At 29.1% G+C, this 72089-nt stretch overlaps 1 protein-coding gene and 2 non-coding genes across 4 annotated transcripts; all 3 read left to right on the top strand.

The window, feature by feature from the left end:
- The first annotated feature begins 18462 nt into the window (after positions 1–18462).
- On the top strand, positions 18463–58078 carry LOC107261969 (fatty acid amide hydrolase-like). 2 transcript variants are annotated; one of them, XM_048377269.1, is made up of 21 exons: positions 18466–18745; positions 18853–18953; positions 19037–19146; positions 21724–21784; positions 25063–25238; positions 27243–27372; positions 28751–28828; positions 30583–30730; positions 33168–33280; positions 33372–33447; positions 33547–33618; positions 34139–34193; positions 45274–45345; positions 45929–46009; positions 47442–47545; positions 47650–47742; positions 56442–56510; positions 56669–56733; positions 56916–56977; positions 57079–57174; positions 57859–58078. In XM_048377269.1, exons 2-21 carry the CDS (start codon positions 18854–18856, stop codon positions 57919–57921), a joined length of 1824 nt encoding a protein of 607 aa, XP_048233226.1. In that variant the 5' UTR covers positions 18466–18745; position 18853; the 3' UTR covers positions 57922–58078. The 2 variants fall into 2 exon arrangements, with proteins under 2 accessions (XP_048233227.1, XP_048233226.1); XM_048377270.1 differs by lacking the exon at positions 45929–46009 and having other exon boundaries at positions 18463–18745.
- Positions 52527–52634, top strand: LOC112537687. Its single transcript, XR_003081340.1, has one exon. It is a non-coding gene; the product is annotated as a small nucleolar RNA R71 (small nucleolar RNA).
- A 12937-nt stretch (positions 58079–71015) lies between the features above and the next one.
- On the top strand, positions 71016–71094 carry TRNAR-ACG. The gene has a single exon. It is a non-coding gene; the product is annotated as a tRNA-Arg (tRNA).
- The last annotated feature ends 995 nt before the right edge of the window (positions 71095–72089 follow it).

Consider the following 72089-nt stretch of genomic DNA (forward strand, 5'->3'; position numbering starts at 1 on the left):
AAGCCTTTCGTTTATTGATCCCTACCCTATTTTTGGAATTTTTACAATGTGTTCATTGAGTTGTTGGATAAAATACCAGTTTTATTTGTACCTTGAATTCACTAAGTCCTTTAAAAATTTGGTTTAGATGCTCCCTTCAATCCAAAGTAATTCTATTCTATTGTTTTTTCTTTAAATAAAAAAATCTATTGAGTATTCATTCATTTTTCACTCTTTGAGCATCTTGTTTTAGAGACTTGGGAACTATAGTGAATTTAATTATCTTTGTTTTGCATTTAGTCCTTTTTGAGCTGAAATTGTAGGTAAGGCATTGCAAAAGTCTATAAATTATTTACACCTCACTTCCAAATTTCCATACCTAAATCTAAGCCCCATTATAACCCTTGTGAAGACCCTTTGATTGTGATATTTGATTGTTTGCAGTAGCGGAAATGGGATTTATGAGCAAGCCTATGGTAAGTAAATTGAAAATAATTTCTTTGAGGGATTGATGATTACCTTTTAAATACCAAATGCATAGAGTGATCCCTTGTGAGGCATATGGTTTTTTGAATATTTGATGTTGAATATATTATTTAATTTCTTCATACACTAACACGATAATTACTCTTGTTTAGATTGCTAGTTTAGTTTTTGGTTGAGATTCAATTTGGGATAGATTGAATGTTGCTTAGTTGTAATCCAATGCATGAATTTTAAGGAGAGTTGATTGCATGTTTATGATCTAAACTATTGATTGCTTAAGGATAAGCAAAAGCTTAAGTGTGGGGTGATTTGATATCCTTGATATTACACATGTTTGCATGCTTTATTTTGAGTTATTTTTAGGGCAAATTATGTGTTTTTGTATTATAATCACCCTGTTTTAGTTTCCTTTGTGTCTCAGTTGTTTTTCTAGGTATATCATCAAAGTTAGAGAGAAATTGGACCAAAATCGGGAAGAAACGGACGAATCGAGCGCATTAGACTATTCAACACGCCCGTGCTGAGAAGCATGGTTAGGGTTAGAGGGCGTGCTGGAATTCCTTAACAATGGCGAGAAGAAATGATTTGCAACATAGTTTCTGAGAGTGACATGGCCTAGGAGCATGCCTGTGCTGAGGAGCACGGCCCAAATCCAAGTCATGCTGAAGAAGGCCAGATGTACAATTTTAGCTCAACACAGCATGGATCCGAGACATGCTAGTCAATATGGCCCAAATCCAAGCCATGTTGGATCCCGAAATCTGATTTAAAAGAAAAGAAAAAGAAAGAGAAAGAAGAGGCTAGGGATTTTGGAGAGACGATCTTGGGGTATTCAAGACAGACTTTGAGAGCAACCTTCGAGACGATCAAGAAGAGGAAAACGGAGACGAATTCCACTTCAACATTATCCAGATAGCTGTTCTTGAGGATTAGTTTGAAGATTCAAAGGAAAGAAGAAGAAGATCTTGAGCTGCAGAGATTCTATTCTTGTTTACTTTCTATTTAATTCTTATATTAGTTTAATCATGAACATGTGTAACTAATCTTATTAAACCCCTTTGGAGGTGATCTTTAGCTATGCTAGGCTTGTTTTGTGCTTAACTGATTGGATTGTTGATTTAAGATTGTAGTTTTCATTCAAGTATAATAAAATCTATTGTTTCTTATTCATTGTTGAATCAATTTGAGCTCTCCTTTGTAATTGAGAAATTCAATAAAGTTTGAAAAACTGCTTGTGTGATTAAGTGATTTGCATCTTAGAGATAAGTGTAATAACTTACTGGAATAAGAACTAGACATTCTTATTTGCGGTAATTTAGAGATTAATACTATTCTAAAATTAATTGTTAGGAAGAGATTCTAACTTTAGATTTTTAGGATTATGAATTGGTTAACTCGAGCGAGATGCTAATTCATTTAAGAAATTATCCACATATCGCAATTCTTAATCAATCAATTCAAAATTTATTATTTTTAAGCTGGCTAGCTAAAAGGATCCCCAACTGGGTTAAGCCATCTCATTGTCTTTTCCAAACTTTCATTCTCTTTGTTAAAATTTAGTTTTCATTTACATTCTCAAACATTTTTTAGTTAATGATCTTCACCACCTTTTGATCTGTTAGATAATATGAATAACATAGTAGCAGTAGCTTCTCAATTCCTATGGGATACGACATTGATACTTTCCCTAGCTAGATTACATTTAGATTGCTAGTCGTGTTTAGCCAACATCAGAGAGCTAAATGTATTTGGTGTAATAAGACTTATTAATGTAAAAGTGATCAAGGCATTTCAGGGTTATTGAAACATTTAAGGAAAACTTATAAAAAGTTTCCATTTAAGGACTTAGTTTATGCACATAACAGTAAAGATAAAAACATAAAAGATTTTGAATTTTCAAAGTGCAAATGAATATGAAAATTCTAAGTTAAGTTATTGGGTTTTTGATCAATAGGCTACTAGAGAAGCTTTGGTTAGAATGATTATAAAAGATGAACTTCCTTTTAGGTTTGTTTAGGGGGAAGGATTTAGGGAATTTATTCAAGTTGGAATTTCGCAGTTCTAGATTTAGTATTGTTAGAGATTGCTTTTCTTTGTTTGTCCAAAAAAAGGAAAAATTGCATGCTTTACTTTAATCTTAATGTTAAAGGGTTTCTTTTGTTAATGAAAAGCATCACATTCATTTTGTTAATAGCACCCTAATACCTGTCAAATTTTGCTATCATTAATTTCCCCATTTCAACCAAACAAGGATCATTGCTACAAAAGTTTGCAAGTCCTTTAAAATTCATACTATCTTGAAAAGTTACATATTTTAAGTAGAATACAAATAATCAGACAACTTATAAGTGACGTCATAAAACCGTTTAAGAAATTTAGTAAAGTGGCAGCATATGTCCAATCATTCTCACTAGGCAGATCATTACCAAACTTGCCTAAAAGTTCATCATCCACATCTTCTAACTTATCTAAAGCTTTTTGAAAATCCAAAGTCATTTCTAACATCAAATATGTTGAATTCCACCTAGTTGACTTTTCATCTTCATGTTTTCATGTTGAAGCTGTTCAATTTTTTTTTCTTAGCTAGCTTTTAAATTCCTCAGCTCAGTCCACATCTTTTCTATTTCAGTTTGCAAATCAAGTCTGCAAATCTCTTTCATTTCTTGCCTTTCATCTTTTTCTCTATCTTCATACTTCAACCATCTTTTTCTCTATCGATCTTTTTCTCTCAGTTCATTAATCACTTCCGAATCCTCTCACAATTGATGGCTCATCATGCCATTCGAAGTACCCACATCCCCCCACCTAGAAATCATATATAGCTTACATTATAAACAGAACTTTGGGATTTTACAGCACTTTTGAAACTTTCGACATTCACAGAACCTTCGACGTCCAGAACTTTCAACTTTCACAGAACCTTCAACATTCATAGAACCTTCGATGTCCAGAACTTTCAACATTCGCAGAACCTTTGACATTTATAGAACCTTAGTGTTATTGCTTCATGTGGTTGTTGATGATGGCAATGTTACCGTTAATTGGAATCATCAACGTTAATTGGAATCAATTGGTTAATTTAGGATTCCTTAATTTGTATGAAAAGAAAAGTGATGAAAGAAAAGGGGAAATGGTGCTGGAGAGTAGTTATTCTTTAATTACCATTGGATTGTAAGTCCTACTTCATTTGCCACCTCAGTTGCATTTAACGAAAGTTTCTTTTGTTCTTCAGCTCCGTAATCAACAGGTCTAAAGAGGGGCTTAAGAATTCCGTTTGGCGAGATATTGTGTGCAATGGCTAAAAAATATAGAGAGCCAATCTGTACCTGAGGTTATACATTAGGGGCAAATTTGAGCCTTTTCCCTAAATATAATTAGATTATATTTCCATTCTTTCATTAATTTTACATATTTCTAACTAAATTTTTACCCTCTGTGCATGTGAAAATTGATTCTGGGCATGAAAAATCAAGGAAACTGCAAGAAAGCTATATGAAATTCCTAGAGCCGATCAGCTCAATACAGAGCTTATTCAACTTTGCATTGAGCATATCAGCTCTATACCATGAGTTGATCAGTTGTGCATAACTTTTAGGTTGATTCCCGAGTTTCTGATGTATTTTTGGGAATTCTATATACTGTAACTTAGTTTTAGGATTTTTCTTTCCAATTTTTAGTTGTAGGCAGGTCGTAATAGCTAGATTTATTGTTTGATCTTTGTTTTTGCTTTATCTATGATGGATGCTAAATATCTGTTGTGTAATTGTCTAATTAAAACTGACATATAGACTTAGGCTTTAAAATTGAACTTGGCATGAAAACTATAGTCCATCAGGTTAACTAAATGGTAAGTGAGCTTTAAAATCAACATAGACTTAATGGGCTTTGTCATGCTTTAGTTAGGTTAAATTGGGCCATATTAAATTTAAGATTACGAAATTGGGCTTTTTCATAGAAAGTAGTCTATTAGGCTTAAATATTGGAAATCAAAGCATAATTTGTAATCAGGCTAGATTAGGTGGGCCTTGTATATAATTAACTAGTAAGTTAGGTTAATAACTTTGAGTATGGGTTGGATTTTAATAAAATAGGCCAGATTCACGTGGACTTCACATGCTGTAATGTTTGATGTGTAATATATATATATATATATATATATACACACAATTATTGCATTTATAGGGAATAACCTGTTAATAATAAAATTAAAGACAAATTATATACAAATAAGGAAGTTGGCTTCCGGATCTATCTCTAGATTTGTGACATAAGCTTCCTTATAGAATGGAGAAATGTCACTCATTTAGTAAAAGTATCCCGGTTACTCAGCTGGTGACTCTTATCTTCGCGCTAGTCTTTCTGACTAGTTAGCGTGTCCTTAATTATGTTGAAAAGTCTTGTCGTGCCGTAGTCGCTAAAGACACTTGGGTTTATATACCCGAAACTGTCTAGTGCCTAAGGCAAACATTGCTACCAATGTTTAGGGATTTTTCCAAAGGCAGGTACTCAATAGCAGACTCACCAGTCATTAAAAACAAGATGAATATATAGATCAGCACCCACAAAAACTCTACATGCTCAGTTGTGGTAGGTAGATAAGTCCCTCTGTCTTTCTCTATGATTCCTTTTATAAGAATGACAGGTGGTGGAAGTCACTTATACAATAGGGAGGGTAGGATTAAAACATCAAGAGATAATTCGTCTCCATGCCTCTAATAGGCAAACCAATAAACATAAATACATCCTTAAGTGTGATGGAGACTGGTCCAAAAGGAAATAGAAAGCAGTTAAGACTCCTAGATTAGAACTGTATGGCAACACTTATGAGTGTGGAATCAAGGGGCATAGTGATCTTACTCAACTCAATCAGCTTGGAAATGCCCAAGGATGCCTATAAGTCACTATAGTATGGAGAAAGTCGATATATCCATTAGGATTTGAGCTTTCCACAATGAGGAAAAGGAGTCAACTCCTTGCCAAGTAAGAGCTCATCTACAGTAGGAAGGGCAAGAAGAGAAATAGTCAATGAACTAATCCCTAGGAAATGAGATGGAGTATCCTTACATGTGGAAGGCCCATCTATAAAGGATTTCAGGAATAAAAAAAGAGTACATATTTCTAACTCAATTAAAACTGATCAATTTAATAAAGTAAGAAAGTACCTAGAAACTGAAGGCATTTGAGAAGAAGACTCCATAAGTATGGGTAAAGTAGGATCAGAAGAGTGCAATTTAGAGATATAAAGATAAGCCACTAGCTTCACAACAAAGTTCTAAAGACACAAGGATAAGAAAACTACTTAAGAAATTAAAGAGATAGGTTTAGAAGTGCTCATAGAAATTATGCATGAGAGATGGAGGCCAGGACTACCCTATATAGAGAAATCCAAGAAATCAACATAAGAGAAATTACAGTATAAATATATCAAGTTGAAAGAGGCAAGGAATTACCATGTTTAACGTAATGGCGCCTAATGGATCCGAAGTAGAGATGTGAGAGAAAATCTCAATCGGAGCTTGAGACTACATACATGACCAGTACAAGCGAAGTCAGTGTAATTTCTAATTTTATCATTTTTATTTCATACAAAAATGGCCAAAAATCTCATTTCTATTTTACACATTCCTAAAGCTTTACAATTGATTAAGTAGTTTTAGGCACCACTTACTTACTGAAATAAATTAATCAGTTATAATTCTTTAACTGTAAAATATTGTCCATGCCGAAAAGCATTTTTCATACTCATCCGTATCCATTTTTACATTCTACATACAATTCATAAGCCCAAATAACCCATTATTAATTCTCACCAAAATTTCTAATATCTAGCATTTGCCTGATACATCAATTCAACAACTACAAACACATCCATAAACATTTTCTAAACAAAAGTTATTTCATAAATATCATTCCCTAACCATTTTTATCTTTTTTAATTAATATTTTAGCACATGGTGAAATTACTCGGTAAGTTTGAGACTGAAATTCTAAATGCTAGATATTAATTTCAACCATTTCTAAACAATAAAACCATCAAGTCCAGTAATTTTCATTTATATTTTACCTAAATCAATCCAAGTTCATGACTCGAATATTTTAAAATTAAACTTTTACTTAATTTTTCATTTATTATCATATCTACCACAAAATTAGGCAATATTTAAAAAATATTAAGCAAGCTTCGAAAAATGTCAGAATCACCAGAAAATCACTTTCCATATCTTTTATTATTTTTAGTGATTCTATTTTGACCTAATTCTTAATTTTAGGCTAAATTTTCAAAATTATCAAGAATAGTGAATAATTAGAATTAATTCACCCAAAATCCCAAATTTTCAAAAACTCCTCATGTTCCATATTGATTTTGATTATTTTATAATTTTTAGTAATTTTATTTTTGTCTAAATTCTTATTTTAGGCTTAAATCTAAAAATTACTGAAAATCATAAATAATTAAAATTAATTTCAGAAGAATTTCACCATCATCAAGTCATCATCACACAGTAATTATACTTATTCCTGTCCTTTTAGTAATGAATTTTGGCCTAAAAATTACTTTTTTCTAAAATCATGAAATTGCTAGAAATATACAATAAATAGAATTAACTCATTTTCTTATAAAATCAATCAAAATCATGGCATGTCCATCAGCAAACACATCAATTCCAGAAGTTCTACACACCCAAAAAAAAAAAAAATCAAATCAACAAAATTAGATTTTGCAAAAATACATATTGTTCTTCGAGAAATTGTGCAAAATTGGCTAATGGAAAGATTGTTTTGGGGCTACTGGAGTTGGTACAGGGGCTGCCGTAAGTGGTTTATCGGAGGGGAGTGATCAGTCTGTGGATGAAGTGGCTGTGGTGTTGGTGGTGGCGCATGTAGAAGAGACGCGCATGTGGGGTTGCACGCACAGAAATTTTTGCAAATGTGCAGATAACGCGTGTAGAGGCTGCTATTGACGGATGTAGGCTGCTGTGTCGGTGGCCAGATGTCTGCAGGTGGCCGGACGTCGGCAGTGCTGGTGGTCGGCGGCCAATAGGTGGCAGCCGGTTATGGTGGTTTTTTGGAGGGTGTTTGGAGTTTTATGGGTATATTCTTAAGAAGACTTAAAGAAGAAAAGAGAAGAAAAAAAATAAAAAATAAATAAAGGGAGATATATGGGGGAGAATATTTGAAAAAAGAAAAAAAGAAGTTGTAGTGCGAGTAGGACAAGGATTTGACGAGGGAGAGTTTGGTTTGAAAGAAATAAATAAAGGGATTTTTATTTTTATTTTAATTGGATTTATTTTTTTAAATAAATTTTATTTAAAATAAAATATATCCCTTAAGAGTTTGGATAAGAATAAATTGGTCAGGATATAAGGAAGTGTTTGATTATAAATAAAGAATTTCTTTATTTTAATTGGATTATTTTTAATTAAAATAAGATTTATCATTTAAATATTTTTGGATAAATTAAATAGACATGGAATTAACTTTTGGTGGAGCATTTAATAGGATATTTGGGGTATAAAATTAAATTTTTTATTCCATCAATAATTAATTCCTTTTCTATTATTTTTACTTTAATTATTTATAATAGAGGCTAAAAATATATTGTGGGATCTATCCATATAGATAAGGCTTTCAACTGAAAATAATTGTTTACACTCAATCCAATCTAGTAAATTTAGCCATGCCATGGAGAAAGCCATTTAATTTTTATCCAAATCTTGAAGCTTATGAATTTCGGCCTATATTTGAATTCTTGTCCCATAAGTAAATCCTTAGCCCACTGGCAAAGAGTTGGAATAACGGATCTAAGGAGGAATTCACAGGCAAGTTCATGTGAAATGTTGTTTAATAATTCTTAAGGATTATTGACATGTGAGAAATGAGAAAGTGTGAAGGTGGAAAGCAGTTATAGAGTCTTCTAGAAGCTTGAAACACGTACTTATAAAGTGGAAACAAAGAATACAAGTGTGAGGCAAGGAGGAAATAGTGTGGAAGTGAAGCATAACTAAGAAAGAAAAAGCACATTTATTTTTTGTGAAGAAGGCAGTTGAGTAAAAATAGGAACAGTATAAAAAAAAAAAAAGCAGTTTAGAGACCACCAGATGTAGTTTCTAAGTGGACGCTAAAGCCAATTAGCGACCATTTTAGAGACTACATATGCTGGTCACTAAAATCTTTGTCGCTAACACAAATAGCGACTAAAAATCAAAATGGTCTCTAAAAATAGTGACCACACAAAGTGGTCGCTAATCAGTAACCCAAAAAGTGTTCTTTACCTGATCTCTAGTTGGTCGCTAATGCACTGATGTGAGAGACCATTTGGAGACTAATTAGCTTTCACATACCGACCACGTGGCTTGGTAGCTATGTAGAAATCACTTATTTGTGGTCGCTAAGGTGGTAACTATTTAGAGACCACACAAAAGTGGTTGCTATTTAGAGACCACTTATTAAATTTGTAACGACTCGGAACCATATCGCATGAGATATTGTTCGCTTTGGCTCTTACTGGACTCACAGTTTTATTCCCTTGGTGAATTCGAGAACTTTCCAATAGGTCACCCATCCTAAAATTTTTCCAAACTAAGCATGTTTAACTTTGGAGTTCCTATAACTCCACAGTCAAACAACCAAAAGATGTTTCATGTAATTATTTCCAACTCTTTACATATATGCATCAACTATTCCCAACCCCGTTTTGTTATGCAATTCGATTCATCTATGTACCCCCGTACTTTAGAATGTTGTCATCCTAGAAGCCTACCAGAAGCCGATCCTTGTCTAGGCATCCTATCCTTGCCCCGGCGTCCAATTCCCGCCCTCATCGAACCGCTTCTCTAAGCCAGGCTGTCACATAATGTTATATTAATTTACATTATTACTTTAAGTGTATTACTATTTTAATTTAAATATTTATTTATATACTATTTTTACTTTTCATTATTTATATTTATTAATTTAATAATTATATATAATATTTTATATAAAGAATTATAAAAATCAAATAATATAAATAAAAATTAAATCAATAAACATACTTAATGAATAATAAAATTTATTAATAAAATAAAAAATATAATAAAAATAAATACAATATAAAAATATTATAAATTAATTTAAATAATATGATCATAATTTAATTTAATTATTCTTATTAAATTATATTATTTACTATATTATTATTATTAAATTATTATTATTCTCAATTTAGTTAATCTTATTAAATTATTATTATTAGAATATAATTCTAAAAATTAAAATAAAGACTACACTGTTGGTCTCTAACTCGGAGACCACACAATTAGTCTCTATATGGTAGCTAAAAACTCATGCTATTAATTGGCGCCTAACTTAGCAATCACAATCTATGGTCTCTAATTCAAAGACCACGATAGTGGTCTCTAAAATGGTTATTATTTTATCCACTACTGATTGGCGCCCAAATTAGAGACCACACTCTATAATCTCTAGTTTAGAGATCACGCACGTGGTCTCTAAAATGGTCGCTATTGTCCCCGCCATTTTTTGACGGAAAGTTAACGACCACTTACAGACCACATCTGGTGATCGCTAGTTGTGTGGTCGCAATATGGTCGAAAATTTAGAAAAAATAAATTTGGTCTCCAAATGAAAGGAAAGTGGTTGCTATATCGCAGCTAAATAGCGACCACTTTTGTGTGGTAGCTAAAAATGGTCTCTAAATTATTTTTTTTTATAGTGGAAGTAAAGCAAAATGCTAATTGAAAGTTAATAAGAGTAAGGAAGTGAGTAAAGAAGTTACATCCTTACCGACATGTGCAAAATATGGAAAATAATAGTACGTGCTTCAAATTGGAAAGTTAATTGTAATACCCGAAATTTTTTCTTTAATAATTGATAATATTAATAATAATTAACAAATGATTTTTTATTTAAATTAATTTTACTTTATTTTTAATTGGTTCAAATTGAAATGATTTAAATGGAATTTTAATGCTAGATAAATAAGGGAGTTATTTTCTGTATCCAATTAGTTTGACTTTTAAGAAATTAATTAAGTAAATTCTTTGAAAAATAAATTATGTTTTCAGTCATTCAATTTTTCTCCAATATGAATATATAAGTTAATCTCTATATTGAAAGTTATGAAAAAATTAGTAAAGGATATTTTATAAAAGAATTATTGGGAAAAAATAGCATTTTAATTAGCTAATGTTGTTAAATTTTAATTGGAAAATATTTAGCAATTGATTAATTAAATTAATTGCGTTAGGATTAAAATAGAAATTTATTTTGGAATCAGGATTAAAAATATAATTTTATTAATATGGAGTTTTAATAAAAATTTGTAGGTTTGGTATTTTTGTAATATGTCGGCAAGGGCTTTTTGGTAATTTTATATTTAAAAGCAAGGGTAGATATGTAATTATATTTTCAATAATTCTAATTTGGTCCAAATTAAATAGTTAGGGGCTTAATTGAAAAGCTAAAGAAAAGTTTAAGGGTTAATCAAAAATTTTACAGGATGAAATTGTTAGTAATTAAAAAGTTGAGGGACTAAATGGTAAGGAAGAAAAATTCAGGGACCAAAAGTCGATATGGAAGGAAAATGAAAGAAAAGAAAAGAAGAAAGAAGGAAGATGAAGAAGATGTCGGGGAGAGAGAAAAGGAGGAGGATCGGAGGAGAGGGCCGGCGTGAGGCCGAGCTCTAGAGGAGGCGGTAGTAACTCCGAGGGTGTCAGGTGGCAGCAAATAGGCGGAAGGGGGCAACATCTTCTCGCCATCGTTGTGGTCGTCTCCGACAGTTTGGGTGGTTCTTGTCTCAAAATGACCAGCAACCGGCGAGCTTTCTTCCTTGCCCATCATCTCCCCTTGGGGATACCAGAATTTCAAGATCCGGCAAGGTGAAAAGAGTAGGGGCATCCCACGTTTTCTGGCTTTTTCGATGAGCTCTAGTGAGGAATGGAGGATAGAAGGACATATCCGGACTCTCCTCAACTTAAGCTTTCTAATGGCACTGGTTTCGTGGCGATTGGACTCCGTTTGAAAATTGACGGCCCAGATCGTCTGTAAATCTCTTCGAATGATCTGGGTCGGGTCGAAAGATCGAAAGCTGGGATCGTCATCAACGCATCGTTTAGAGTCCGTTGGTGCGTTCGGATCGTCGATCGGACTCCGTCGGCTGGAGGCGAGTCGACCGAGCGATCAAGCGTCTCGGTAATTTCTCTGGCCCGTTGATTTTAGAATTTATTAATAAAATTTATGTATTTATTAAAATGTGTTGAGTGTTAGAAATATTGTTAGCTAAAATAAATTGTTAGACTGTCTGCCATTGGTCGTGATTTATGACGTGTGGCGGAGTTGGAAAAAATAGTGAAGTCTTGGGGACAAGACTCCCGTTAAAAATAACTTCTTAGAAATTTGAAGTGCTTTCTGGCAGGTCCTGGACCAGTTATACGGGAGGTAAATGTCTACAATTTAGGGGAGGTTCTACCGAATTTTTGGTAGCATTTATCCGAGTCGAATTTTTAGACAGTCTGTCCTAGGAATCTAGACCTAGGGTTAATTGTCAAATGTTTCAATGTTATTGATTTAATTGTTTTCCATGGTTAGATAATTCGTCAGTTCGGCTAGCTCCACCCGAGGCATCGGAGCAGAGCTAGGAGGTCGTCAAAGCTGTGAGTTAAATTTAGGACTTGCTCTGGTCGAGTTGCTCTCTGGGCGCCGGCTTATTTGGAAACCTTAGTGGCCAGACTGGATTTAAGGACCCTGGTTGAGCTTCGCTCTCTGGGCGCCGGTCTTATTGGAGTAAGAGACCCGAAAGGTTAAGACTGATAGTGGTAATTAAGTGACCGGACTAGAGTTAAGGACCCTAGTCGAGCTTCGCTCTCTAGGCGCCAGTTCTGTTGGAATGAGAGAGTCGAGATGTTAGTGTTGGGATTAGGGTTCTGCTAAGGTACTCCGTCCCGTGGTGTGAAATAAAAATTTATTTTATTTTATTTTGCAGAAGCATAGCATAACATGTATTTTTATTTTAAATTAAGTAAATATTTTATTGAAGTGTTTATATTCGTTTTTGGGATATATGATTTTAACTCACTCTCGAAACTGATAGTCTCATTTTTCACTGTTTTCCAGGTTATTGTTAGTTTTTACGCAGTTCTTTTCTAGCAGCCCGACTCCTTCATCATTGGGTTGATGTATTTGATTTTGGTATGTTTGACTTGTAAAAAAAAAGGAATTTTAGATTCTCCACAGTAGAAATTTTAGACTTATCAGTTGTAATTTTATATAAATTTGGGTCTTGCCTAATTATACTGGCAGACTGAATTAAATATGTAGAATTTGAAGGTTAAGATTAATTGTGGAAAAAGTGCTTAGAATTGAGTTGGATTTTAATTTGACAGAGTTAGTGAATAGTCAGGCTTACTAAGAGATTTGGTGGCCTTAAGCCTACCCATTCCCTAGTGCCGATCATGGGCCCATAGATTGGGTTGTGACAAAGTTGGTATCAGAGCTTAGGTTTAGTTTTCCTTCGATCTAGGTTAAGATTCTTCGTACTACGGAGCTAGGATCAAGTCTGTCTTATTATTTTCATTGACTCTAGTGTCTCAGCTTTCACTGTTAGAGAGTCTGTCATTCTTTTCTTATGAGCTTGTCTTGGATGCTGTGTTGAGAATGAGGTTGTATCAATAGCAAGATCTGAAGCGCGGTAGACTCGTGCCATTTTCTTCAAGTGATTAGTGCATACCGGCCTTGGATGCTTCAACTGTTGTTTAGATGGTGGGCACCACAGTCAGAATTAGTGCAGAGCGTAGTTGCAGTCGTGTCATGAACTGCCTCATCATCACATCAGGCATCGCCTTAATGAGTAGCACCGAAGTTAGTGCATGAAAAGTCGAGTAGATATGGTTGAGTTTTGTGATTGTAAGAAGCTTAAGAATGGTGGTAGGAGTGTTTTCGGACGCTCGGAATCTAGAGAAGTTTAAGCAAACACTATTTATTTTTCTAAATAGAACAAAGTGTTTTAAAATACAATATTGCACCCAGTCCCGAAAGAATTCATTATGGCATTTCATTATTAGGCATGCACAATTCCATAACTCATTTTTAGGGCATGCATTATACATTATGCATTGTAACCCTTGGTGATAGGGGGCATCATCACTCTGGTGCGCGATATTGTAGAATTTTATATTAAGAAAATCACTAATGATTTGACGATTTTATAAAAGTATTTTTTTAGAATATAATAAATTTTTATCAGTGATGGTTATAAAGCAATTAAATAAGTAAATTTTTCAAAGTAAATTGTGTTAGCTTGAGATTCTCTGGATGACAAGCTGAGTTGCTGTGAGAATGAATTTGTGGCGTAGTAGGCCTCATGTTGGGTTATAGAGGAGACTTCTGGATTTCAGTCGAAGACGAATTTTGTGTCAGGATGGTATGGTTTTGTATCGGTTATCGCAACCGGATAGATGATGTGGCATTGATGATGTGATGTGAATATTAAGGATATTATGTACGTGCAAGGGATACGTCATTAGGAAGGAAGTTGGCGACTGGATTTTTTATAGAACCAGAGTTGGTCCTGATCATTTCATAGAAGATTCCTTTTTGCCCGCAAGCAGCTGAAGATAGCTTTCAAAAAGTAGAGGAGTGGTGCAGGTCCGTAGTGGGAGCACGTGGAGATTTGTATTAGAGAAGTATGTATTCCTAAGGCGTCTCATGTGCAAGAAGTAATGGAGTTTGGTAAGGAATGCGAGTTAGCCCTTCTTGTGCGGAACCCTTGGAATTATCGGCAGGATTGGTGAGGTGGCATGCAAGTTGAACTTGCCACCAAATAATTTCTCGCAGGTCAATCCGGTAGTTCATAGACCCGTGTTGAGGAAGTATATTTTCGATTCTTTGCTCGTGTTAGAACCTCGGTGTATGGAAGTAAGTGAAGATTTGACTTCCGAGGAGCAGTAAATCAGGATCGCAGATTCTCAAGTTCGCCAGTTTTGCTCAAGGGTTTTATCGATGGGTCTTGTGGTTGAATATTTTTACCGAGAGAAGTACCCGAGAAGCCGAGCTGGAGATGAAAGGTTCCTATTCTCATTAGTTTCAGTCTTAGTGTGAACCCTTTTTTCTTTTAAAATTTGAGGACAAATTTTTCTTAAGGGGGGAAGAATGTAATACCCATAATTTTTCCTTTAATAATATGATAATATTAATAATAATTAATAAATGAGTTTTTATTTAAATTAATTTTACTTTATTTTTATTTGGTTTAAATTGGAATGATTTAAATGAAATTTTAATGCTAGACAAATAAGGGAGTTATTTTCTATATCCAATTAGTTTGATTTTTAAGAAATTAATTAAGTAAATTCTTTGCAAAATGGATTATATTTTCAGTCATTCAATTTTTTCCCAATATGAATATATAAATTAATTTCTATATTGAAAGTTATGAAAGAACTAGTAAAGGATATTTTATAAAAGAATTATTGGGAAAAAATGGCATTTTAATTAGCTAATGGTGTTAAATTTTAATTGAAAAATATTTAGCAATTGATTAATTAAATTAATTGTGTTAAGGATTAAATTAAAAATTTATTTTGGAATAAGGATTAAAAATATAATTTTATTAATATGGAGTTTTAATGAAAACTTATATGTTTGGTATTTTTGTAATTAAATATGTCGGCAAGGGCTTTTTGATAATTTTATATTTAAAAGCAAGGGTATATATGTAATTATATATTTTCAATATTTCTAATTTGGTCCAAATTAAATAGTTAGGGGCTTAATTGAAAAGCTAAAGAAAAGTTTAAGGGTTAATCAAAAATTTTACAGGATAAAATTGTTAGTAATTAAAAAGTTAAGGGACTAAATGGTAAGGAAGAAAAGTTTAGTGACCAAAAATCGATATGGAAGGAAAATGAAAGAAAAGAAAAGAAGAGAAGAAGGAAGAGGAAGAAGATGTCAGGGAGAGAGAGAAGGAGGAGGATCGGGCGTCGGCCGTCGCGGAAGCAGGAGGCCGAGCTCGATGGAGGAGGCAGCAGCAACTCCGGCTGCGTCAGGTGGCAACAAATAGGCGAAAAGGGACAGCATCTTCTCGCTGTCATTGTGGTCGTCTCCAGCAGCCATTTTGGGTGGTTCTGGTCTCAAAATGACCAGCAACCGGCGAGCTTTCTTCCTTGCCCATCATCTCCCCTTGGGGCAGTTGGAATTTTAAGATCCGGCAAGGTGAAAAGAGTAGGGGCAACCAGCGTTATCTGGCTTTTTCGACAAGCTCCGGCGAGGGATGGATGATCGGAGGGCATATCCGAACTCTCCTCAGCTCAAGCTTTCCAATGGCACCGGTTTCATGGCGATCAGACTTTATTTGAAAATCGACGGCCGAGATCATCCGTAAATCTCTCCAAATGATCAGGGGTTGAATCGAAAGCTGGGATCATCATCAGCGCGTCGTTTCGAGTCCGTTGATGCGTTCGGATCGTCGATCAGACTCCGTCAGCTGGAGGCGAGTCGACCGAGCGATCAAGCGTCTCGATAATTTCTTTAGCCCGTTGATTTTAGAATTTATTGGTAAAATTTATGTGTTTATTGAAATATGTTGAGCTTTAGAAATATTGTTAGCTAAAATAAATTGTCAGACTATTTGCCATTGGTCGTGATTTATGATGTGTGGCGGAGTCGGAAAAAATAGTGAAGTCTTGGGGACCCGACTCCCATTAATAATAAATTGTTGGAAATTTAAAGTGTTTTCTGGCAGGTCCTGGACCCATTATACGGGGGGTTAAATGTCCGTAATTTATGGGAGGTTCTGCCGAATTTTCGGTAGAATTTACCCGAGTCAAATTTTTAGACAGTCTGTCCTAGAAATCTAGACCTAGGGTTAATTGTCAAATGTTTCAATGTTATTGATTTAATTGTTTTCCATGGTTAGATAATCCATCAGTTCGGCTTGCTCCACTCAAGGCATCGGAGCAGAGCTAAGAGGTCGTCAAAGCTGTGAGTTAAAGTCATATATTTGTTCACCTGTCATGCTAAGATTTTTACGTGTTGGATCTGATTAAATAATTTAATGTTTTAAATATTTATTTAATTAGTATTCATATATGTTTCAATTACTGCATTATGGTTTGTGTTTTCGTGTTGACTTGGGAGGGAATGGTTGTAGAACATGCTATTTGATGAGTTGCACCTGTATGAATCAGAGACAGAAAATAAAGATTTGTAAATTTTTAAAAGGTAAATTTAGGACTTGCCCTGGTCGAGCATTGCTCTCTAGGCTGAGTAGAGTGAATTTGCTGGAGTAAAGGTCCCTGATCGAGCATTGCTCTCTAGGCACCAGCTTATTTGGAAACCTAAGTGACCAGACTGGACTTAAGGACCTTGGTCGAGCTTTGCTCTCTAGGCGCTAGTCTTATTGGAGTAAGAGACCTGAAAGGCTAAGACTGATAGTGACAATTAAGTGACCGGACTGGAGTTAAGGACCCTAGTCGAGCTTCGCTCTCTAGGCGCCAGTTCTATTGGAATGAGAGAGTCGAGATGTTAGTGTTGGGATTAGGGTTCTACTGAGATACTCCGTCCCGTGGTATGAAATAAAAATTTATTTTATTTTATTTTGCAGAAGCATAGCATGACATGTATTTTTATTTTAAATTAAGTAAATATTTTATTGAAGTGTTTATATTCGTTTTTGAGATATATGATTTTAACTCACTCTCGAGACTGACAATCTCATTTTCACTGTTTTTCAGGTGATTGTTAGTCTTTCCACAGTTCTTATCTAGCAGCCCAACTCCTTCATTATCGAGTTGATGTATTTGAATTTTAGTATGTTTGACTTGTAAAAAAAAATTTAGATTCTCCGCAGTAGAAATTTTAGACTTATCAGTTGTAATTTTATGTAATTCCAGTCTTGCCTAATTATGCTGGCAGACCAAATTAAATATGTAGAATTCGAAGGTTAAGATTAATTGTGGAAAAAGTGCTTAGAATTGAGTTGGATTTTAATTTGACTGAGTTAGTGAATAGTCAGGCTTACTACGAGATTTTGTGACCTTAAGCCTACCCATTCCCTAATGCCGGTCACGGGCCCACAGATCGGGTCGTGACATTAATTGAGGACCAAACCAAGGATGAAAAATATGTCAAAGCATCTCTCATGCCACGCCAATCTCCAACCAATCAAATATCAATCAAAATAAACCCACTTTATCATTTATCCTTAGATTAGTCAAGTTGTCTTTATATTAGAAAAGTAATCGTTATATTAGAAAATCAGTCCTTAGTTGTTAATTTACAGTACGATCAAAGCTTTCAAGCGTTCCTCAGCGATCATTTATATCTTGTAAGTCATTTACCTTAAGTAATTAAATTTTTAAAATTTTTTTATTACTATTTTAGTGTTTATTTATTGCAATTAAGTTTCTTAACTTACATAATTACATGCTTTTAGCTTACAGTAATTTAACTCTTAGCTTTATTCTTTAAGCTTATTAATTAAATGTTCTTAATTCATATTTACATGTCCACTGCTCAATTTTACATCCTTAGCTTATTATTATCTTAATTTTTAGTTCATTAATTAGCGCTACGTATTAATTTCGTAAAATGTACGAGCTTAGCCAAAAATTTAAAATAGTTTGAATCTCTTTATTATCTGGACAATCATCTAGATTAGAAGTCAAATTATCACACATTTTATATTTATTACATTTATTGCAATTATTTAAAATAATCAACACTTTACACGTTACATAACTAATGTGAAAGGCTCAAAATACTGGCAAAGAGTGTCCAACAAATAGATTTTTTTCTTAATTAAAATTGATATTCTCTTTTTTTTATTTTATTTATTTATTTCATTTTTTTGGCTCCGTACTTCCCCAACCATGGTGTGAAAAAAACTTTCTACATCTGCTTATTCTAACTCATGGATCCAAAAAGCAGTGAATGAAGAATCAGGAAAAATAAATTAAAAGAAAAACAAAAGCAGAGAAAGCAGCATGTGGGATAGAGATGGTTGTTTTGACAAGAGAGAGAAAGATATCCACTCAGCGAACCATAAAAGAAAATAAAAACAAAACAAAATTAATTCAACTAGCAGTTGGCACCCGCCAAGAAAAAGCAACTACTCCAACAAAAGAAACCCATACAAGTTATTTGGAGAAATCATTTGAAAGCGACCCACCCAACCCAACCCACCCCCATCATATCCTTCTTCCTCTTACTATATTGCCTGATAACCTTTACCTTTCTCATCTATTTTCATTTTCTATCGGATTCTCCGCCCTATTGCCTGGCAGTAAGTAGCTCCTTGTTTTTATCTTCTTCTCTTTATATGTAAATTAATTTATCTTTCAAACTTATCATCTCTTCCTTCTTGACTCCAAAAAAAAATTCCCACCGCAGTATGAGGCTGTTCACGGCAGAGGGTGTTGTCTACAAGCCTGTGGAGAAGGTCGATCTTGGGCCTGATAGCCATGAATTCTACTTACGTGCCAATGTCAAAGGTTCCGTTTTGCTAGCTAGAATTTCAGTTATATTTATCTGTATTTATTTACTTCCAAACAATATTGTTTTGTTTTTGTAAAAGCTCCTCGCATGGCGGGATTTCTGGTCAAAGTTTTCGCCTGGTTTCTGGAGTCGTGGATATTTGGGCCATTACTCCTTTATTTTTTAAAGAGAAACAATCTTATTCACAAGGTACATACATACTTATTTTTCTCTTTAACATAGTTTTATCATAATCTAACTACACCTTTTTTTTTCTTGATTATGCATCGCTTTGCGTTATTTCTTCATAAACGTCTTTACTCCCCTTATATACAGAATGTTTGGATAAATGATTTTAAAGAGTTTTAAATTGTATTACTTTTTCATAAATATTTTCGCTAGCTTAATTTATAACCGTATGCTTGAAATGGATGTTTTTATAAAATCTTATAATCTCTAATTTTTGTTTGATAGAAGCGTGTAAATAAAATTTAATTAAATTAAAATTTCAAATATGAAAATTATCTTTAATATATTTTAAATTACTCTAAATATATATAAAAAAATTTAATTAAAGATAAAATTATTTAAAAGTCTAAGTTTTAAAAAAAAATTTCAAATTTATATTTTTTTTTTCTAAGTTCTTCATTTATTATTAAATCTCTATTTTACCTCCTAAAATATCATATGAATAAACTTTACAAAATCTTATTTGCTTTATTTTCACTTTTTGTCAAACAGAATCAAAATGATAGAATAAAGCTATTCCAAAATTAAGCACCTCACCGATTTAAAAGTCTCCTTTCATATTGGAATTTCACTATAACATATAAAAAGGTGTGAACTTTAACGATCCATGAGACAGGCTAGGACCTGGTCATTCATTTTTCATTCTTTTTCTTTGTTTTCTGTTGGAAGAAAGGACTTGGCCTTAATATCCTTGCGTATGCCTTTAGAAATTACAAATTGTTGAGTTGTTTAATGGTAGCAAGGAACATCGCTCGGGATTAGTCGGTTTAAGCATCAATTAATTACTATTGAAAGTTAGGGTAGGGACGGAGCAGAAGGGGCTCATCTACAACATGCTATATATATATATATATATATATAGTGGTCCTATATTCTTAAAACTCACTTTAATGATTTTGGGTTTGTGAGATGGCTTATGTCTGGGTAACACCAAATATTAACATCATTTTGGAAAGGCATAATAGTCTTGAGAAATTCAATTATAGTAAAAGGATTATTATTTCAGGTAATTACTTAAGACTTATTGGTCTCAGAAATTCAAATATTTACGTCTTTTGACAAAATTGATCAATCATTTTAAATTTAGCAAATTTAGCCAAAATCAAAAATGTTTTGACAAATCTAGCCGAAGCCAATGTTTGTCAAAATTTGATAATATGTTATTTGATGTGGGATACACGTAGTTTCTAAAAAAATATAGGTCCTAGTTTGCATCTCATTGGCACATCATCTGACATTAACTAATGTGGTTTAATTTTTCTAACCTAAGTTACTTTGTTGTATTGATGCAACAAGGCATGAAATTAAATCTTATATAACTCTAACCCAATATCTCTCTTTCTTTTTCTCGATTTGTTGCTGTAAAAAACTTAAATTCTTCCTCTTTAACAAATTACATCCTCTTTATTTATCAATAAATATATGACTGCAGTTATATTTTTAGTACATTTTTATACACAGACATATCTTCTCAAACTTAAAACTCAAAGATATAAGAAATTACAATTAAAGAATATATCAAGCAATAAAATATATCAGATGACGTATCATTCAATTGTAATCAACATCGAATTTGGGCTAGATTTGGCTAAATTTTTTAAAATTAAAACGATTGGCTAATTTTGTTAAAAGCAGCAATTATTTAGATTTCTTAGACTAATAAGTCATTCTTTAAGAATCATTAATTTAATTATAATTTCACAAATCCGGTCAAATTCTAACTAAATTAAATTACTAATCAAAATTAAGCAATGTAATAATGATGTAAATGGCACTTTAAAAATAAAAAAATTAAAATTAAATAACTTGTATAAATTATATATTATAAGACCAATCAATTTAAGATTTTTAATTTTTATAGTGATATTTATATTACTCTATATATTATTTAATTTTAACCAACAACTGAATTTAACTGAAACTGCAATCAACCAATCAAATAATGGCTAAATTGATAATTTTTTAAAAATTTGTCTAAGATTATAAAATTCTGTAAATATTTCAATTTTTTAAGGTATTAGACCTTTTGAACAAAAGGAGATTATTATGATTTATGAGAATTTTGATTAAGTTTCTAGTTAACTTAAAATACTTTCTACCACTGGTCGTTAATCTCGACTAAAATTTAATAAATAAATTAAAATTTCAATTCAGACAATTTCAAAAAAATAATCTCGACTCACAAACACCCTTATTTTTTTATCAAAATGTTTTATATTTTCTTAATTTTTCTTTTAAGATCTAATTTAGCTAATATTGATAATATTAATTCTGAGTAAAGAAAACCAATATTATTAACTAAAAACTTCGAGAAAAATTCCTTAATCTTACTTCCAAACACTAATCACATTCTCAACACCAATCCAATTATAAATATAACAATTTAAAAGAAAAATGAAACACTAGACGGAGTAAAAACATTTAAGTGATTTTGGAAGTAAAATGTCTTTCATAAACGTATGTATGCATTTTGTTTTTTTATTTTTATGAAAACTTTAGTACAAGTCACTTGTAAGATTAATGCACTGATCTTTGCAGCTTGTTTCGAATGCTGAGCTGGAGGAGTCGCCTCTCTATGTACCCTTGCATCCATTTGAAGGTTTGTAATATAGAACTACTTTTAGCAACAGCCTATTGAAATTTATTAAAAAATTTATTTTATTTAAAAAATATAAAAAATAAAGTATAATGAAAATAATAAAATTAAAAGAGATATTTAGTGTTATGAAATATATTAACTTACCAATGTGAAATTTATTTAGAAATTCTACTTATTTTGTTAGAATTTAATTCAATTATAACTAATTCCATACAAAATTTGATTATTTAGAATTCTAAACTAATTTTTACTTCATTTAAAGTAAATAAATTTTAAATTTATAAATTAATTTCATATATTTTATTATTTTAATTAAATATAATATAAACTTTAATTTGATTACCAAAGATCTTTTAGCGAGTGACTAGCTCTCGAAAAAATATGTTATTAAGATGCTCCTCGCTAAGGCTTTAACGACAGAATATTTTTTGTCTATCAAGTTGTTAAGATTCATAATAAACAAGTAAGTTGCTAATTTAAGAGATAAAAGCTAATTTTTGCAACATATCGTATTTTAACACTAAAATTATAAATATTATCAATGATAAAGTATTTATAGTTAAATCAATTTTTTTAAAACCAAAAATTTAAAAGTTATTTGATAATCTATTGCTAAGCTGTCATTTCTCTGAAATTTAATTAAGTTAATTGTCAATTTTTTTTTCAATTTATTTAATGTTCAATTAATTATTATTAATAATAACAATAATAAATGATATAGAAAATTAAAAAAAAAAAAGCAAAATATTATAGACAAAATGAAAGAGAGGAATAAAGAAAGAAAGGAAATGATGAAGAGAGAGGAAAGGAGAAAAATGATTAAAAAAATAAATAAAAGAGAAGGCGAAAGAAGAAAAGAAATGAGAGATAAAATATAGAATGAGAGAAAAAGAGAAGATAAAATGATAGAAATAAAATATGGAGAAAGAGATGAATTAAGAGATATAGAAAAAATAATTAAGATTATTGGAGAAATTTTCAAATAAAAAAATGAAGGAAGAAATTTTAAGACCAAAATTCCAAATTACAGGTAAAGTGTTTAAATTTTTATAGTATTTGTTTTAAAAGAAACTTTCAGTTTAAATTTTTTTAAATTTTTTATAATATATTAGATATTATTATTATTATTATTTTAAATTGATTAAGAAAAAAGACTATAAATACTTTTTAAAATAATGTAAAGAAAATTTGAATAAAATATATTATATCGTGCTTTGCTTAGTTTACTAATTAAAAAAGGAATACACATATTATTTTTTACTTAATTTAATAAAAAAGAATAATTTAACCATGTAACTTTCAAAATAATTAAGTTTAGATAGAACACTAAATATATTTACATTCATTTAGATTCAATAGATTATAAATATATATACTAGTTATTTTATCTAAATATATATATTTTTATATTAAGTGTTTAATAAATTAATTAAGCAAAAGAATACAATGTAATTCTCCAAGACTTGTTTTTAATAATTAAAATAATCATTTATTTCTTTTAATGAGTTAGTTTTTAGTAAAAACAATTGATAACTTATAAAAAAAATAAAAAAATAAATTAAAGATTGTAAGATTCAAATATAATATTTTTAAAGCTCAGGTGCTAAACTGAAAATATAACATCCTGGCCTTAACAATTTTATGTGTGGATTTAACCATACCAAAAGAAAGCAAGAAAGAGAATGATAGATATGAAAAAAGAAAAGAGGAGAAAGTATGACAAAAATGTATTAAAACGTTTAGAATGAGTGATACAGAAAATCCGTTGTTAAAATTAACTGCTAATCACTATAACATTAGTAGTGAAATATACAAATGAGTGCAAAAGAAAAAAGTAGGGACATAAATCTAGATTTTAGTGATGAAATAATTCATTGCTAAAGTAACAATTAAGTAGGTAAACAAAAGCAAGTGTAGGAAAAAAATTTAGAATTTTTATTGGTAATTGCTCATTAATGAGATAAGTTAAGGAGAAAAAAAGGTGGAATAACATTTATAATTAGTTATAAAAAAATTAGTCAAGAATTAGTGACAAATAGTATCTGTCCCTAATCCACGCACATAATTTAAGCTCGGTATAAATGACACTAATTTCATGCCAAGTTTACCAACAAAAATTCCTGTTTCTAGTTAGTGATGAATACATACTTTAGCATTCATCACATAAGGCACTTGTCAGTAAATATTCTGTTGCTAGATAAGTAAATATTCTGTTGCTAGATCTCAATAATTTTAATAGTATTTCTTTTTGGAGAAAGAAATCATTTGTACTCTTGAATTTATATTCAAGAGTTAAATATATTAAATTTAAAATTTTTCAGTAATTAGTCTTTTCAATTTAAGTCAAGAAAAATACACTAATATAAACTTTTTTAGCAAATAGCTTCCGAACTTATATTTAATGGTCAAATATATCTAATTTAAATTTTTTTCTAAAAATATTTTGAGGTTTTAATTAAATTATAAAATTAAAAAATATATTTATTTTATTAATTTACTGATCCAATATTTAGTGACACGCTATATAAGAGCGTATTTAGAAAATTTTAAATTTTGAATGTAATTGACCCAAAATGACAAGTATTAAATAAGTCAAATGTTAACTTTATTAACAAATGGGCCCATAACTTATTATTTTTGGATCAACTAAATTTGAAATTTAAATTATTTTAAATATGCTCTTGTATAGTGTGTCACTATATATTGTATCAGTAAATTAATAAAATAGGTATTATTTTAATTTTTATTAAATCAGTTAGAATCTAAAAGTTCAATGTTATTTTACTAATTTAAAAAAAAAATGGGTGTATTTAGCTCTTGAACATAAATTCAGGAGGCTATTTGATGAAAAATTTAAATTGAATATATTTGACCCTTAAACATAAATTCAAAAATTATTTACTAAAAAAATTTAAATTAATATATTTAATCCTTGAACATAAGTTTGGGACTCAAATTGACCCTTTATCCATTTTTTATTGCCTAATAGCTAAATGACAATGGAAGATAATTCCCATCCTTATGCTGCTGATTTCTTATAGTGTAAGTAGTGGCGGAGGAAACAAAAGAAAAAAATTGGTTGGAGAAAAATACAAAAGAAAAAAAAAATAGAGTTGCAAAATATATATAAAAAAAAAGGTTTCTAATCTTCGAATGATTGATACATCCAATACTATTAAATATCTTGGCGTACAGGTGGAGTTATGCAGTTTGGGTAGATTAATATTTTATTGATATTACCTTCTTGTAGATTTTAATTTGAGTTTCCATATCCGCAGAGCTGAATGAAAAACAAGTGGAACACGTAGACAATAAATTATGTCCACCTGAACGAGTTCAAAAGGCCGTTGAATGTGTGCCTTTGTCTTTATCATCATCAAATCTTGCCTTCCGTCGCTACTCAATAATGGATTACTCTAAAGCTTATAGTTCTGGAGAAATCACTCCCCTTACGGTAATGCCTACTTCATATCCCCTCAAAAGCAAAAAGTTCTCCTTTTTTAACAGTTTTTGTTGCTATTTACTTTAAACTTCAAACATTAATTACCGAAACATAATTTTCTTTGTATTATTTTGGTCCCTCACATTTTTACTTGAACTATATTTTTCAGTTCCTACAATTTCAAGTATTTAATGGCTTGATCAAAATAATTCAAGTCTTCTTTTATTTTTTTCACAATTTTAACCGAAGCTTTTAAGATTATAATTTTATTTTAATTTAATAATTTTGTTGCAATTCTATCCCAATTTGTGAAACTGACTAGTTGGCATGTCTTCGCCCACGTGGTAGCCACAATGAAATCTTTTTAAAATTACCTTTCTACCTTCGCTTACAAAATTGCAAAAGGTTTTTGGAGAAAATTTTAAAAAGTTCAATTGCCAAAAAAGATTTTATATTTCTTATTAAATCTAGTATTTATAATTTTTAAAATTTTAAATTCTAACATCAGTATTGTATTTAAATATTAATTTTAATTTTAATTTTTATAAAATTATTAGATGAATCTATTAAAGTGTAAACTATAGTAATGATAAAAAAATGAGAAATTGAGGTCACCACCTTTATTATTAAAATATTACCATTTAAATACATAAAATTTATAAAATTTTGTAACTAATAAAAGATTAATCTTATGTATTTAAATAAAAAGATTTTAATGACAGATTAAGTTAAGACTTTTAATATTGATTCAATTTTTATTATTATTGTTGGATTCACATCATATCAATAAATTTAATCAATAATTATATTAAATATTAAAATAAAATTAATATTAAAATATAACACTAAGATTAAAATTTAGAAATTATATATTAAATTTAAAATAAATATAAAAAATTAATTTTATTTTACAGTCTTAAAATGTTGAATAAGTTTGGATTTATTTTTTGTGCATATCTAAGTGTCTATGTCTGTCATGGTAAAATATATAAAATATTACAGAGTGTGGACGAATACATTCACCCATTAGTGAATTTCACAACTTGAAAAACTAGGGCTGGTGATCTATAACCTATTTATAGGTATCCGTCTAAATCTTATTTAGTCAAACTAAATAATATATGAATTGATTAAATAATAAACATGGATATTTATATAAAAAGATTACATTAAATATGGGTAGAATATAAATATTATATTAAGTTATTCATACTCTATCTAAATTTTTTTAATTAAATATAAAAATATTAAAAAAATTTATAATTGAATTAGATAAACTATTTAATTTTTTAATTTTTTTAGTACTTGATTAATATTTATTATTTTAATATTTAGTAATATTTAAATATATTATATATTTTTGATTAAATAAAATTATAAGTTAAAAAGTTACATACATACCTAATCTTTTAGTTTACTAAAGTTTTATATATATATATATATATATATATATATATATATATATATTAAAATCTTGATAAATAAATAATTAATAAATTAATAACTTCAATTAAGTAATTAAAACCATCAATTCTGACTCCGATTAATATACTAAATAAATAATATCACTTAATTTATATTATAATAAATTTGTTTGGCCTATTATGTATACGATCGCTATTATTTATGTATATAAATGGTAATTTTTAAATTTTATATATATGAACACTGACTTTTAATCATATTTTTTATATATAATTTATATATAAATTTTAATAAAAATACATAATCAAATAATTAAAATATAATTTTTTTAGTTAATAAATATTTATTTATCTATAAATTAATAAAATATTTATTTATAATAAATAACCTTTATAAAAATAATATTTCTTAGTTATAATAATATTGTAGAAATTTTATTGTATTTTAATAAGAAGTGAGTTACCCCAAATCCTATGGGTATTAGGGATAGGTTTAAGATTTGGTGAAATTGCAAAAGGTTAAATCTCGCAATTTTGTTATTTTGTAATTTTTGTATTATGAAACTTCAATTTTGATAGTTGATTTGGGTAGGTAGCGGAGCGGTTAATAGGTGCTATTGGTGAATCTTGCAGTCCTTCATTGGACATGGCATTCTTTATCAGTTATAATGTTGAAGATATCCTAAGACAGGCCAGGGAATCAACTCAACGCTATCAGAAAGGTAAATTGCTACTTGAAAATCTTGAACAAAGTTGGATTTTGCCTTTTCTTTCTAAGTATATTATTGTATGATTAAATTCTAATTATTTTACTAAGATTTAAAATACCATTTTACTAATGCATCATGCTAAAAATATCTCCCGTACAGACTTTGATAATTATATTAAACCCTTGTTAATTATTCCTTTTCTCCTATAATTATTATTTTTAGATTTTTATTTGAATCAGTTATCGTCATAACCCGCAAATATCTTTAAAATTCAGCTAATATTAAGAAGTTAAGAATAAGTACGAAAAACTTTCAGTTAAAAAATATATATATATATATATATATATTATTTTGGTCAAAATACATTAACTGGTTGGGGGCATTATGAACTCTAAAAACCATTATTTATGTCATAAATTATATTAAAAAGTACAATAATATTAAAAATATTAGAAGGATCTTATTAAATCTTTATGGATATTTGTCAAATAAAATAAATATGATAAAATATTTATTTTTAATATCAAAATAATAATGTTAACTAAATAAAATATGTTAATATTGTTTTCCTTATTTAAGAAAAAATAGAAATATTGCTCTCTCTTGACTATCTTAGAAAAAAATCTGAGAATTTTCTTTTAAATCATTAAAAAGTTATTTGAATTTGATAACATAATTACAAAAGGAAAAGATTATAAGAGTTTGGCTAATAAAAGATTATCAAATTTAACATAAGGATGGCTAGGTATTGTTGCTAATTTCCACCTATTTAATTGCTTCTTAACCATAAAAAGAAAACTAATAAAAGGACTTTTTAATTTAACTACAGAAAAGACAAGAACTTGAAAATATAATAATTAAATATTAAGAAATAAGTAATATTATATACGGAAAAAATTGAAGGTATATAGTAATTATCCCTTTCGAAATAAAATGGATCCCATTAACTACCTGAGGACATAAATCATTTCCCACATAGAGTTATGTTTTTAGAAACTACCAGATAGAATTATGTATATAGAGCTTGGGCATGTTTATTTAAGGTAAAATTTATTACTAAACTCTTAAATTTTTCTGTTTTATATTATTGAGCCCATAAATATTTATTTTATTTTGATAAAATTTTATATTTTTATTTTTAATTTTTTAGGAAAATTTCATATTTATTTTATAAGATTTTTATTTATTCTATTAAATTTTTATATTTTTACTTTTACTTTGATTAAAAACTATAAGATTTTCCATAAAAATTAAAATAAAATTATAGAAATTCAATGAAATAAAATAAAAAATTAAGATGTTAAATAAAATAAAAACAAAAGTACCAACATCCTAATATGCATTTTACCTTTATTTAACTCATAATTGTTTTGGTGTATATATAATACAGGGGAGCCAATATCAGTTCTTGATGGGGTCCCAGTTGCTATAAAGGACGAAATAGACTGTACCCCGTATCCTACAACAGGTGGGTAATTCAAACCTAACTGCTTTTTAATTATTCGAACCAATAATAATTACTATTATTAATAATTAAATTAAATTATTTTACATATGATTTTTTTATTTATATTTCTTATTCCTCTCATCTCTTTGGTCAATATAAACCTCTTTCCACCTTTCAAATTCTTTGAAGAAGAAAGATTTAGAAATTGTAATAGTTTAGAGTCCAAATTTAAATTTAATATTCATATTATATTCTATATTCTTGAAGTATGTCGTAACTCCTTATCTTCTAGGGTCGTCATTGTATGTCTATATAGTTTAAGCTACTTCTATTATCATTTTAAAGATTCTCTAAATTTACTATATGTCTTTGTTTGACTTAAATATAACATCTGCTATTTCTTTTATATATGTATATGATATTTTTCGAATTTTATGCATATGTGTACTAATCTTTTATCATATTATTTTTATTTATAAATCATACATGAATTTGATAAAAAAAATTGTATACACAATAATTAAAACATACGAACTCTTTATAAAATATATATTTATTTATCGATAAACTAATAAATTATTCATTTTATAATATAATTTTATCATATATATAATTTCCATCAAAGTACTATCTTTTAGTATTAATAGCATTATTTTATAGAAATTTTATTAATATTCTGATAACTATTACCTAATTCTATGGGTATGAGAATTGCTAGTAAAAAAATATAAATGATACTATAATTATGTCACTTATATACATTAACTCATAATCACAAAAAATGGTAGCCTAATTCACCATTAATGAATCATGTTCGGGTACTTTTATATTTTTCGACCATTTTGTATTGATGTGGCGGTCGAATTCTTTCTTTAACTTCCACGTGACCATTGACCAGTACATAACTAATCATAGTAAGCCTAAAAATCTTAATCGCCCAAATACAATTGCAATGTATGAGTTCAAGGTAGAAGAGTTGAGAGAATGTTTAACATCTAATTAAGATTAGTTTTGTCCAAAAAAGAGGTGATGTGGTAGTTAAAGAGAGAATCTAGCTGCCATATTATTATATAATGACCAAAAAAATGTAATCTGATCCATTGTTGGTCAGTTGTAGTACTATTTTTTATAATTATTGAGTTAAAATACTAAATGGATACAATAGTCATATTTATAATACTATTTATACATTTTACCTGAAAATAGATTTAATATTTACGATCAAAATGGATTCAGCTACAGATAGAGATGCATAAACATACAATCTTTTAAATATGAAATGAGTATATAATATTCTATGTATATCCCACCCCATTGTCATCTCTATTAACTTTAGAATAATTATATAAAAATATTTTTATTATTTATAAAAATAAATAAAAAGAATATAACTTTATATTTTGATTTTATTTCAATCATAAATTTTAAATTATTTTATTTCAGTCGTTTACTTTATATAAAAGAAAAAAGATATGACTTTCCCTTTGTTTCGATTTGCCGGAGCCAGGGATCGATGGTGATATCCAATGGGTACACAAAAGTGATGAGTTGCATTCATTAATTTACATTAATATCATTATCTACTATTAAATTTTGTTGCCCCTATTATTAAATTCCCACCTTCATGATTTAGATATCACAACTTTTATCAGAAGTTTAGAAAATGAATATCATCATTTAGAATATATATATATATATATATATATATATATTTTGTTTGATATGTAAATTAAAAGTGATTTGACGAAGGGAGTATCATTATTTATTTATTATAGGTGGTACAAAATGGCTTCAGAGATTTCGACCATGCAAATCCGATGCGTATTGTGTAATGTGCCTTAGACTATGTGGTGCCATTATTGTTGGAAAAACTAACATGCATGAGCTTGGAGCTGGAACAAGTGGAATCAATCCTCATTACGGGTAACCCTACTTTCTCTTTGTTTGTATAACTCTCTTTGTTAATTTCTATCCCTCATTTTAAATGAATTTTTTTACTTCAATTTATTTTCGTTTTAGAATATATTGTTTCAAAAAATAAAGGAATAGTAATAATTTTCTTTTTGTTTCAAAAAATAATAATTTTCTTTTTAATTTAACCTTTAAGAAATCAAAGAGAGAAATTTTATAAAAAGATTTTGAATATCTTAATAAGAAATAAGTTAATTATATTTATTAATTTTTATAATTGAAATTATTTAATAAATTTCATAATCTTTATAAACCACAGATAAATAGAAATTGAGTACTATATACTGGTTATTTGATTTATTACTAATTTTGAATTGGTGATTCGACTTTAATGGAATAATGATGCAAGTAATAATTAAATTTTGTATTTAGCTTAGTATTAGTTGCAAGATTTTATTTTAGTTTATTATTTAATATTAATTTTAATTAACATTTGGTCACTTTTCTTGAGAGAAATATTCATTATTTAGTCACCTTACTAAAAATGGGATTGATATATTATATATTTTTTGTCAATTATTCCTTTTCAATTGGCTATCTTTATCATATATCAATTTTTCTTTACAAAAATAACTAAATGAAATACAATTCAAATTGAATAATTGAGATAAAAAAAATTAAAATTTTGTAATTAAAACAAAATAATTATAAAGTTCAGTTACCATTATATATTATTATCTATTTGTATCGAAACTTTAATTTTATTTAATAGGATAAGTAATAATTGAGGCAGAAATTCTAATCTAACGCAATAACTGAATCTGACCCAATTCCAGAAATGTTGTTACGAAACCATAATCTCCTCTAAATTAAAATTGATACAAAATTATAATTTGTGGTACGTCATTTTTGTTATATAGCTAATACAATTGAGAAGTCACATTCACATTTAGGACTCATGTGGGTTGGAGTTAATGAAAGAGGATTAATCGTTACAAGAGTAATAAATAATGTTGATAGTGATTATAGGAGTAATATTAAATTATCTTGAATAGTAATATTTATGAAATGAAAAAGTAATGTTCCGTTTGTTAATTGTAGTTAAATATGATTGACAAAGACATTTTATAAAAAAAAGTTAAACAGAGAAGTTATTTATTAATAAATTAAAATTATTTAAATCAATTAATAATAAATAAAATAATTCAATAAATTTTTCTAAAAAGTCCTTAGATAAATTCAGTCTACTACGTCAATTCTAAATAAAACTAATTATATAGTGACATATGATATTAGAAATAAGATTCAATTTGGCCCTCAAACTTTACAGTCATAATCAATTTGGCCATTTTTTACTTTTACAATCAATTTAATCTCTAAACTTCTCGAATAAGTTTAGTTTAGCTATTTTTAAACGAGTTTATTATATGCGCTATAATAAGAGCGTGAAAAAATGGTTAAATTGAGTATGACTGCAAAGTTCGAGGGATAAATTAAACTCGAGCAACAAGTTAAAAGGCCAAATTAAACTTTAGTCTTTTTCTAAGTTAAGAATTAAAAATATTTTTTTTTTCAAATTACCACAAATACAATTAAACATCAAAACCAACTCACAATCACCACCATTACTTTTTCATCACTATCTCTAATACTTTTTAAGTAAAATTTTGCCAGCATTATTACTAGAAAATGAAAGCATAAATGACATTTTACAATCTAACACAATCATTATCATCTCTTTATTAGCCTTTACATGACTTCTTCCAACTAATTTAAAATCTAAAATATATAAATAAAACTTAATATATAAAATTAATTATATAATTAAAACAATTATAATTCAAATTATCTTTTAAATGGTCAAATTGAGTCGCACAAAAAATTGAGTGGCCAAAGTAGACTTTATAGCATGTGCATTTTACTCTCTTAAAGAAAAGACTACATTAAACCTATTTAAAGAATTTAGGAGTTAAACTAGTCGCAAAAGTAAAAAGGGCCAAATTGAACCTGACTGTAAAGCTCGACAGCCAAATTAAGCCTTGTTTCATGGCATTATTAATCATTTTTTATATTTAGATTGATTGAATCTTAATCATGGATAGTTAATGGTAATGAATAAATCAATCAATATAACTATAATATTTAATAAAATAGTACCACATGTTATATAATGCAATTAATTTTATCTATAAATAATATAGTAAACTGAGTCTATCTAAGAATTTTTTAATTTTCTTTTAACTTTTTAACCGTTTTTGACATAAGAAGGGAAGGGTTAATGAAAATACTCTATGAGAAGTTTAAGTTAATCATTAACTCCCTTCAGCAAGAATATATACCAAATAACTCTTCAATTTGAACCTCTTTTAAACAACCAAACATCTCCTTAATGGAACCATAGTCTGTGAACCATAATTTTAATAATGCTGTTATAAATTATAAAATGTAGAGCTACCAGAAATCCATATGATGCTAACAAGATATCTGGGGGCTCATCTAGTGGATCTGCTGCAGTGGTAGCTGCAGGACTCTGTCCTGTTGCCCTTGGTGTCGATGGCGGAGGTAATGCAATTATATATATATATATATATTTATTATTATAGTGTGTGTAAAGCTTTATTAATCTTTAATTAATTCCAAATTTTACATTTAGGCTCTGTGAGAATGCCAGCGGCTCTTTGTGGTGTTGTGGGTTTTAAACCAACGTTTGGCCGTGTACCTCATTCCGGGCAAGACCTTTTATTTAATTTTTCTTTTTTATTTATTTTTGGAAATTGTTTTAGATTTTTATAACGATTTCATGCACATATTTTTCTCATTTCCTCCAGTGTTCTGCCTCTTAATTGGACGGTTGGGATGGTTGGAGTATTATCAGGCACCATAGAGGATGCATTTATCATGTTAGTTTATTCTTTTCTTTTTTCTTTTTTAGAAAAACCAATTTTTGAGTATTTACACTTTCGATTTTATTTTATTTTATCGAGTTGTTAAAGTTTTATTTTATTCTATCAAATTTTCATATTTTTATTTTTTCGTTAAAAACTTTTTACATATTTTTATGAAATTTTATTTATTTTATTGGATTTTCGTATTATTTTTATTTTAATAAAAATTATCGAGTCTTTAATTTAAATAAAAAATATAAAGATGAAATAAAGTAAAATAGAGATTATAAATTCAATAGAATAAAATTAAAAGGTTGGCTTCTTTAAACTTTTTTTGGTTAATTTGTTTATATATGAGGAACTTTCTTTTTTTTTCTTTGGCTCCTCAAAATTAAATAAAAAAACAAATTAAAAAAACTAGCCCGTCATCAATAAAAGTATCTTAGCCTTGGAGGATGATATATAAAAGAATTGGTTTTTGTTTTCTTGAAGAGCTTTTTGTTTTGTTTTGTTTTATTTTGTTTTTTTCCCACAGTTATGCAGCTATTAATGGTCAACTTGATTCAAATGAACCATCGGCTATACCACCGGTAAGAACTTGTTCTAAAAATTTGGGACAAACCTCATTTGCGGTCCCTAATTGTGATATTTTCTCGTAATGCGGTTTTCAAATTTTATATTATATCATAAACATTCATTCATTTACTTTTGATATTAGAAATTAATTATTAAAAAGAACCCATTTTATGATTCTTTTTTAACAAATTTGTATTGCACTTTTAATGTGCTAAATTAGTACTTGCAAATGCACACACCTTATTAATAGTAAAAGCGATAAACACCCTTAGATCGACCTCTCAAGAAACTTGTAGCAAGTATTGTAAAAATTAATTATCAAACAAACAATATTAAAAAGTAAATCTAAATATACTAAATCAAGATTTTAAGAAAATAATATGCTTAAAATAAATAACAAAATTATAAAAGTAAATATGCAAAGATTATGATTAAAAATAACCATATGATGAAAATAGCATGTAGTTAGCTAACTACTTAGTCTTACTCTTATTATATTATTAAGCATAAATCTAATGAATGATAGGTGATGTTCCTTTTTCTTTAATTACTCAAGCTAATGTTACAACTAAAATTTCTTAGATCAACATAGAGTGAAGCAAAAATAGTGTTTTTAATGCAATCAATCAAAATATTTTTATAACAACTATGATCATTGAATTCGTATGATGGTTAATCAATAATAATAGTTAAAACTAATAAAATATGTTGAATAAAAATCATTTATTAAATATAAAAGAACAAGTTTCATACATGAGCAAAAAAAGCTTAATTAAATAAAAATAGAAAACTCGGGATAACATCTCTAATTCTATGGCTATGGTAATTAAATAGTTAAACATAAAACAAGATAAGAAAAAAAAAACTCCCTCAAAATCCGAATTTCTTAAAGGTAAAAAGATGAATGGTCTTCACTCTTCAATTGCCAAAAGCTTTCTTTGATCTCGAAACAATAATTAATAGTAAAATTAAAGTGTTTTTAATGAAGAGCTGTAGAAAAAAAACTACAGAAACAACAATAGTGGAAGATGCAAATGGAAGTCTTACTGTTAACTGATACCAGAACTAGATCTGCAGAGATATATATAGAGAGTCCTCCTCCAAGAATAAGCATTCTAAAGGCTATCCTTATAACGACTCTTAATTATCCATAAGTAAATAACTAATATAAATCTTTAAATAATAAAAAGACTAAATTGCTTCCAAATGACATGTAATTTTCGGGCTAAGTACTGTGAAAATATCCAGCCCATATATCTTGATCTTGAATTTTGACAACAAACACGTCCTATTACACTCATTTTCTTTTGAATATTTTGCTCAATAATTCTCTTTTTAGCTAATATTATCTGAAATTTGACAATTAAATTTAGTGAAGTATAAATATATATTTTTACCATATTATTTATATAAAATATATCAATTAAATTTAAATGAGATATAAATACATATTTTTACCTTATATCTTATGAGACTGTAAGATAGATTTAGAAACTTTTTGGAGAAGAGATTGAAACTAAGATACTCGGAGAAAGTGAGAAAACTATCTGTATGACTTCCAACAACAGTTCATCTTCTTCTATTCCTATGTTCAATGGTGAAAACTATCATATTTGGGCAGTCAATGTGAGATATCATCTTAGATTTCAAAGCCTTCAGCAAGTGGTGTTATTAGACAGCAATCCACCTCCCTATAGAGCAAATCCCACCATTGTATAAATCAAGACATATGAAGATGAAAAGTTAAAGAAGACAAAGACATCACTTGTATTCATGTGAATTTGGTTGACCATATTATTACAACAGATTTGGAGTCACCAAAACAAGTCTGGAACAAACTCAAAGAAGTTTGAACTTATGAAAATGAAAGTAAAAGAGTTAAAGACAATTAAACTTTTTACTTTGAACTAGGAGTTTAAATTTATGAAAATGAAGGAGGATGGGTTTGTCAAAGATTACTCATGTAGATTAATTGACCTTGTACACCATATGAGACTTCTTGGAGAAGCAGTAAGAAGTCAGAAAGTTATGAATAGGAATCAAGATATTCTTACAATCACCCTATTGCAATTTTGTAAGTACCGTTGTCATCGACAGTAATATCACAAAAAAATTCACAATGGATTAAATTTGGTAAGTCATCTTCATAATATTTCTTATAGAAAGCTTGAATACACTGATTGAAGAAGCTCTTACAAGCTGTTTATTGATTGTTTAGGATTTGGCACTTTCTTCTCAAATAATAGAACATCACGTTAATGTGCTATTAAAAATATTATAAAAGAATAAGAAAAAGACAACAAAAAATATATAAAAAAACTAAGAAAATTTTTATCATTTATATTGAATTTTTATTTGGTTTATATTTAGTTTCGTTGGTCTTTTTAGTGTTTGTTTAGTTTATGTTAGATAAATCTGACAAAAAAATCAATATATTTTTTCCGGAACAATACAAGCTGAAATTCAAAAATTCTCTGTTTAATAACCTCAATAACAGTATAAGACAAATTAAAATTTATTTTACAAAAAAAAGTATTGACTTTGGTTTAACAATTACATCCTACATCTAGAAGCAAAATAAAATAAGCATAAAGTTTAGAAAATAGATCAAACATAAACTCAACTTAAAACAAATAAAAACTAAAGCAAACATATACTAAATATAAACTCAATTTAAAGCAAATAAAAACTAAACATAAATTAAAAGAGAAACTTAAACCTAATATTAGAACAAAATAAAAATTAAAAATATCAAACCGAAACCAAAAGCAAACCAAACATAATAAACAAAAATATACCTTCAAAACAACCTTCTTTTTACTCTAAGATGCACTTTCACTATAATCTTTCTCCTCTTACTAGCTTTAGAATCTTCTTTAAAAGATGGAGAACAAAATTCTTTTATTACCAGCCATCACTAATCTCTCATCAGGCTTCATTAGCTTCTTAAGAATTTGAGTAGAATAGCGCAAGAACGATTATCAACCTAGATTACATAGAATTAAAAAATTTTAAAAATAATCAATCAAAAAACCGCAAAATGAGGTGAAGAAAGTGGACACTTGAAACAGCAAATAACACAACTTAAAAAGGAGAAAATAGATAGAAAAAACTGATGGGAAAAACAGCCACAAACGGTAAACAAATAAATGCGGAATTAATCTCCGTTTGTCTAAACTTTTCCAACTTGAATGAACCCCTGAGGATGCAAACAAATAGGGTATTCTTAATGCAATTAGAACACACACAATACCACTGCTATGCACCAAGATATTGAGCTAAAACAGTAAGCACACAACAACACAAAGACACCGAAATTTTAGCGTGGAAAACCCATAAACTAGGGAAAAACCACGGGACCATTTTGGCCGCTTAAATCCACTATCATCATCAAAGGAGCAATACAAAGTCTTCTCTAGATAATACTAGAGGCATACAAAATCATCATATCCTTGGAAGTAAGCACATCAAGGTGTATGGAATCAAAATAGAGCCAAGATAAGAAATATATCACCAGAAAATTAGCTACTGTTCAGACCAACGAAACCCGACCTCCGGACCTCAAAACCCGATCTCCACCGTCCAAAATATTGGTCCAGATGCTGTGTAGCTGCTGTCCAAAAATCACGACGATCCAACGGTTCAATCTACGGGAAACAGAACTTTTCTGCTGCTGTGTATTCTCTTCTCTTCTCCTCTCTCTTTTCTCTTTTTCTGTTATGTGTTTGTTATATACTTCTCCTCTCTTTTCTGTCCTTATATTTTAGATAGTGGCAGACCTATTTTTTTTAATAATATGCTCCCAAAATAGAAAGTCTAAATAAGACTTTAATGGGCTCAATAGTTGGGCTTTCCTCATGGGTCAAAAATAAAGAAAAAACCCAACAAATCTCCCCCTTTTTAACTTATGAGGAAGAGTTCGCCATACCGGCGATGGAGCAACATACCTTCAACTTTTCCCTTGCTAGAATCTTTGTCAACATATCGACACCATTATCATCAGTATGAACTTTATCAAGTTCAAATAGTTTATCTTCAAGTGCATCTCTAATCCAATGATATCTCACATCAATATGCTTGGTTCGTTTGTGAAACATAGAATTTTTAGCAAGGTGAATAGTACTTTGATTATCACAAAGAACCACGTAGCACTGTTGCACAAAGCCAATCTCTTGCATAAATCTTTTGAGCCATAATAGCTCCTTACACGCCTTCACATTACCTCGGTGGTGGATAAAACCACACACTTTTGCGATCTCGATTGCCATGACCTCCCCGCAAAAGTCATCAAATATCCGAAGTGGATTTCATGTTGTCCTTATTTCCGCCATATCGGAATCAGATAACCAACAAGTATCGGCTTTCCATTTCCAAATGTTATACCCAATTTTGAAGTACCACGTAGATATCCGAGAATCCACTTCAACGCTTCCCAATGCTTCTTACCCTGGATTTGACAGAAATGACTAACAACACCTAACGCATGGGCAATATCAGTCGTGTACACACCATAGCATACATCAAGCTCCCTACAAATTTGAGGCATAAGGGACTCTATCCATCTCTTCAATCTTCTTCTCGGAAGATGGACAATCTTTATCCTGTCAACTGAAGTTAGTAGTAAGAGGAGAACTAACCTCTTTAGCTTTATCCATGTTGAATCTGCGAAGCACCTTCTCGATGTATTGCTCCTGTGACATGTGTAGCTTCTTCAAAGCTCTATCTCGAGTGATCCGAATGCCAAGAATATGTTTTGCTGGCCCCAAGTCTTTCATAGCAAAAGACTTGCTCAATTGTATCTTTAGCTGAGTAATTCTTTCTGCATTCTTGCCAACAATTAACATGTCATCAACATATAACAATAAAATGATGAAATCATCATCACCAAACCTCTGGAAGAAAACACAATGGTCTAAAGTAGTCTTTCGGTAATTTTGCTCCCCCATAACTGACTCAAACTTCTTGTACCACTGTCTTAGTGCTTGCTTCAACCCATAAAGACTCTTTTGAAGTCTACACACATAGCCTTCTTTTTCCTTAACCTGAAAACCTTCAGGTTGCTCCATGTAGATTTCTTTATCCAAGTCACCATGAAGAAAAGCTGTTTTGACATCCATCTGTTCAACCTCAAGATCAAGGCTGGCTGCCAAACCAAGAACAACACGAATAGATCCCATTTTCACGACCGGAGAGAAAATCTCATTAAAATCAATACCCTTTCTCTGACTGAATCCTTTGACCACCAATCTAGCCTTGTACCTAGGTTGTGCGGTGTGCTCTTCAGTCTTCACTTTGTAGACCCACTTATTCTTCAAAGCTCTCTTGCCTTTAGGCAACTTCACCAACTCAAAAGTATTATTCTCATGTAAGGAATTCATCTCATCTTGCATGGCTTCAACCCACTCCCTTTTGTGCTCATCTTCCATGGCCTCTGCATAACACTCGGGCTCTCCCCATCAGTGAGTAAGACATACTCATTAGGCTGAAAAACGAGTGGAAGGATGACGATCTCTTGTAGACCGCCTAAGTGGGACAAATGGTGGCACGTCTGGTATCTCTGAATGAAATTCTTCATCCACCTCGCTCAAGCATCAATATCATCGGTATCATGTTGTTCATCATTCCGAACATCATCGTCAAGAGGTGGTTCTACATGCCGAGGAGGCACTGGATCCAAATCAAGAACATCATCATTATGTTGAGGAATCGCTCTCTTTCTTCTCAACATCTTTCGTGGTCCGATCTTCAACAAACACAATATCTCGGCCGAATAAGTTTCTTGTGGACAGGATCATATAATCATAACCAAACTCATCTTGGCCATAACCCAAGAAAACACATGGTTTTGACTTCACATCAAGCTTTGATCTTTCATCTTTAGGAATGTGCACAAAAGCTTTGCATCCAAAGACCCTTAAGTGACCGTAAGAAACATCTTTGCCACTCCAAACCCTGTCAGGTACATCAAAAGACAAAGGAACACAAGGAGTTAGATTAATAACATGTACCGTCAGATTCAAAGCTTATCCCCGAATGAACTTGGCAGCCCTGCATGTGACAACAAACATCTGACACACTCCATCAAAGTTCTGTTCATCCGCTCTGCTAATCCGTTCAACTGTGGTGTCTTGGGAGGACTCTTTTGATGTCGAATACCATGATCTCTACAATAAGCATCAAATGGGCCAATGTATTCACCTCCATTATCTGTCCGAATACACTTAAGCTTCTTTCCAGTCTATCTCTTAACCGAGGCATGAAACTGCTTAAACACTTCAAATACTTGATCTTTAGATTTCAAGGTATAAACCCATACCTTTCTAGAGTGATCATCAATGAATGTGACAAAGTAGGAGCAACCACCAAGTGTCCTAGTCTTCATAGGACCACAAACATCAGAGTGCACCAGATCAAGTATACTCTCCTTCCTGGAAGGAGGATGGCTCTTAAAGGAAACCCTGTCTACACCGCCAAACAGTTGAGAACACTTCTTTAGATGAATATCATGCACACCCAGGTAACACATTTCTCTTCAACAAAAGAGACATCCCTTTTCACTCATGTGACCAAGTCTTTTATGCCATAAATCAGTCATGTCAGTATTCACCACAGCATTGACCCTATCCTTGAAGATCTTCGGATGTGTCATGTACAACTTTGAGCATTTTTTACCTCTAGCCACAATCAAAGAACCACGAGTGAGTTTCCATATTCCATTACCAAAGTTGTTGCTGTAACCATCATCATCAAGTAGGCCCGCGGAGATCAAATTAAGTCTCATATCTGGAACATGTTTTACATTATGTAAAACCAACTCTATCCCAGTGTCAAACTTCAAACAAATATCTCCGATGCCTGCAATCTTTGATAGTCCATTATTATCCATCCTAACATTACCAAAGTTACCTAGAGTATAAGATGAATAAAAATCCCTTTGTGATGTTACATGACATGTAGCACCACTATCAACAACCCAGCTCGAATCAACATGTGCAATGTTGATCATATCAAGATCAGAACAAATAAGGAACTCATCAGTAGTAGTGTTAACTTCAGCATTGCCATTACCACCCTCATCTTTCTTATGGTTCTTTTGATTGCTGTAATCGCTCTTCTTCTTCTCCTTTTTCAATTGCCTGCAGAACCGTATTGTGTGCCCTTTTCTACCACAATGATAGCACTCAAAATCAGCAAACTTTCCTTTGGATTTACTTCGATACTTCCCTTTGTTACCTGGACCTCTACTCGACTTCCGCTTTCATGAACTAAGACATCAGAATGTGAAGAAGAACCTTGTGACTTTCTTCTCATCTCTTCATTTAAAACACTGCCTTTAGCTAATTCCATGGTGATAATACCATCTGCTGCAGAGTTGGACAATGATGTTCTAAAAGTTTCCCATGAGTCCGGTAAAGTGCCCAGGAGCCACAAGCCTTGTATCTCATCTTCAAACTTGATACCCATTCCTGCAAGTTGATTTATGATTCCCTGAAAAGAATTCAAATGATCGCGATGTGGAGTTCCATCATGGTATTTCAAGCTCATCATCCTGTTTTATTAAGAACAATTTATTGTTTCCGGTCTTTCTAGCATACAACTGTTCAAGCTTGTTCCACAAAGTGCGAGCATGAGTCTCTCCGCTGATATGGTTCAAAACATTATCATCAACCCATTGACGAATATACCCACAAACCTGTCTATGCAAAATATTCCACTCTGCATCTGTTTTACTCTCAGGTTTATCAGTATTAAACACAGGCAAATAATAATCCTTCACATAAAGTAGGTCTTCCATCTTGCCTTTCCAAATATGATAATTAGAACCATTTAAATTGATCATCCTACTTGTGTTAGCTTCCATCATTCAAACAAGTTTAACCAATACAGAAGAACCAGGCTCTGATACCAATTTGATGGGAAAAACAGCCACAAACGGTAAACAAATAAATGCGGAATTAATCTCCGTTTGTCTAAACTTTTCCAACTTGAATGAACCCCTGAGGATGCAAACAAATAGGGTGTTCTTAATGCAATTAGAACACACACAATACCACTGCTATGCACCAAGATATTGAGCTAAAACAGTAAGCACACAACAACACAAAGACACCGAAATTTTAGCGTGGAAAACCCATAAACTAGGGAAAAACCACGGGACCATTTTGGCCGCTTAAATCCACTATCATCATCAAAGGAGCAATACAAAGTCTTCTCTAGATAATACTAGAGGCATACAAAATCATCATATCCTTGGAAGTAAGCACATCAAGGTGTATGGAATCAAAATAGAGCCAAGATAAGAAATATATCACCAGAAAATTAGCTACTGTTCAGACCAACGAAACCCGACCTCCGGACCTCAAAACCCGATCTCCACCGTCCAAAATATTGGTCCAGATGCTGTGTAGCTGCTGTCCAAAAATCACGACGATCCAACGGTTCAATCTACGGGAAACGGAACTTTTCTACTGCTGTGTATTCTCTTCTTTTCTCCTTTCTCTTTTCTCTTTTTTCTGTTATGTGTTTGTTATATATTTCTCCTCTCTTTTCTGTCCTTATATTTTAGATAGTGGCAGACCTGTTTTTTTTAATAATATGCTCCCAAAATAGAAAGTCTAAATAAGACTTTAATGGGCTCAATAGTTGGGCTTTCCTTATGGGTCAAAAATAAAGAAAAAACCCAACAAAAACGGCAACGTAGATAAAAACCAAAAAAGTAAATATTTTAAAAGCAAAGCGCAAAATGTAAAAGAAAGTTAATAATATATTTTTATAAGCAAATAAAAAAGTTAATGTACTGGGCATAATTTTCCTCTTTTTCTATTAGGCATAAAAATAGACTGATTAGGCAAATTTAAATATGGGTATATAAATATAGTACTGATATTATATGATATTAAATAATTTTAATTAATCATTTTACTTAACTATTGATAATTTTGATTAATCATTTTACTTTTTGATAAAAATAGTTTGAATTATAAAATCGTTGCAGATTTTAGTCAATTTTTAATTTTGATCAAATGAATTAGCAAATGAAGAGGCATTATATAAATAAATTATGTCAACGTTAAATTTACTTATTCTTAATTGAAATTAAGAATTAGCTAAAATTATAAATAATATTAATTTGAGATGTTTTTATTAAAATTAAACAGATTGACTAAAATCATCAAAATAACATATTTTAAATTTCTTTTACCACTAAACCTATTAAAATATTCAACTCCTTGGGGGCTTTCAATTTCTGAATCAATATAAACATAGCACATTCTTCAACATTTTCCATAATCTGGAAATAATGGACATAATATATAGCTGGTAATTCACGAAGATTTTACTTTTCTGATAAATCTAATTAAACTTTCAAAAGCCTTATTTATTTTTGTTCAAATTTTAAATTCTGCATTTCATTATTACTAGTTATTTATCCGTACAAAGCACGGCTTAAGTTTATAAATATAATTTAATATAATTTATAATATTTTTAAAATAATAACAAACAAACTATTTTTAAATATTTATTTTAATTATTTTAAAATCTAAATCTTAATAGTGAATAATATAAAAATTATTTTAAAAATATTTATTAATTATTTTTAGTATTATTTATTACTATTTTTATGATTAAAAATTTATTATATAATTAAAAATTAATTTATTTTTAAATATAATATTAAAAATATAATTTAAAATACTATTTTTAAAAATTAAAATTATTATCTAATTAGAAAGATAATCTATTTATTAATACTAAAAGATAATTAATAGGCTATTTTTTGAATATATCATTATCTGATTAGAAAAATATTTTAAAAATTAATATAATATTAAAATATAATTAATATGCTATTTATTAGGATTACAGTTAGTGTTTAATTAAAAATATAAATTATTAATTAATAAATTAATAGGAAAACTGTAAAATTATATGTAAGCTTGAATCTCATGTGTCAAAATAAATACACATGTCAAAACAAAAATCTTATATGTCAAAAATTAAATGTATATGTAAAAAAATTTAGAAAAATATAATTAATATATTATTTATTAGTATTAGAGTTAGGAATTAATTAAGAATATATCTTATTAATTAATATATTAATAGAAAAAATTATAAAATTACACATAAATTTAAATCTCACATATCAAAATTAAAATAAAAAATTTATGTATCAAAATTAAATAAATATTTAAAAATAATTTTAAATGTCAGAAATTAATATATATATATATATATATATATATATATATATATATATATATATATATATATATATATATATATATATAGATTCCAAATGGAGTGATAGGAGCTCAATCATATCAACATTGTCCACAGAGTCCTAGAGATCTAGGACAGAAGAAGAACTAACACTAGAAATCAGCCACCAATTCTGCCAGTTACCCAACACTGTATTAAATCGCCTTGGAGCAACCAAAATGAATACAACCATTAGCTATATAAGCAAATTCTATTCTCCATGAGATATTAAAAATGAATGAAGTCCTATAAGGAACTAGAAATCTTTAATCTTGACTATTATAAATAATCCAGATTCTATTTAGATCAATCATTTTTATAATTATCAGTATAGTCCCACCAACCAATCCAGCTTATGAATTCTCCAAATTACATAACTTCAGTTTCCAAGGACACCCACTATTCCCATCTTCATTTTAGCAATCAGAATTCAATTTCAGTAATACTATCTACTCATGCCCCATTAATTGCCATTCCTATGCATATTGGATTATGAAAGAATTAATTTATGAAAATTACCTACAAGTTGGTTAAGGGCATAATTTATTAAAATGAAAGACCCACTTATATTTCTAAACTTTATTAGATATACATAAATTAGTAGCTATTAATGTCTACTACCTTTAATGGCTCAAATTTTGATACAGTGTTTATTTTTCCAATCTTATAATCTTTTTCTATTTATACTAACTAATGAAAATCTTTCCAATTCACTTTTTATCTATCAAATTGCAGAAATCAATCTTGACCATTGCCATGACATCCATCATATTACAACCGTAATCACTCACTCTTTTTTCTTTTTAATTTATTTATTTTGCACCTATCAGCCAAAGTTGTATTTTCCCATACTGAAGTCTACGAGCCCAGTTTCAAGCATTACACTGGCCAGATACGGAGAGGTTAGTATTTTTCTTTTTCTCATCTTCATATTTTGGGCACAAGGGAAAACCGAATATTCTACTCTCTACTATTACATGTTTATGATAAAAGCACCCAAGGAATTGCTTTTTCCTTCCCAAATAATCAATCTCACCCAAACAAATATCAGGTAAATTGCTAAGTGGCTATCAAACTTTTGGATATTGTAACTAATTGGTATTAATATTTTAATATTTTTTAATCAATGTTTCTGTTTGTGTTTCAATTTAACGTACTTATAACTTTTTAGTGAGTTAGCATGCTTAGTATGATAAATTATTAATAAATTAATATTGCTCATGTAACGAATCAGTTAAAAATATTACATTTTCAGCGGTCAAATTAGTAAAAAAAGTAATAAATATTTTAAATTGAAACAATATTGGTAAAAAAGAAAAATACTAGTATTAATTAGATATTATATATAAAAGTTTGATAGTTACAGAGCAATTTATCCAAAATATCCTAATGATTTGTTTATCGTACTGAATTCTTTTTGTTCACTAGATTATTTTTCTAATATTTCTGTTTCCTGAATGTTAAACCATTATTTGGGTCAATTAGTGGTTTAATGATTGCAGGGAAGAAATTAGAATTTGTTGTTCCCAAGCTTTGGAGCAACTATGCCAGAAACATGGTTGGAAGGTAAAACACAATATATATATATATATATATATATATATATATATATATATATATATATATATATATATATATATAGATAAAGTAACATAATAATAATAACTAATAGAAATAAAAATGACTAGATTTTTACAAGAATTTTTAAAAATGAAATACCTATTTTATAGTATAATATTAACATGTATTTATTTGAGAAAATTACAAAAAATTGTCATAAAATTAATTAGATGGTAACCTTTTATGATTATCTGGTACGGGTTCACCCAGGGTTTCCAAAGACAAAGAGGCCCCTAAGTTTTTATGTACATATGGGGCAAAAAGATTGAGTTTTCCTTTTCTGGATTTTTTTACACTTTAAGCTTAATTTTAATGTTTAGGACCCCAAATTTTCCTGTCATGTGAAAATATAATGCAAAACTCTTTTGTGTTTAATTTTGGATTTTAAAATTTAATTTTAATATTTAGTTACTCAATAGTATCTTTATTTTTTGGTTTGGACTTGATATGCATCTCCAATTTATTTTCATAAATTCCATCATTCATTTGAAGTTTTAGTAATATATATTGTCTACTATTTTATACATAAAAGGCGCAACCAGAAAAGTATAAATAAAATGCTATAGTATTTAATTATATTTATTTTAGTAAAATAATATTAAAAATCCTAAATCATCAGAAGCTAAAAATAAAATTTTATTTACTGATTTTATATTTCAAAAAAGGTAAAAATAAATAATTGTTAAATAACTTTTTTCAAATATTAATCATATTATTACAGGACTATTAGTATTACTATAAGATTGGCATAGAGCCATATATAGTTTATCAGTGAGTCTGATTCCATATGCTATTATTTCACCATTTGATAATTTTTGATATATTTTTACATATTTTTTTAATAAAAAGTATGTAATTAACCATAATGAAAGAAATATTTTACAGTTAAAAAATATCATTTACAAAAATATAGTCGTCTTTACTCCAATCAGTCATTATAATTATATTTCTTATTTTTAGTAAAATAGGTTTAGAGTTTAATAAGTTTGACCGTTAAATCAATAACTTTTTAAACCGTAATTTAACAGTAAAATAATAGAATTAAGAGTTTTTAAATTTCAAATTTAGATTTTTAAACACGGATAACATAATAAAAATGGCTGATTGAAATGAAGATGACTGAATTATTATAACTCGAAACTTTTTAACACTAAAATATATTTTTTTATTATGATTTGTAATTATATATATATCTTTATTTAAAAATAAAAAATTTTCTTTATTTGAAAATAAATTGACATTCTAAAAATTGTACAGTAATTTTTATTTTGGGAAGAGTGACGCAATACCATTAATAATAATCAAATATAATCAATAACAATCCCTTCTCTCACTGACCTCCTGCTGCTGCTGCTGTGTATGGTATTCTTATTCTTAGACAACAGAGGTTACAATACCAGAGATAGAAGCGATGCGCCTGGCACATTATTTAACAATTGGATCTGAGTGTACTGCTTCACTTAGTCCCTATCTAGCAAAGCTGTATGCCATCTTTCACCTAATTAATTCTGATTTCTTTTAATTTGACTACAGAGTGTATTAAATCAATATATTGATGATAATATTATATTCTTCAATTGAAATAGGAATACTTCAGAGTTAGGATGGGATGCAAGGGTAGCACTCTGTGTGTACGGTGCTTTCACTGGCAAAGATTATATAAAGGCTCAAAAACTTAGGTACGTATGTTACATCCTTAGACTATACTTTCAATTTAAGAATTTAGTGCCACAACAATTGGAGAATTGACCACTGATATTGAGCTTCAAGGTACAAAATTGAAATTTTTAAATTTAGTTATAAATCTATCTTTGTTGTTATTTCATTCAAGACAATGACATTAGCGAAAAGTTAAAATATAAAAATGATAAAGTTAAAATTACATTAAGAAAATTATATATATATATATATATATATATATATATTAATTTTTAGACTGAAATATTTTTAATAGGTACTTAAGTTTTGATATTATAATTTTTGTTTTAACATGTGTATTTATTTTTGATACATGTAATTTAAATTTATATATAATTTTATAATTTTTTCTATTAATTTATTAATTAATAAGTTACCTTTCTAATTAAACACCGATACTAATCTTAAGAGATAGCATATATTCTAATATTATATTAACTAATAAATAGTTACTTAATCAGATAATAATATTAATTCTATCTTAATAAAATATTAATTATATTTTAATATAATATTAACTAATAAATTAATTTCTAATTAGATAATAATTCTAGTTCTAAAAAATAAAATATTAAATTAAATTTTTAATATTATTTCGATAATAAATTAATTTTTTAATTAAATAATAAATTTCTAATCCTAAAAGATAGTAACATCAATTAAATTAATATTATCAATTTATATAATAATAAAATTGATTAAAAATATTTTAAAATGATTTTATATTATTTCATTGATAAAATTTTAAATTTTTAAAAATTTAAAAACTATTTAAAAATAGTTAATTTATTATTATTTCTAAAATATTATTAGTTAGTATTAAATATTTTATTAAATTATATCTATCAAATTGATTTTATAATCGAAATAATAATAACAGCTGTGCAATACACGAGTATACGACCAATATATATTATTTTTGAGACTCAAAATTTCTTTGATATGTGTGCTTAATTTTTGTTACATAAAATTTTTATTTTAACATTTGTATTTATTTTTGACACATGAGATTCATACTTATGTATAATTTTATAATTCTCTTATTAATTTATTGATTAATAAGTTATATTTATAATTAAACACTGACTATAATCCTAAGAAATAGTCTATTAATTATATTCAATATTATATTAACTAATAAATAGTTTTTTAATCAAAAGATGATGCTAAATCTATTCTAAGAAATAACATATTAATTATATTTTATATTATACTAACTCATAAATTAATTTTCTAATTAGATAATAATTTTATTCTAGAAAATAGCATCTTAAGTTATATTTACTAATAAATAAATTTTTTAATTATATAATAAATTTCTATCCTAAAAAATAGTAATATTAATTATATTGATAGTATTAATTTATATAATACTAAAATTAATTAATAAATATTCTAAAATAATTTGTATATTTTTGCATTAAAAGAATTTAAAATTTTTAAAACATTAAGGAGGACATTTAAAAATAGTTAGATTACTATTGCTTTTTAAAATATTATAATTCAATATTAAATATTAAAAAAATTATTAAATTATATTTATCAATTTAATTTTATAATAAAAATAATAATAACGGTCATGCAACGCACATGTAAACGATTAATCTATATATATAAATTTCTGAAACCTAATTTTTTTTTTGACATCTATGTTTAATATTTGACACATAAATTTTTTATTTTGACACGTGTACTTACTTTTGACATATAAAATTCAAGCTTATTTGTAATTTTATTATTTTTTCTATTAATTTATTGATTAATAAGTTAAATTTCTAATTAGACACTGACTTTAATCCTAGAAAATAATATATTACCCATATCTTAATATTATATCAACTAATAAAAGTTCTCTAAAAAAATAATGATACTAATTTTATCTTAAGAAATAGCATATTAATTATATTTTAATATTACATTAACTAATAAATTAATTACGTGAATTAGATAATAATTTTAATTCTAGAAAATAGCATCTTAAATTATATTTTAAATATTATATTTAATAATAAATTGATTTTTGATTATATGATAAATTTTTAATCCTAAAAACAGTAATATCAATTATATTATACATTAATTTATATAATATTAAAATTAATTAATAAATAATTTTTAAAATGATTTTATATTATTACATTAATAAAATTTTAAATTTTTAAAAATTATGGACATTTAAAAATAGTTAGTTTGCTATTATTTTTTAAGATTTTATAAATTAATATTAAATATTGAGAATTTTATTAAATTTATCAAGTTGATTTTATAATCAAAGTAATAATAATAGGCAACGACTAGTATATATTAATTTTTGAGACCTAAATTTTTTTAACACGTGTCTCTTTTTTGACATATAAGATTTTTGTTTTGACATGTGTACTTATTTTTGACACATAGGATTCAAGCTTACATGTAATTTTATGATTTTTTCTATTAATTTATTAATAAGTTATATTCATAATTAAATATTGATTCTAATTCTAAGAAATAACATATTAATAATAAATTAGTTTTCTAATTAGACAATGATTAGCCTAAAGAAATAGTATATTAATTATAATTTAATATTGTATTAACTAATAAATTAATTTTTAATTAGATAATTATTATAATTCTAGAAAATAATATTTTAAATATCATATTTACTAATAAATTATTTTTTAATTCTATAAAATAGTAATATTAATTATATTGATAGTATTAATTTATATAATAATATAATTAATTAATAACTATTTCTAGAATAACTTTTATATTAGTACACTAATAAAATCTTAAAATATTAAGAAGTTAAAAAGAAAAATTTAAAATATCTGATTTTCTGTTATTTTTAAAATATGATAAATAAATATTAAATACTAAAATTTTATTAATTTTATTTATAAATTTAATTTTATAATTATATAATAATAACAACCGTGCAATAAAAATAAACGAATAGTTGTATTTGAAGAATGTGATTGATTTTATAGTTGTGGAAGGTAGATGATATGGTTGCATTGCATTTAGTTATAATTGAAACTTTTCTTCTAAAATAAACAATGTTTATTATATTTATTATTTATAAAAAGTAAGTGAGATGAACTTATTTTTTTGAAAATCTGTATTTACACGTGTGAACGCATAATTTAAAACGAATAAAGACTGACAATAAAAGTGATATTTATTTTGAGATATAAAATATATAAAAATAATAATAAGAATTTCTATAAAGTTCTTTTATTATAATAATATCTTTTAATTACTATATTTTGAATTATATTTTTCATATCAACACAATTCAATATAAATAAATATGATGATCTCACTAGTAAATAGGCCTATAGATAAATAAAATATTTTTTTGATTGATTAACTTTTAGAAAATTTATAAATATTTATAATATTAAAAAATTTAAAATAATATGAAACCTTATGAAATTTTACAAATAATTTTTTAATCTAACACAGCTTTAGCAACTTTCTTATCCCTCCTCATTATAATATCAACGGTAAAGTTCTTAGGATCTTTTATCTTAGGGGTAATTATTATTGGAGAACAACACATGCTATTTCAGAGACTATAACTTTCTCATTATATCTATATTTCATTTTGTTGGAATTAAGCTCTTGAAGAACTCGGCAAAAGCTGACATATTTCTAATAACATTCAACAAAGGTAAATTAATGTTAACTTTAGAAAGAATATCAAAGATTTTAGAAAATTGCTTATCCTGTTTGCTTTTTTTCAATCTGTTAGGAAATGAAAAAAGAGGCTTATAAGGCTCAGTTACTTTGTAGAACTCAGGTCCTGAAAATGCCTCTTTATCTTTCTTTTTTTAGCCAAAATTGGGCTCTACTCTTCCTTCATTTTATATACCTCCATCAGTTATTTCCACATCAACTAGTCCATCTTCTTTTAATGTACCTGCATAAGAAGAATTTTTATGTATTAAAGTTTCAATATTATTATCAAATAACTCACTATCCTTTAGAATAGTGATAGCTTTAGCTTGCTCAGGTTGACTTGGAAATTTTATTTTCTTGTTTTCTTGTATAGCTTCAGTAATTTGCTCAATTTGAGTTTCCAATCGCTTCATTGAAGCTTCTATGGAATCAGCTTTCTTTTTATTCCTCTCCATTCTATAATGGGTAGCTATCATAAAAGTTTGGAGTGTATCCTTCAAGCTTGGTTTTCTTTGAGGAGCTTGTCCTTGATTTTAGAATGAAGAGTTTTGATTCCTTGGAGATTGACGCTCTTGGTTTTGATATTGGAGCTAATTTTGGTTCCTCAATATCTTTGGTGGGTTGTGGTCATTATTTCTCCAAAAAAAATTTGGATGGTTTCTCCAACCTTGATTATAAGTATTGGAATATGGATTATTTCTAAGTTCCCTAGGTTGATAAGATTTCATCAAGTTAACCTGTTTATAATCATTTCCTGCATAACTCTCATAAGATGAACAAATATTAGCATTATGACCATAAACACCACATATACCATAAAAATTATTGCTTGGTACATTCTTAGTTGAAGCAAGTATTTTAACTTATTTAATTAATTCAACTATTTGCATAGCCATCTCATTATTAGACACAACTTCATTCACTCCTACTCTTTTTTTTCTCACACTCTTTTATTGCAAATTGGCTCCTAACATCTCAAAAATATCATAAACATCATTAGTAGTTTTTACTAACATAGCACCCCCAGCTGCATTATCAACCATACATTGATATTATTGGGTTAAACCATCACAGATGATTGATTAGTTGTAGGAACTGCGTGTCCATGATGTGGGCATTGCAGTAAGAGTGACTTGAAGCGATCTCATGCTTAATGAAAGGATTTATTATCCTTTTGATAAAAATTTGAAATTTCAGTCCTTAATTCTTTGGTCTTTTGATGTGAGTAAAGTTTACTCATAAATTTTTAATTTGTTTCATTTCAAGTTCTCAAAGAATTAGGAGGCAAGGTCATTAACTAAGCCTTTATCTTTTCTTTTAATGAGTAAGTAAAACATCTCATCCTTAATTGGTCCTCATTTAATCCAGATAAAGGAAAAATATAAACTATAGTATAAAATTCCATAATAAATGTCAATGCATCTTCACCAGGCATACCATAGAATGAATGAAGCATATTAAAATAAATGTTTTTAAGTTCATAATTTTTAGATGCATCACCTAGAACTATGCATGAAGTAGTGTTACCAATTATGGGACGAGCATAATCCTTCATAGCTATTTGCCTTTCAGCAACTATTTATCTTTGGTCATTAGCTATTATTTCAATCTCTTCTTCAAATCCTTCTTCTAGCTTTTCTTCAAATTCTTCTTCGCCTCTTAGAAGTACAAACTCACCCTCTACTTCTTGGTATTCTTCTACTTTTTTAAAATGTGATCTCAAGTTGTAGGGATTTTGAGTTGATGAATCATCTAATCTTATTTTCCTACTAGGCATATAAAATCGAAGGAAAAGTTTCAGATTTAAAAACTTAGAAGCAAAATTTAAAGACAAAACAAAAACACATAAATATGTAATACATAAAAATACAAGAAACAAAACTTTGACACTTAATGAATATAATATTAACACAGTTCCCCAGCAATGACGCCAAAAATTTGATGTGTCTAAGTTAGTATTCGCAAGTGTACGAACTGAATGATAGTACAGGCAAGTTTACTACGAGTTTGATCTTACAAGGAATTATAGAACATATACTACAAATGCCAACTACCACACAGAAATACTAAAAATAAATCTAAACATTCTAACACAATATTTAAGAATAGCTTAAGGTTTATAAAAGAAATTAAATAAACTAGAAAGTAAAAATGCAAATGGAATGATTAATATAAACTATATGATAAAATAGTATTTGATCTAGCCTATACTTAGTAATCCCTTTATTTTTTCTTAAGTCCAAATCTAATGAATGAGACGGTGATGTACCTTTTTCCTACATCACTCAAGCTAATGATGCAACCTATGTTCCGTATACCAACATAGATTAAAATAAAGATGATATTTATAATACTTTTAACCTAAAGATTTTCATAATAAATATTATTATTAAATTGATATGATGGTCAACTAACAATAATAAATAAAATTAATAAAGTTATAAAAGTAAAGAAATCATTCATTAAACTCATAAATAAATAAGGTTCATACCTAAGTAAAAAGCCAAACTAAACACTTAGAAAAACTAGCATGACATATTTAATCCAACGATCATTGAAATTAAATAGAAAGATATTAAATAAAACCGAAAATTAAAGCTCCCTCAAAATCCAGAAGTTCTTTAAGATATGAAGATGATTGATCCTCACTCTCAAAGTCTTGAAAAGCTCTTTGATCTTATAAGGAATAATGCAAAAATAATTAAGTGTGTTTAGAAGATGAACTGTAGAGAATTTGCAAAGAGAAAAATGATAGACAGGTGCAGACTTCCTATTATTTAATTGATCTCCATTAATTGTAGAGATTTCTTTTTTAGAGTCATTCTCTAAGTCCAACACTTCTATAGTTATTTTCTTAACTATCATAAATGAAATAAACAACTTAAAAGTAATTATCCTTAATTACATTATAACTAATTAATTTTCTCTTGTGGGCCTTGTATTTTTCGGCTAGACTTACAAAATTAGTAGTCTATGCTTCTTAGTTCTAAACTTTTGCAGCAACTGTCCAATTTAAGCCGATTTATGTATATTTAGCTCATATTCTCCCTTTGGCTATTAATACGTGAAATTAGACAATAAGACTAAAGTAAGATAATAAGTACATATTTCAATATATTATATATATAAAATCACAATATATATATATATATATAAAATATGAACCTATCAATCCATATATTAGAAGTGGTGATTGTCCTATATTCTTAAGCAACCTCGCATTTAGATCCTCACACATAAAAATCAATAGTATTTGAGCATTACAAGCTATACCATAAAGCAAGTGAACTTAGTTCTTTGCCTTATAATATTAGACTAGCTTTCTTGTGACATGTCTTTTTTTACCTTTGTAAAATGTCAAGTCTTGTCTTTAATAGGTCATAATTTGTCTAAAGTAAAAGGTGTTTTTCTTTTAACAATGAGTAAAACTTGTTTAAAGTAATAAAAACTAAATAATTTTTTTAAAAACATAATAAAAATATATCATCTTAAAACTTTTATATATATTAAACATACAAAAAGTGAATGCAGAAGGCAACAAACAAACAACCATTAAGAAAATCCTCATATTGTCTTCCTTATTTTATTTAAAAAAAAGACAACAAACAAACTAATTATAATAATAAAAAAAACTCTTTCACACTGGAGTTGCACTAAAAATAAAATAGTTAATACTTGAACCTTCATGTTAACTTTTTCTCACCAAATTTTACCTTCATAAACAGGAAATAACTATATAACAAAAATTCATAAGATTATTTCTATAAACTTTAATATATGTGCTATCTCTAAAATTTTTAAATTAAATTTGAAAATCTAGACACTTATTTTCAACCAAATTCCAATTATTGCACAAGATAAAAAAAAAAGCCAAGAATCATTTCTGCAAATAAAAATTTAAAAGAAAAAAATTAATCTTCATAAATATAAAAATTAATCAAATATTAACCATATTCATCTTAAAATTAACCAACTATCAACTGAATAAGTATAATATATCATTTGTAATAAGCGTAGTAAATAGAAAAATATTTAAAATGATTAAAGAGTGATAAAAAAAATGACGATCACATCCAACATATACTAGTCCATAATATACCATTATTTTAATTTAATTCCATTAAATCTTAATCTAAATTAATTTTGATGGGTCCATTATTATTCTAATCAATTCTTTTTAAAAGTAAAAAGAGGAAAAAATGGTAATAACATTAGTAATACCGAGTTAAAATCTATGCCAATCGGCATTATCTTCATTTTGTTTTCTTTTTGATAAATGAAAAAACTAGCAACAAAATCTGTCTTTTGAAATCTGACAACCAAAATGCCTAATGAACCACACCCTAATGTCTCTCTCTAGCCCTAGCCTAGAAAAAATAACAAACACAGAGAGTATAAATCATAATGAAAACAAAAACAAAAATAATATTTCTCATCTTCTCTTTCTAGTCATTTTTTTTTTTTTACTCTCCCATATTTGACATAAAGCAAATTGAGCTAGTAAGAACAAGAAGAAGAAAAGAAGAAACACTTATTCTTTTTCATAAAACAAGAAATAGAAGGGAAAAGGTAGTGATGGAAAAAAGAAAAGAAAAACAACATTCTTATTTCAATTCAAATAACGAAAGTGAAGATATAAGAAATGTAAATAAATTAAAGTTGGAGTTTTTGTGTCTTGTGATAGTGACTTTTAAGGAGAGAGAAAAAAGAAAATTATTAAAAATAAATAAAAAAATGTAAAAAAAAATAAAAGACAAAAATGCTTATTTTTAAAAAATGATGTATGTAGTATAAAATTTTTTAAATAGACATTACGAATTTATTTATTAAAAAAATTTGAAATTAAAGTTTTTTTTAACTCAATCACAACTGAGGAGGCAAATTAATCTTTTGTCCATTTAATAGCTGCGACAAGAAATTATTTAATATTATATCTATAAGATTGTCATTCTAGTTCATTTTTACGAAAATTTCATAATGTGGATATGAAATCATGATTTGTATATGCTTTCAGAAATCGTGAGATGCAGTTCCACAAGCATATATTTGCAAAGGCCGATGTCATTGTTACCCCAACAACAGGGTACTGATTTTGCTTGTCCAACATTATGTCTCTGTTCGATAACGCTCTTCTCCTTCTTCTTCTCCTCCTCCTCGTCCTCCTCCTTCTACTTCTTCTTCTTCATTCTTTTCCAGAAGAAAATTATTAGAAAATAACTAAGAATGTGATTCATACGACAGGGTAACAGCGTATCCAATTCTTAATGATGCCATCAAGACAGGAGAACTTGACTACATAAATGGAGGTATGATGTGATCTTTCTTTCGCTAATAAGTTATTCTGATTCAAATTATTTTTGACCCCTCTAAAATTTGAAGAAATTCAAGAGTGTTGAACAAATGCAAATCCTTTTGAAGAGTCATCCAAAGTTCTTTCTAATCTTAGTAAATTTTGGATATATTGACTAACTTTTTCATTATTTTTCAGCTGCACTGGTTCGATATCAGATAGCAGGCAATTTTCTAGGATTGCCAGCAGTTACAGTTCCTGTAATGCATGATCTACTATTTTCTTTTCTTTAAAAAAATCCTTTGACATTTATATTTTTATATTTTTATTATATTAACCTAAGTTGTTTTTTTATATTTAGGTCGGATATGACAAAATGGGCTTGCCTATTGGCCTTCAATTTATAGGGAAACCATGGTCGGAACCTACATTAATTCACATAGCATATGCAATGCAGGTAATATTACCAGGTTTTTGAGGTTTAATTCTTTGTTCTTTTCATTGATTCTCTCTACGTGAATTAAATTCTTGGTTTATGTTGAACGTGTATTATATATGATGGTCACAATGATGTAGTCTGAGCTAGACTATAAATATATTTTCATAATAATATTAACGATAATTTTTAAATTATGTACCGACTAGAGATATATTTAAATTATATATTTTTTTAATTTTTTTAATTATTTTTAAATTCGAGTAAATCGATAAAGAGAAAAATATTTTCTTTTTCATTTTTTTTTTCAAAACGACATTGGCTGCAGCCCACCTAACCCTTGTATGGTTCCATCTTTATATGTGCACATAAATTGATTTAGTAATATCAGTCACTATTTGAATAGGAAAAGAAGTAGAGCAATAAGTTGTATATATGAAAAGAGAAAAAATTTCTCAAATCTATATAATTTTTGTATGATTCCAAATTAGAATATAAGAATATAGCTTTTCAAAATCAGCATACTGACAACGTTTTCTACATCTAGAAAAAGAAAATGAGAAAGCTGATACAACTAATTAAACTTTCAATTTGATTGCTATGCATTAACTTTGTGTTACATGAAAACTTGAAAGTTCCTGATGGAAGTTGAGATCTTTTTAAGTTTTGGGTATTGCCACTGATATTGAGAATTGTTGGTTTCAGGCTCTACGCATTTCAGATTACAGAAAGCCACAGATATTTTATGATTTGCTGAAGAAGGACTAAAACACCAAAACAAATTGAGAAGTCCAAATAGGATTTTCGATCCTATCAACTGTTTAGAAAGCATTTTATTGTCTATATAAGAGAGGATAAATAATATAAATAGCCAATGAACTTTTGCATTTAATTTTATTTTAGTCGCAAAACTTAATTTGTTTCATTTCAATCATCCAACTTTTATTTTGGTTACAATATAGTCACCCTATTAATAAGAAATTGACGAATGTCACATTTATCTTTTTTAATTACTTTCTTTTAATTGATCGTTTTTGTTACATGTTAGTCTGTTATTTGCGAAATGACTAAATTAAAATTAAATAACTGAAACTAAATAAATTAATATTTTATGATTAAAATGAAACGAAAAGTAAAATTTAGTAATTATTTATATTATTATTCCTCTTGTATGACATATCTAAATTGATGTTGATGCATGAATTCATATTTTATATTATGTATGCTGATTATTTAGATATTGATGCATGAATTCATATTTTATGTTGTGTATGCCGATTAAATTAAGAAGAGAGTCCTAAACATACTTGTATCACCTAATGCATATTTATAAAATGGAAAGTTACATCAATCCCCAAGGTTTACTCAAAAAACACTTTGGTTCCTAATTTCTTAAAATTGTATCAATAATCCCTATTGAATATCGTCAAATAACTTGATCATTTCCTTTGTATCTTCTCTTAATGCTTTAAAAGCATTACAAATTTTATAAATCGATGAATGCTTTAGTCTCTACATTTATAAAATTAGAAAGTTTCCTATGCGATGCCGTAGACATATATAATGATTTAGAAATGCATAAATAGTTAATGATATATTTTCTCGCGCAGTACCGTAGATATATATAAAGATTTAATAATGTATAAATAGTCTATATTGTAATTATAATACTGGTAAATTTATAGAATTATATAAAGTACGAAAGGTAAATTGTTTGCACATAGTCTGACACAATAAAACATAATTATCATACGAATATAATAATATAACTGAAAAATAAGAGTGGTACGTTATCCAGCAATTTGCTAACAACGGCAAGACACACTGTAAAAACAGGTTGACTATTAATAGAAACATTATGCATAGATACGTAACAAATTATTATTTATACTTACCAGTCAATATTTAAGTATATTAAGCGAGTAAAAACAAATATATTAAGTCAATTATAATCTTAGATAAATTATAATATTTACTTGGTGGGTAATTTTTTGACAGGTGTTTCATCTGCAAAAAGATCAAGTTGCGACTCTTCAGCAGAAAGAATCACAAATGCAGATTCATCTTGTTGATCGAATTTCTGAATTTCTTTTGAAGAACTATCGTCTACATATGAAAAATCAAGTGCTCTTTTCACTTTTTATTTAATATTAATTCCAGTTAGTTTCCTAATGAGTGTGGGCCTAAAAGGAGTGTGTTTTCCGGCATCTACAAGCACTACTCGATTCCTCACTATGTTTAAAGATATGCGTAACTTTAAATGATAAATTGTAAGGATCATCCAATCTAGTATTTAATACAATTTAAAAAATCTTTTCGACTCCAAATATTTTTGTCACTAGAGGAGGAATCGTGAGTTTGTCTTTACATCCTTAAGCAAGATTTGCTGCCGGTAATCCAATAAGCTCGGTACCTGTATGTCCGAAAATAAGAAACCTTGTTTTATAATCTTTTCATCCAATGCAACCAGTTTGTATGAGAAGAATATTACCATTTATTCAAAATCGATAACGTATAACAAATTTGCACTCACCTTATTTTGAAATCATTAACTTCATGAATGTCAAAATTAATAAAAAAATTTATGGCAGAAGAACTATTGACCGAAATTATATCTGCACTGTATATATAAATCAATTTGTGATCGGTTAGTGGAGATGTAAAATAATAATATAATAACTGTAAAAATATTAAAAAAGTTCATCATTAAATTTCTTTATTATCATCGGTAAGAAAGCAACAACCACATGATCGTTTGATTCTTTTGCAAGAACTTCATATTCAGAAAAGTTGATTGCTCACTTATCCCAAAGAGTAATATCTAATTTTTCATTGCTGTAAAATTTATGAGTCAATAAGTAATAGATTAAATGTAGCATGTTAGTAAATAAATAAAGAAATTTATATTAAAAGTATTTACGTTAAATTTTTTATCTGGATCCGACGCCTTTTCACGATTTTGCCTGTGATATTTGTTTCTTCAATGCCTTCAATAGAGATTATTTTTCCAAAAATATCTATAAATAAGAATAAGATAATGTCATATAATCTTATATATTTAAAAGTAATTTTGAATATTAATAACCAAATTACCTGTAAGCAATGTCCTATCGCCTGCTCTTGCTTTGATCACGTCAAAATCGACAAAGTCAAATTGATCAAATGGAATAAGTGAATCATAATCATTTATAGCTTTAACAAACGTGTTCCTGAGAAATCTGATGCGAAATGTGTGGTTGTTGATTTTATAATTCAGCTGTGTGGGTATCAGCATAAAACAAGAGATATAGTAAACATTGCCTTCATACAGCATCACACGAGAATGATCAATAAACTGTTTTGGTATTGTTCCTTACATTGTATCACTTTAAAGAAGAAACATTTCATAAGACTTTATACTGTTGGCAAGATATTAATAAATACCAATCAAATGGAGTACCATAAGAGAATACATATTTAAAATACCTTCTCATCTATCATTAAAAATTTGATACTAAATAAATCATCAAGGTTCGAAATATTCACAAACGCCCATATTCTTGTAATATGAACTCTTAGTCGAATATTTCTGCTTCTGCTATTAACTTTAGATAAGAGTGTGTATGAAATATTGCTGAGAAAAAATAGTTAACAAAATTTATAGAAAAAAGAAGCAAAACGAATAAAATTATATATGCATAATACCTATATATCACATAATAAATCGTCAAAAATTTTAGAATATACAATATTTTTAGTACAATTAAAAATTTCACTACATAATATTCTTTACTGTTATTTATTAATATACATAAATTTTTATGAGAAGTAACTCTTGATAATGCAGCATACAACTGCCCATGACAGAAAACATTGATTGTGTAAATATAAATCAACTCCTTTTAATGTTTGTCCTTGACTTTTATTTATCGTCATACAATAACAAATTTTTATTAGGAACTGTCTTCTTTTCAATATAAATGAAAACTTATTTTCAGTATAAGAAAGAACAACTCGAGGTATAAAAATCCTTTTGCCATAATTCAAGCCAATTATTATAATAACTTCAATGACTTTAACTGCTAAATTAGTTAGCATTGATCTTGTATCATTACATAAACCGATGCTAGGATTGATATTACACAGTAACATAATGGGGGTATTTGTTTTTAATTTTAATTCATATTGTGGAAAACCATTAAAGTTTAAACTATTTAAAAATTCAATTGGATAAAGTACTTCTAATTCATCAATGCCACTTGATGTTTGACATATTGAATTTGAACTATAATAAATATTTTCTTCATCAGGTATTAAATTCATTATCTCTTCATTAATAGTAGGGATAATTACAAATTTGGTATCTGAACTTTTTAATTTTTCCTATTTTGGTGTCTAGATAATTGTTTTGTTCAATCATGTGTCTGAATGGAGAATTTTTTTATCAATATGGTGTTTTTAAATCTTTTGTGGTTGCCTGAGTGCTGACTAGGCTGTGGGGCACGATTTGTTACTAATAAAAATTTGCCACGCCATATTTGCATAGTAATAAAAGACGGAAAAGACAAAAGTAATCTTAAACTCAAACAATATAGCAATAGTAAAAGTTAAAATTAATCTAAAAATATTTTTCAATCTACAGCACAAGCAACAAATCAAAGATACAAAATTATGAAAGAAGTTAGAAAAATAACTTCACGAGCTTGCAAGGAAAAGAGATCAAAAGTAAGCAAAAATATTTTCATTCGAAAAAGAGTGAAGAGAACGAAGCAATAGAAGAAATAAAATTGTTGGTGTATGATACCTTCTGTGTTACGAACGTCATGGACAACTGCAAACCTAGGAAGGAGATTCTTGACATGCGCTATACGAAATGTAAGTAAGATCGCATCAACTATTTAAATATAAGGTTTAAGTTTTAATTTGTAATTGTCCCACTTCAAACTCTGCCTAATCTTGGGATGAAGGGTGGTTGTCAGTTTTTTCAGTGGGTTGACCCTCCAATATGTGCAAGGGCAAAACAAATTATACCTAGGCTGTTGCAAAGAATGAAAAAGATGGAAATGGAGATGCAAAGGAGTAGGATTAGAGAGAGGCTTATGTGGGCAACTGTAGTTTTAATTATTCTAGTCTTAGTGAAATGAAGGTTGTTAATTATTTAATGGATGTATTTTTAGTGTTTGTGAGAAGTTAGTTTGTATTTTGGGTTAAACTAAAATGAAATAAGGAAGAATTGATGAATGTATTTGGATAATATTTATGAATGAAAAGAACTATAAGTTATGCATATTACTTGTTTGATGAAATGCCAACAAGAGCTTAGGTTTTGCCTTCTTTTGTAATAAATTATAACATATGTGACTTGAGCTTTCGAGTATTTTGGAATTAAAGTGTTGTACATAATTAAGTAAATAAAAATTGCTTGTGTATGTAGGCTGTGTTTATGGATGAAAAAAATTTGATGGATATCTATTACTTGTCTGATAAAAATAATAACTGAATAGACTCAGTTTAAACTTATCCACCGAAGTGACGGATACAATACAGAAAAACCATAATGTAACAAAATAGTACAACTGCAAATTTTACTTAAACCATAGTTTGGCCAAATACAAAGGCATTAACCAAGTATAGTATGCTTGGATAAGTCACAACACTTAAATAACAAAAGCTGAGATTTAACAAAACTAGCAAAAGACATTAGTTCCTTTTGTTTGTTTCAAAAAATGAACAAAATAACAACTGACAATATTCGTCAAAGTCTATCTTGAGCTGTTGACTCTTGTGTTTAGTGGAAAGCAAATCTTGATTCAACTGAAGTTGTCAGTCATTTATCACTTTTTTCTTTGATTTTGTAACTATACGACCTTTAGTAGATGACATTCTTCCCTTTACCTTTTGAAGTTGTAGGCTTGGCATTAGTCTTTTTTTAAGCATTTGCCTACATAAAATGTTAATTACTCAAGTAAATAACAATAAATGGCTAACATACTGAAAGCATTTGATATTTGAATAGTGTATGGTAGTACTTGAAGCTGTGAACCCATGATGAAATGCTTCCTTTATTTCTTGAAACCTTGATCCCTCTCTATCATAAAGCTAGGCTCGGGCTCATTTCCAATTCATTTTTTTCTCCAATTTCTATAACTCTTTCTCCAAGGGTATGAGGCTGTAGTAAATTGACATGTTATAACTATATATGAAATATTACTGTATATTAAAATCTTATAGTTGAATGTAACTTACATTAAGAATCTGTGTGTTAGTCTGAAGGTTAATGTATAATCTATTAACCATATGGAGGTTTCTTTGCGAATGATGACTTCCATGGCTGAGTGGCTTTGTCATATGCATGTTTTCTTTTTCTTGTATATCCTTTAAGTGAAGTCAATCCCATATCATCACTAACTGATGCATTATGCTGAAAGGAAAAAGATGTATATGCATGTTTATAGCACCAAATGTAAACTAACACCAACAGAATTAAACAACAATTATTATAATATACCACCTCAACAAAAAATATGTGAATAGAAGAATCCTGAGTAGTAGTTTTTGTAGTCTCTTTTATTGTCTACACAATCATTTAGACAAATTAATATTACAGATTTTTAATTAATATAATGAAACTAACATAATGCAAATCACACTTACATGGAAATTAGATTGGCTTCCTGCTTGAGGAATTTCTTAATGACTTTGCAACTATTGCTGCTGTTCTTCTGGCAACTCAAATCTGCTTGTGGTACCCTGTGAAGCATTTCTCTCTTTCAACATTTTACATGTCTTCATGTTATGTCTAACCTCATAGCATGCTTGACATGTCATCATCATTCCTTTCCTAGATAGTTTTGTCCCACTTATAAGTTCATGCTCTTCAGGTTTCCTATTCTTTGCTGGCTTGCGAGGCATTCTTCTGTGAGGAGGGGGCTGAGGTGGATCTATCTCCATTGTTTGCCAAAACTTACAACTATTCATAGGACCCATCATAAAAGAATATGTGTCTTTGTATTTTTCCTTCCTATAACAGCTATGAACAAAATCTTTAGGATTTTTTCCTAAGTGATGAATAGCACACACAACATGGTGGCATGGGATCCCTATCAATCTCAACCTCGACAAGGGCATGTTGGTTCTTCAATTCAACCACATAAGTATCACCTTTATATTATATTTCAAATCCATTATCTCCATTCCATAACATATGACAAGAAGTACTTTCAACATAACTATCATATAACTTTTTCCTAATTCTGGGTCCAGAATGAGAAATCCACTTCTCACACATGTCTCTATTAGTTCTTAGTCTACTCATCACCATCTTTCTAATATCCTCCAACATAGATAATATATTTTTTTCTCTAGCATCAGCAATATTACCATTAAATTTTTCTATTAAATCATTGTATACAATACCACATTTTACCTGAGTATTAAAATAAGCCCTGCACCAATGTCTCGGATGTGTATTAAAGATATCATTAAATCCCTTTAGTGTTAATTTTTTCAATTCTTTCATATTGGCTTTAAAATCTAGCATGCTATTGAATTTGGTAGAAATCAAAAATTGCTTCTGTGAAGTTTTATCCCTGTGCTTTTTCCTCCAATTTACATGCAAGTGCCTTGCACAACACTTATGCTCTGCCTTTGGTAGAAATGTTCCCGCAGTATTTAGTAGTCCCTATAAATAATTGAAAGACATGTACATTAAAGCAGTAGTAACGACCTATAAATCTAAAGCATATTTAATTTTACAAAAAAGTGGAAAGTTAGAAAGAGCATACCTTTTGTTGATCTGTAATTATTGTCCACCTATCCCCATCCTCCATTTTCAAGTCTGGTATAATAAGCTTAATGAACCTTTCCCAATTGAAATAATTCTCTCTTGTAACTACAGACCAAGCCACAAGGAACATTTGATTGTTCCCATCCTACCAATAGCAGCAAGTATCTTTCCTTTTACTACCCCTTTGAGAAAACAACTGTCCAAGCCTAGAACTTTTCTACATCCAACTAAAAATCCCTTTTTCAAACAGTCAAAAGAAATATACATCCTTTCAAATATAGGAAGAGTGTTAGGTAAAGGCCTATAAAACCTTTATTTCAATTGTTATTCTAGGATTGGATCTCTCAATTTCTCCCAAATAGTCCCATAATTTTGCAAATTCTTCTTTCACATCGCCCTCAAGCTTTGATAATGTTAACACCTTAGCTCTCATCATCTATGTCAATGTAACTTCAACATTCAAATCTTGTTTAACCAATTTCTTTAGATCTGGAAGCTTCATTGCAGTAATACATGTAAACTTATGCAAATATTTTGTATGACATACCACATGTGTGTTCACCAATAAAACTTTTTATTAGAAATATATTTCTAGATTTCTCAACCGATGCATAAAGGCAAAAAGGGCATGTATTCTTTACACACTTAACTCTAACTTGCCCATTTGTATTTCTAATAAGCTTAAGCTATTTCCTTTCTTGGATAGAATACCTTGTAATCACCTCTTTAAACTCTGCAACATGTTTAAAAGTCAATCCTAGGCAAATACTGATGGGCTACTGAAGCAACCTATACTTAAGGCAGTAAACCTATCGATGTGGCCTAGCACTAGTGAGTATTAAAGTCGTATCCTTGGAGATCGGGTGAACCTAGAGTTACTACTGTTCGCTATGTTATCTAGTTTGAAATAGGGTGTGAGAAGTCTAAATTAACTAACTAATGATTATGAATGCAAATAAATAAATGAACAACAACTAACAATCGAAAGACAACCGCAACAAGAGAAACAAACCCAAAAGGGACCTAAGTGATGGAATTCTAAAGGTTGATTTTATAAATTACCAATCTTGCTTACCCGTGCCTAGATCCTGAATCGAACTCGGTTCCTCTCTCAAGCTCACCGAGTTCCTAAACCTGCACTAACCTAATGGAATCTCTTCCTATCAGATTATTACAGATTAGCATTAAGCGTGATGTAGAACTATTAAGAGTTGTTAATTCTTAATCCGGCGAGTAAATTAACCTTATCTCTAAGTGTTAACTACCAGTTCTTACTATTCAAATTCTAGTTATGACAAGCATTTCTCAATGTCAAGAAACAACCCAAAAGACAATTAATTCAACGTCTCAAATTACTGAATCAAACTTTATTACTGAATAACAAGAAGATTACAAGAATGGCAAATACAAATCTAACAACTAAGCACAATCCATCAACAATAAAGACCCTAATAGGTTCAAAAGCTCTAGCTACTCATGTTCATAGTTAAAACAAGGTAAGAAACAAATAATGAAAAGCAAAATGAAAGCATGTATACCCTTCTCTTTCAAGTTGGATGAGAAACCCTAATTTTCCAATTCAAAATATCAAACCCTAATTTGCCTCTTGAATGCTCCCAAATCTTGTCTTGATCTTCAAATCGATGTTGAAACAAGTGTAATCCTTCATTCAATTGATGAAATTGATCTCCCAAAGTCGACAATTGAGGTCTAGAAACAAATGAATTGAGTGTGTATATTGGAAATCAAGTTAGAAAATCGAGAGACCATTCACCAAATCAAATTTGCCTATATAGTCCCTGCAGCGTGGTCAAGCTGTCTTTGGTCGACGCAAGTGAGTCCAGCCATCTTTGGTCGACGGACCTCTTCCAGGCCGTGCCCAAGCCGGTGCTGAGCTACCATGGGCCATGGTGGAGGCCATGTTGGCTACGGAAACTGTGCTAAAATGGCACTTCTGGGGCATCTTCTTGACAATTTAGCATGGCCGGAGTCCAGGCCGTGCTCAACCCTCGAAATGCTAGTCCTTGCTCAATTTGATGGATTCTGGTCCATAATTACGCGTATTTCCCTCAATTGTTGATAGTGTCCTTCGAAAATGACTTAAAACGTGAAAGGAAACAAAAGACAGGTGATTCTAGCATAAAATGAGATAATTATGCACAAGAATATAAACAATTGGGCATGAAAATATGTGTAGTATGATGCCTATCAAATACTTATCTTTTCAGCTTTAGTTGGAAATTTGCTTCTCCTCCTTACTACATGATCATCATCAGATCCATCAGTACTAACAACAAACCATTCATCATCTGACTCAATAATGTCATCATGAACCCCTTCTTCTTCAGCACCAGTACTAAAAACTTGATGGGTGCTACTCGTATTAGCTACAATCTAAGGCAGTGTACCTATCAATGCAGTCTAGCACTAATGGCGAGTATCAAGGTCGTATTCCTCGGGAAAGTGAAAGCCCAGAGTTACTCTTTTGTTCTTTGTTATATTAACCTAAAATTAGCGATAAATAATTTCTAAACTAACTAATAGCTACAAGCTAAGTCCTAAGGGAGATGCAAGAGTAATTGATAAATGAAATAATCAAAACAAGAAGACAAACCCAAAGGGAATCTAAACTAGTTGGCAATCAAACAAAAGATAAAGGATCAGAGAGTCTAATTATGCTACCCGTGGACAAATTCTTAACCGAATTCGGTTTCTCTCTCGAGATAACCGAATTCCTAAACCTAATAACCTAAAGTTGGAATCTCATCTTAACGATTGATTTTTAAATTAGCATTAAGCTTTAATCCGCCTCTATTAAGCTTTGTTAATTCTTAATCCGGCTAGTTAATTATCCTTATCTCTAAGCGATTATTAACCAGTTCTTGCTATTCAAAATTCCAATTGCCCAATGGACTTCTCAATCACACAAAGCAATCTAACCACACAATTCACAACGTCTCATGAATAATGCATTATCTTATTAATACTGAAAGCAAGAAGAATACAAAACTAATCCAAACAATCCAACAATATAATACTAAGCCAACATAGTAAAGAAATCCCAATGGATTTAATCCATCTAGCTAATCATGTTCATTATCAAAATACACAAGAATTCAATTACAACGATGAGTAAAGGTAGAGAAAACCCGATTACACCCTTGGATGAGAGTAAACAGCCCCAATTCCTCTTGCTCAATCTTGAATCGATCCTTGTTCCTCTTACTCGATTTAAAAACCAATCGACGAACCTTGCCCAATCTTTAATCTTCGATGGGAATCCGATTGAAACCTTGATCCAAGTCTCCTTTTCTCTTGGTTTCAGCTTAGAAAACCCTTAGAGAGAGAAATATTAGGGTTTGGGACGTTCTAACCCTAGCCGCCTTCTACTTTTCCTCTCTTCGTTCTTTTAATTAATACCCCCTGCCGCCTCCAACACGGCCGTGTCCCTGGCCGTGTTGGGGACACGAGCTGGTGTTTCTGGCCGTGTTACTCTCTATGGCCGTGCTCCCTAAAAACTTTTTTTTCTTTCATGTTTGACGCATCCAACACGGCCGTGTTGGTGTCCGTGTTGGTAACACGGTCAGCGTTGAATCCAACACGGCCGTGTTAACCTTCCACATGGGCATACTTAGCTCGTTTCAGCAGCTTTGACGTCCAATTATGCTCTAATTCTTTTCTTTATTATCCTTTGACCTCTTTTGGACCTAATGCACACAAACATACGTATAGGGTGAGTGTTGAGACCAATTCACATCCAAATATCCATAAAATCAATCTTAAAAACCCCATTTAGATGTGTGTATTTTACGCACATCACATTTAGATCTTCTACATCTGCATCTTCATTTCTCTTAAATCCTCCCTCAACTTCAGTATCTTCACCTTGATCATTAGTTGCAGTAGCAGTACTAGGTCATTCCTCAGCACTCTTATCTATGTTAGTTATAATAGATCTGACCTCCCTATTTAAACCCAACCCACCTTCACAAACATTCACCTCAATAAAGGTGTCTCCTTTCAACAAATCTTTAGATATGATGCCTAACACCTCATATGGAATACCTTCTTTAGTCACATCACTAAGACTTTCAAGTACTGCATCTATTTCTTCACGTAATGAAGGTTGAGTCAGCTCCACATTAATGCCTCCAGCTACCACATCTTCATTACTTTTCCCTCCCTCTTCAATTACATCACTTTGACCCACTTCTATATTTACTAAATTCTGATCCATACCAACAAATGCCTTCTCATTAAATGAAAAATCAAAATCATCTCGTGTAATATAAAATATTTAACTATTTTCCTTCCTAGTACCATTTAAGCTTTAGAATCTGCTGAATTTACTATTTTACTCCATTCAATCTTGTGCTCCACAAACACATCAACCCTACAATGGTTTTCTACCAGCTCATGAAAGGTTGAAATGGATCCCTCATGCAAAAGTCTCAAGCCAAGTGATAAAGGTTGATTCAATACACTAAAGTGTATTTTTGTCAGCTTTCTATTACCTAATTGTGGTTGTATTTGCTGTTCCAAATAAGGTATACTAATAACTCCTATATCTGTTATCCCCACTATGTACTATAACCCCGAGCATAAAATATAGTTTGAGGACCACTAGGCTCTCTAACAAAGATTTCACCATAAAATATATTAATCACGTGAATACTCATTTTGCAACCATGGAAACAAAAGAAAGTCAATATGACAACTACAACACAGTACCCAAGCACCCATTTGCTAAACTTAAATAAAAAATGCGATTAAGTTTAATAAGATCATATTTTAATAATAAAGAAATAACTAAAGACATAGTTAATAGTAAAAAGAGAGTAAAAGTTTGAGTACCTTTTCACATGAAGGCAAGGTGTACCAAACTACTTCAATCTGTAATGCAAATCGTCAAAGTGAAACAACTAAAGACTGTTATTTTGCTTCAAATCGATTAAATCGTATTGTAATCCCTAATTCCCTAATTTTAATTTCAATAGCTTCCATTATGGGAAGAAGGAATAGAAGGATAAAGTTAGGTTAAGTTTTCAATAATTAAAAAGTTTTTAATAATCCCTAATTCCCAATTTTAACGGGTTTATTCAAGTTTAAGGTTACTTTTATCTTTTTCTTCTTTTATTACTATGCAAATATGACGTGGCAAATTTTTCATTGACAAATCGTTGCCCACATAGTTCGGTCAGCATTCAGGCAACCACAAAAGATCTAAAAACACCACATTAATATTTTTTTTTTTCTGTTCAAACACCTGATTAAACAAAAAATTTATCTACATACCAAAATAGAAAAAATTAGAAAGTCCCGACACCAAATTTGCAATTATCCTTTAATAGTATTAACAATTTCATTAGTTGGTATTATTATGGATCTATCTTTAATATATGCATGATTAGCATAATTATTTAGTAAATCTAGATATGTTCCTTTGATAATTTGTTTTATTGGATTTATGTAATATATTATTAATAAAGTTTGAGAAATTCTTATCCAATTACTTTCAACGTCATCTTTGTTAATTTTTTCTGCAGGCGTTGCATTATCTCCAATTGATAAAATCCAGTTTGCAAAATTATTAAGTTCATTTTTATTATTGTTATCTTTAGATATAGAAGTAGCCGTACATTAATAGTAATTTATATATTTTAAAAAACTCCCATAAATAAGACTTTGTTATCGATGCATTTGTAATATCCGTTTTAGTGCCTCGAACAATAACTGGTAGAATCTATCTAAAATCACCACCTAATAATATATTTTTTCCACCAAAAAGGTTATCAACTTTTTCATTTTCTGCTTTATACAAAATATCTTTTAAAGATCTATCTGATGCTTCAAAACTGTATTTATGACTCATATGAGCCTCATCCCAAATAATTAAACTTGTATGTTCTATTAATTTTTCTAATTGAGTTCATTTCTTAATTTCACATGTAGAAAATTCATTTATATTTATCGGTATTTTAAATCTAGAATGAGCCATTCTACGAGAGGCGCTTTCGCATCTTCTTAACCCGAAATGGCTGGGGAGAGGAAAGGTTCCTTTTTTAGGGTACTCCCGGGAACAGATCCAGTGGAGACGGGGTGGGGCCTGTAGCTCAGAGGATTAGAGCACGTGGCTACGAACCACGGTGTCGGGGGTTCGAATCCCTCCTCGCCCACAACCGGCCAAAAAGGGAAGGACCTTTCCTTCTGGAGGTAGGAAAATCATGATTGGGATAGCGGACCCAAAGCTATGGAACTTGGGTGTGGATCTTTTGTCGAAATAGAATGTCCTCGCTTTTTCTTTTTTTTTTCTTTTTTATTTATCGTTAATGGTAGATTCTTTCCATATAGTATGCCCGGACCGAATCTTTTTTTGTTTTACGCCCCCTAACTCTTCCTCAGCCAGGCTTGGGCAGAATAGCAGAGCAAGTAACAAAGTAGAAATTCCAAACGAAGCTACAACTAATACAATTTTACCTTCTGATCTAAGTTTTGCTATAATAGCTTCTTATAAATATGTTTTGCCAGTTCCTATCCATAAACAAAAAACAAACCACCTTTATCGTGTCTGACGGCAGAAATAATATCATCATATACTTTACGTTGTTCGATATTCAAAGATATAATCAAATTATCATGTTTAGTCTTTAACTCATTAATATTATAATTTAACTCTTCAATAATTAATCGATTTCAGTATCACCAATAAACGATCTATCAGGCAAAGGTAAATTATGATCAGCTAAAGAAGTAGAGTTTTTATTAAATTTTTTTCTAGTTCTAATAGTACTCTATTCTTTAAGTAATTATCTGAAATAGATATAAGAGAAATTTCTGAGTTATGTTGTAATTCGTTTTTAATATCATCAGCAAAATTCTTCCAAAATAGATAGAAAAATTTATTTGGATCACCAACTTCACAAAATAATATAAGAATCGTGAATAAATGACTAAGTTCAAAAGATGCAGCTGATAAAATACTTTCTTCCATTGTGCTTACCCACTCAGTGTCATTTCCTATTAAACCATATGCATTGCATATAGACTGAAATGTAGGATGAAGTACTCTATTAACAGTTTTAATATCTTCAAAACTCATAGGACCCTTGATAATATTTAAAAGCATTCTAAGATAATAAAATTCTCCAGAATTTGGATGGACATAAGTAAT

This window comes from Ricinus communis, chromosome 7 (assembly GCF_019578655.1).
Source record: "Ricinus communis isolate WT05 ecotype wild-type chromosome 7, ASM1957865v1, whole genome shotgun sequence".
NCBI classification, from domain to species: Eukaryota; Viridiplantae; Streptophyta; class Magnoliopsida; order Malpighiales; family Euphorbiaceae; genus Ricinus; species Ricinus communis.

What these genes read in the sequence shown, in the direction of transcription:
- LOC107261969 (XM_048377269.1), top strand. Translation starts at nt 18,854, where the DNA reads ATGAGGCTGTTCACGGCAGAGGGTGTTGTCTACAAGCCTGTGGAGAAG. An exon ending in CTTACGTGCCAATGTCAAAG is followed by an intron (nt 18,954 to 19,036) that starts GTTCCGTTTTGC and finishes TTTTTGTAAAAG; the next exon opens with CTCCTCGCATGGCGGGATTT. An exon ending in AGTCCCTATCTAGCAAAGCT is followed by an intron (nt 47,546 to 47,649) that starts GTATGCCATCTT and finishes CAATTGAAATAG; the next exon opens with GAATACTTCAGAGTTAGGAT.